Genomic DNA, 71510 nt, shown 5'->3' on the forward strand with positions numbered 1-71510 from the left:
AATTCAGAAGGCTATTTATCTTTTGTGGTGCTGGGTCCCCTGTAGAAACTGCGGTACACCTTGGCTTGGCTTGACAGAGGTAAGACATTTCAGACATGGGGCACAGACTTCGTGCATGTGGTCCACAAGATCATGGGTGCTGGACTCAGTCTTTCTGGGTCCCTGGACATTAAGAGAGGTAGACAGTCCTCTGAAGCCAGCTCAGTTTCTATCTGTAGGTGGTTGGGGGAGCTGGGCTAGGAAAAGCCTATGATTTAACACATGCCCTGTGTTCCCCAGAGCCCAGCATGGATCCCTTGCTCCTGCTGGCTTTTCCCTTGCTCCTGGCTCTGTCAGCACCTTGCAGCGCTTGTCACTGTAAACTCCAGCACCCTCAGGCATATTACTGCAATTCAGACATTGGTGAGTCTTGGGAAACACCAAGAAAGTCTTCGTGAAGGTGTCTCCATGGGGTGGAGAAATGCAGAGGTTGGGAGCTCTTTTGATCCGAATGTCTCCGTTAGACTTAGGATGGAAAAAACTTAAACCAATGAACCTATGGGCTCCTGACCCATTCCTTCCTTCTCCCAGTCTTAGTAGCTGATATACTAGGACCAGGAAACGACACTGTGCTAAAACGAAGTTTCAAAGTCAGCGTCATTAAGGTAAACCCAATGCCTCCTTCCTTCCTAAGCCCTTCCCACAAAAACCCAGACTTTCCTATCTGCTTGGGCTGAGGGAGCTGGATGGTTCCTGGAGCCCAGCAACTTCTAGGAGAACCTAAGATCTTAGCCTCTCTTTCACTCTCATCACAGATACTCAGAGCTCCCAGGAGCATCCCAGAAATCCATGCAATCTACACACCTAAGCATCGGAAAGACTGTGGTTTTGAGCTGACGACTGCTCCTCAATCACAATTACTTATTGCAGGTGAGCACCCTATCCACCTACAGCCACTCAACCTTGCCACCTTCCTCTGAAAGGACCAGTCTACTTCTGCAACTCTAGTTCCAGGGAGGACCGAGGACCGATTCTCCATAATCTGACAGACACTTCCTAGGAAAGTGCTAGACCATGATTCGTGGCTGACTGTACAAGCCTCCAGGTTTCCAGACTCTCTGGGGCCGACTACCTAGGGCTGTAGCATGTCCGTCCCAGGGGCTGCCCATGCATGCAGCGCTGACTCTCAGGCCCTGCTCTCCGATCACTGCAGGCTACCTGAGGGCGGGAAGAGTGAACTTCACAAAGTGCCATCTGGTGTACTTCTGGCAAAGGCTCACCAGAGAGCAAAAAATAGGTTTCGAGGCAGCATACAGAACAAGTTGCAAATGTCAAGTGAGTAGCTTCCTGAGTATGTTTTCTTGACAGCCTGGGTACTTGTCCTTGTCCCACTTCCTTGTTCCCGGAGCTTCCTCCTTGACATCTCCCTCTCTGGATGACCCTTGCCTCCTCCCTTTTTTCTTTCCTGTCCCCTGTCCCCTCCCACCATTCCTTTTAGCTTCTCCCTGAATCGAGACCCCCGTAGCCCTTGTCTTTTTAGAATGGGGGTGTGAACAACAGGTGGGGAGAAAATATCAACGAGTCCTGTATCTTCCTTCACCACTAGGTTCAACCCTGCCTCCTCTGCTCGCTTGGCTGCCCTAGTCCCGAGGTCACACAGTGTGTGTGGAAACAAAGGGACTGTGACTATGATTCGTGGGAAGGAAACTACTCCTTATCCCACATGTGTGTCCCCTCCGCATCTGGTCACTGTGGATGGACCAGCATCTTGAACTACCAAACCTCAGCGCCAACGACTTCTTAAATGACTACTCCTATGGTTTTGTCTTAGAGTTTGTTTCTTCGCCTGGCTAATGTTAACAGAACTGAGTTAGTTTTGTACACATTCATTGAGCTGTACACTTAGGTTTTGTGTACTTCCTGCAAGCAGTGTATGCATCTATAAAATTTACAAAAATAAACAAATCCCAAGCTGACAGTCTGTGACTGATTTCCTTTATTACCGCAGTTCTTCAATCATATTTTCTTTCTATTCATCCAGCAACAGCATGCCTGGCGCTATTCCTTCTCATTCCAAAAATCTGCATTTCCTCATCCTACCAAAAAGCAAGGGCCCTAGACCCACACAAAAGGGCAAATCCCAGAAGAGTAGGATCAGACCCACCTGACATGCCCTAGACCTTCCCTAGATGACTTGCAGAGCCAAAACCCACTGGGTGAGGGAGAAAGAATATTCCTTTTTCCCATAAAATCAAGACCCCTGTGGAAATATAAAAATCATTACTTGTCGTATTAAAGTCCTGAGAATAAATATAAAACTTTTAAACTTTAATAAGAACACAAAAGGAAATACTTTTAGGACATCAATTCACAAAAACCACAAAATATGAAGGAAAATATCGGCAAATTTGACTACTTTAAAGCATATTTCCAAAAATAAAGTGCCATAAACTATAAAAATGTAAGAGGCCGACACAGATTGGAATTGCAGAGGATTTACAACTTCATAGTTAAAGTGAGGTCTGGACAATGAATGTTTGGGGAAGTTGATTGAAGTTTTCCTTTGAACATAATCAAAAATTCTCCAGTCCTTTCAAAAACAGTCTCTTCTCTCTTTATTTTATTAAGTATGTTTTTTAATTTTGGATTTAAAACAAGAGGTGCCAAGCTGGTACAGAGAAGTTACGTATACATGGTCCCTGACTTATGATGGTCCAACTTAGTTAGGCTTTTGACATTAGGATGCCATGAAAGCAGGAGGCTTTGGGCAGAAACCGTACTTCCCACTCTGAATGTTGATCTTTTCCTGGGTAGCAATATGTGGTACGATATTCAGTCCTGATGCTGGGCAGTGGCAGCAAGCCACAGCTCTCAGTCAGCCACATGATGGCGAGGGTGAACAACCCATACGCTGGTGTGCGTTCCTTGTGTTACCTGATTTTGCCCAACTGTAGGCTAATGTGAGTGTTCTGAGCAAGTTTAAGGAAGGCTAGGAGAAGCTATGATGTTTGGTAGGTTACATGGATTCAACACATTTTCAACTTATTATATCGTAACCCCTTTGTAAGTCAAGGAGCATCTGTATTCCCTTCCCCTAATTGGCCCTAATGGTAACATCTTATGTTTCTATGGGATGTTTGTGAAAACTAAGAAATTGAGTGAGGACAATACTATTAACTAAATGACACTCTATTCAGATTTCTACAGCTTTTCCTTTTCTCTGTGCCAGTATCCAATCCAGGACACTGCAAAAAATTAGTGATCCTCACTCTTCTGTCTTCTCTGCGCTGTGACAGCTACTTCGCTTAGCTTTGTTTTTGAGAACCTGGCAATGCTCACGAATACTGCACAGGTGTTCTGTAGACGTTCCTCAGTTTGGGTTTGTCTGGTGCTTTCCATGATGAGACTGCCACTCTCAGTTTTGGGGAAGAATACCACAAAGGGCAAGTTCGTTTCTCACTGCCCCATGTCAGGACAGCGTGGCGCCGACTCCACATCACCGGGGGCATCAGCGTTCCTTGCTGGTTCACATGGTGTCTGCCAGGCTTCTCCCCTGGAAAGCCTCTATTTTTCTCTTTCTGTTCTCCATTGACTGTGCCCTCGTTTTTTTTTTTTTTGATTGGACAATGGAATGTAGAAATCCATATCTGGGCTCTGGATTATTCATTGCTGCTGGGGTGTGACTCTTCCAGGCCCTCTCAATAAACACAGCTAGGAGACATGCATGTGTTTACTAGTTCGTGTATATACCCGTAGTTGTAACTATGCCTCTATCTCTCTCAATAGATATTAAAATTAGCAGGAGCTCATGCTACCTTCAGTTACGCAGTAGTACAGGATTTATTCTAGGTTTCTTGATTATCTGTAGCTTTTTCTCTGACAATAATAAATTTGACTTCTACTTTATATAATTTATTTACCTATTTTTTCAACTCCAATATACATGCACTTTTGGCACACTTGTTTAAAACTAATTTTTAGAATGTGCAACATCGTCTATTTTCACATCACTTTTCTCCACAATTGCAAGTGTGAAAATGTTGTCAGCAGGTCACGTCTGACACACATACACGAGAGCTGTAATAGTGGAGTAAATGATCTCCTGTTGTTCCAATTGGAGGGTAAACTAATTACTCTAGGCCTTCATTTACCAATGGCTTCAACCTGTGCCCAAACACATGTGACTGCAGGCTTAATGTCATCGGAGAGAAGATTACATGTGATGCTAACCCAGGTAAAAGATAGTCTACCTCAGCTGACAAAGCTGCGGACAAGGGCTTTCCTGAATGCTCAGATGGAGTTTTCACCATTTCACAAAACTACATGCCCCCTCTTTATTCCCGCTAGTGTGGAGCCTATTTTTTCTCTTTTCTGTTTAGCGTTTTTCCTTTTCCATCTTTAGTTTGAACAAAGGTGGTTCTTAAATATGAATTCCTCCTTACCCTCTGTCCAGTCTTTCTCCTTCAGTGGATTTTCTCCCTGTTTTACCTTTGTTATGAACTACAAACTCGGGCACAGTGCAGACTTACACAATAATTTTACATGATGAGCTACTACTTCCAACCCTCTGCTAGGGGCAGTGAGGATCCTGAGATTAGGCAGAGAAGGCAATTCACCTTTTCAGAAAGATCAAATGCAGGGGAAATGAACCTGACAACAGGTGATGCTGTGGGGTTCAAGTACACAGTCTCTGTAGTGGGGACTCCTTTCTTTCTGAATTTTTGGTCCAATGTCTGGGATGAAGATTCCTAAGAATGACATTTCCTAACACTTACTACCTGAGGGTTAGTACTACACTTACTACATTTCCCACCTCTAGATACCCTGCCAATTTCAAAAGGCTTCCTCATGAATGTCCTGGTCAACACTAAAGACTATTGAGGGGTAGGGGCAAGGGGACTGACGAGGGGAGAGGTGTCCAGCCTTGCCCTCACTAACCAAACACAATGATTGCTTCCTACTGCACATAAGATAAAGATAAAAATTTGTACTATGGTCCATGACATTGTTAAACTTATCAATTAAAAACAAAAAAAGCTCCACGGAGAAGTGTATGTGTTTCTTAAGGACTCCACTCCATCAGGTTTGACAACTCACAGTACTCCTCCCACCAGAACCTAGATCCAAAAGGTGAACACAAAACATGTGTTGATAGATTTGAGGAGGTTGGCGTGGAATCTGTGAGGGCCTTATCTGAGTTATGTAAAATTGGCTGTTCACGGAGTGTGTACGGCTGCTTGGTTAAGTAAACTATCCTCCCTGCATACAGGGCAGGAGCAATCTTAGCTGTGTGATTGTATGAGGGTGAGGAAGCAGTGACCAACTCTCTCTACGGACATCTCTCTGGAGGGTGCAGAAAGCAGACAAAGATTAGCACACCTTATTACGTGCCCTGCCCCGGGGGGACAAGAGGGAAAAAGATAGCAGGAGATGAGGGGCTGGCAGAGAGTCCTGTGAGCAGAGAGACTGCAGGTGGGGCAAACACTAGAAAGTGGAAGCAGGTAGAATGGATAGAGCACAGGGAAGATCAGGCGGCTCATCGAATGGGAATAAAGGGCAAAGACAAAGAGAAAACACACTACAGGGGAGAGAGAGAAGAAGGGAAGAGGGAGGGAGTGAGCTACAGTGGCAGAGAGGAAGCAGCAGGTGCTGGGCCGAAAGGACAGCTGGTGGGTCACTCATGTTAGAATGACCTTTCATCCTGTAGGCATCAGGGCTCCTTTCCCTCCATATTTCAGGTGACTTCTCTTTGGTTTTGATTTATTGTTAGTCAGAGCTGCTCACCGTGAGGATAGAAGTCAAACTCGGAAGGTCAGCACACTGTGTGAACACTGTGGCTTCAATGAGTCCAGCCTCGGGATACCCTGGGCAGGGACCCAGATCAGCCACGCAGGGAAGTTCTGGGAGCACCGTGTCCTAAATTACTCAGGAGAGACAATTGCTGTGTTCTGGACTCTTGGCCAAACTGAGGGTTTTGTGCAGCAGGTCAGAGAACGCAAAGGGCTGGGGGCATGTGATCTCCCCCTGGGTGAGTGATGTTTTGCTGAAAATATCCACACATGAATGTTTTATTTTTCCTCATTTCTTGTGTAAGTAAATTCAGATTTCTCCCAGGAGAGTTGATCCTCTGTGGAGGAAAGAGGAAATGACTTGGCACCCAGGAATACGGCGTGGGAGGCTGGAGTGTTGGTCTTTAAACAGGGCCTGTGAGCCTCCAGGTACTCTGCGTTTCTCTCAGTCAGAGCAGGATGGAAAATCTCCTCTTCTCACGGGGAGATGGGCGCGGGGAGGAGTGGCAGGTTACCCTGGGGGTGGGACCTCTTAGAGCTTCCTTTTCCTGTAGAGACAGCCTGGCCCTAGAATAAAGCAGTAGTGACTGAGAGGAGGGGAGGGGAGTGCAGGAGACCCCTGGTGTTTAGGTGTTCAAGATACCCCTTGCATGCCTCCAGTCAAGTCTCAAAATGAAAAAATACGCAGCCCCACTGCACCCACACTCAAGATCCCCACCCTCCACTGAGCAGAGAGAATTCTTACCCCTAATAAACACATGGTGAGACACCATAGTGAAGGATTCTGCGTTCCTACCAGACTCACCAAGTTCTAAGTAAACAATGCAGTGTTTCCACAGTGCACACGAGCAGGGTTGCCCACCCACGGCGATCAGGGTCAGGAGGACGCAAAGCTACCAGGAAGGTGGCAGGTGGGTGGGAACCTGGGGGACAGGAAGTGTGTAGGAAAAGACCTTCTTACAGCTCCTCTGTCTTTAATGATAAAACCTTATAGTTGTGACAGAATGTGGATTAGTAATATTAGTGACTTTAAGTGTATTCCTTTAATCACCATGAGAAACCTAGAGGTTAAGTAAATGGAACCTGGACTCGAGGTGTTTGGGTTCAAATCCAAGTTGTGTGAATTCCTGGCTGTAGTACCTCAAGGCAACTTGTTCAACAGCTCTTTGCTTCAGATTCCTCAACTGTGACGTGTAAATAATTACAGAACTTCTCTTACAGAATTTCTGCCAAGATGAAATAATTAATACATGGAGCACACCTGTATTCCATGTATTACCTGGAGTCAAGTAAGCACGCAATAAATTTTGACTTGCATTGTATACTCTATGGTTAGTAGTTATTATTACTAATACTTTAGCAATAGTGAACACTGCCTTAATAAATAAGGATCTAGCTCTTGTAAGCATCACAATACTTACAAAATATGGATTTATGTCCTAATTTGCAAATACCCTTTCTTTCTAATTGCAGCACTAATTTCAATTATACTTTAATATGAAGGAAAAAATAACATCAACGATGCACCATAACTGTTTCATTTGGATTAAGAGGGGAAACAAGATTCACCAGGATAGTACTCATCACAGTTACAACGTTATGTTGATGCAAATGAACAATGTACTGAAATTATGTTCGAATTTCCCTGACTGCCTGATTTTTAAATAATTGAATTGAAGTATAGTGTAGACAAGACACCCCCCAATTGCATTTGGTGGTTATATCTTTTAATTCATGGGTAGCTCTCCTTTTTTGCTTCCTTGAAATTCTTTAAAATAACTTGTAAAATTTTTCAATTACACACACTTGTTGACACACACTATTATATTAGCTCCAGGTGTACAACATCATGATTAGACATTTATGTATCTTATGAAGTGATCACCCCGATAAGTCTAGTACCCATCTGACACCATGCCTACTTATTAAAATATCACTGACTGTGTTTTATGTGATGCACTTTACATCTCTTTCACTAATTTTATAACTGCCGATTTGTACCTCTTAACCCCTTCCCATTTTCACCCAGCCACACAAGTCCCTTCTTATTGGGCAACGATAAATTTGTCCTCTGCATCTATGAGTCTGTTTCTGTTTTGTTGGGTCATTTGTTTTGTTCTTTAGATTCCACATATAAGCGAAATCATAAGGTATTTGTCTTTCTCTGTCTGACTTATTTCACTAATACCCTCTAAGTCCATCTATGTTGTCACGAATGGCAAGTTTTTGTTTTATTTTATGCCCGAATAATATTCCATTGTATGTATCAGAAGTGTCAAACTCACTTTCATCAGGGGCCACATCAGCCTTGTGGTTGCCTTTAAAGGGCTGAATGTAATTTCAACTCCTTCACAGTGAAGGAGTAGTTACATTTGTACAGTCCTAAAATTATTTTGGCCCTTTAAAGGCAACTGCAAGGCTGATGTGGCCCCCAGTGAAAATGAGTTTGACACCCCTGGTATATATGTACCACTTCTATTTCATCCATTTATCTACTGATGGACACTTAATGTTGCTTCCATATCTTGGCTATTGTAAATAAGGCTGCGATGAATGTACAGGGGCATACATATTTGGGGGAGTGCACGTATCTTTTTGTATTAGCATTTTGGATTTCTTCAGATAAATACCTAGAAGTACAATTAGTGGGTAATATGGTAGTTTTATTTTTCCCTTTTGGAGGAAGCTCCACACTGTTTTTCATAATGGCTGGATCAATTTACAGTTCTGCCAACAGCGCACAAGTGTTCGCCTTTCTCCACATCCTTGACATCACTTGTTGTTTGTTGATTTATTGATGACAGCCATTCTGACAGGTGTGATAGTATCTCATTGTGGTTTTAATATGCATTTCTCTGATGATGAGTGACATTAAGCATCTTTTCATATGTCTATTGACCATCTGTGTGTCCTCTTTGGAGAACTGTCTACTCAGATCCTCTGCCCATTTTTTAATTGGATTGTTGTTGTTGAGATTTCTTTTTTTTTTTTGTATAAAGTTGTATGAATTCCTTATATGTTTTGGACATTAACCCCTTATCAGATGTTTCACTGGCAAATATATTAGCCCATTCAGCAGGTTGTCTTTTTGGTTGGCTAATTTGGTCGCTAATTTCCTTTGCTATGAAAAATTTTTTTAGTTTCATGTAATCCCATTTGTTTATTTTGTTTGTTTGTTTCTTTTGCCTGAGGAGACATATTTTTAAAATATTACTAAAAGTTATGTCAAAGTTTTGGGTCTTACACTTAAGTCTTCAATGCATTTTGAGTTTATTCTTGTGTACGCTGTAAGAGCCGTCAAGTTTCACCCTTTCGCCTGTATCTGTCCAGTCTTCCCGGCACCACTTATTGAATAGACTGCCTTTACCCCATTGCATGTTCTTGCCTCCTTTGTCATACATTAAGTGGCCATATAGGCATGTTCTGGATTCTATTCTGTTCCATTGACTCATGTTTTGTTTTTATGTCAACACCATGCTCTTCTCATTATTGTAGTCTTGTAGTATATAGTTTGGTATCAGGTAGTGTGATTCCTCTGACTTTATTCTTCTGTCTTAAGATTGCTTTGGCTATTTGGGGTCTTTTGTGGTTCCATATAAATGTTATGATTATTTGTTCTAGTTCTGTGAAAAACGCCTTTGGTGTCTTGATAGGGATTGCACTGAATCTTTCCCCTGCTTTCCCCATGGCCAGTAGTATGGCCATGTTAAGGGTGTCATTCCGCCTATTCATAAGCACAGTGTAAGCTTCCATTCATTTGTATCTTCAGTTCCTTCAGTGTCTTACAGTCTTCCAAGTAAAGGTCTTTTTCCTCTTTGGTTAAGTTTTTTCCTAAGTGTTTTATTCTTTTCGGTGCAATTGTAAATGGTTTTTTTCTTAATTTTTATTTCTGATAGTTTATTATTGATCTATAAAAATGCAGCCAGTTTCTGAATATTAATTTTGCATCCTGCTACATTACTGAATTTATTTATTGGTTCTAATAGGTTTTTGGTATATTCCTTAGCATTCTCTCTACATAGTATCATGTCATTTGCTAACCCATTATATTTAAATTAAAATTCCTTTGTCAGCTTCTGTCATAACTTCCTAAGTTCCTATGACTCTGTCTAGTCATTTACCCACCAACTGTAAAATAATGCAACACAACAAAATGCTGACCATTGCCAATTTATCCTCATTTTGTGTTGCATTTTCTCATCTAGAACGCACCGATTTGAAGCAAACCATCTCACAGCGTGGCTACAGGAGGGCAGCAGTCTCGCTGAGAACATGACTCACTAATTAGGAACGTTCCATGAGGGGACCAGCTCGCCTTGCTGACGGCAGAGGGTGGCTGTGTCTTCGCCTTCATGGTGGCTGCGTGTATACGCCGACAGATAATGTTCTTGGTAACCTCCAGATTTGCTCTGTTTAAAACACGTTTCAAACTTCTCCCTTTTGCATACTCTACTCTGAACTCAGGTTTTGGTTTTGCAGGCTGAGGGGAATTGAGGGATCTCTCACATTAATTGATACTGTCAGTGCTCATTCAGGAGGTGAGCACGGTGAGTAAATAATAGGGATCAGGCCATTCACACTCACTAAGTGAAGTGATTGAGGAGCAGGCAACTCACGCCCTTGACAGCACAGTGTTCAGTGTGTGTGTGGCTGTTACTTATTTTCACATACGGGTGTGTGTTTAGGCTTCAGGAATGCCTAACATTAAGGGTGAAAACATGTGAGTGGGTTTTCCTCTCGTTAGGCAATTAGCCTTTATAAAAATTATTTCATGATCTTGTCCCTATGTTTTTCACCTTAGAAGAAACAGATAATGCTGCTGTATCTGATAGTTCTTTCGTGATGCGACACCACCCGTAATGCCAGCACCAAACATCCAGGCTGCTTTGAAGAGTGATGAATGGTGATGTCCTGCGGCTATGTTGCTGATTAGACTCTCTTCTTTGAAGATCTTTACAAATAAGATAACCATTAAGAGAATGATTAAATAGGGCCTGTAGGGACCCTCAGAGCCTGTTGTGGGTTGAGGCATACAAGCCAGTACATTAGGTTGTGAGTGACAGAAAACTAGCTCAAAGTCACGTAAGCAGACAAGCACTTAGTCTCTCATAATTGCTTCATACAGAACTGCCCTCTGGCTTCTGGACTGGCTTGACCCCCAAACTCAGGACCTCTAGGGCTTTTGGTCTCTTTCTCCACCTCACAGCTCTGCTTAACTTTTATTATTATTGATTTGAAAGAGGGAGGAAGGGAGAGAGAGAGAAACATCTATTTGCTGTCCCACTTATTTATGCATGCATTGGTTGATTCATGTAGGTGCCCTGACTAGGGATTGAACCTACAACATTCATGTATCAATCAGTAGGATGCTGCAACCAACTGAACCACCAGCCAGGGTCTCTGCTTAACTGGCTGGCATCATTCCTCAGACAGCCTCCCACCTCCCAGCTGAGCAGCTCCACTGAGAAGAGGCAACCTTTTCTCTTCCTAAGCATAAAAATTTCCAAAAACTCTCACAGGTCACATGCCCTTCACCAACCAATCATCATGTTCAGGGCTTGCTCCTCTGTCCAGGGAAGCATAGGGCTAAGTGATTCATGGACCAAAAGGGCCAAATGGGGGAAGGAGGAGAAGTTCTCATCCAAAAGTCTTCTCTGACCAGGAAGACTGTGATGATACAGCCATCATCCTCAGGAGTCTAACATTGGCCTGGGACGGAGCCTCACCCGCCAACACTACTCCTTTCATGCTCTGAGTGAGGTCTCCACAAAGTAGAGCTGTGAAGAGAAGCTTCCCTGTCCTGGGCTTGTCAGTCTGTGTGCTCAGTGCGGTGCCCCTCTCCCACTCACAGTAGGGACAGGATGCCAGAGCCGCGTGGGCCGTGTCTGCGGGTGTCAGTGCCGAGCTGTTACACAAATCTGCTGAGCGTTAGGCTGTACCACCAGAGAAACACAGCAGGCTGGCAGATTGAGTGATGTTTTACCTGCGGGGGAGGGAGAAGATGGACGTGAGTGGGTCCCTGGTGGCAGCTGGGATGACTCAAACCCTTCACTGCACTAAAGGGGGTCACATACGGTGGAGCCCGCAGGACAGTCTCCATTTAAAGCACTCTGCTGACACCAGCCTGGGTGTTGTCAGTGTGCTCCCTTAATAATTTATGCTCATCGTTACCTGGGGCAACACAGTTGGAATGGCTTCCCAGACCTAGAAATGAGATTTTGACAGGTGCCACAGAGTCAAGAGAACAATCTGAATTCTTAATGCCCAGCAATGCTGACGTCAAGCAACAACTTATTGTTAACTGCATGTAATGTGGACACAGAAAAAGAAATAGTCCTGGTCACTTCTCTAATTGCATGCCTTGAGTAAGTTACTTGAATGCTCTGGGAATCAGGGTATTTCTCAGTGAAAAATGTTAAATACCCATCATTCCATAGGGTTATCATGGTGCATATAACATAAGGTGCATAGTAAGGTGCCTAGCACACAGTCAGTGCTGAATAAGTATCAGCTCTTACTATTATGACAAAGAGTATAGGGTTACTATAGGGTTACTATTATGACAAAGAGTATAGGGTTACTACAGGGTTACTATTATTACAAAGACTATAGGGTTGCCTCCACCAACTTAGTTTCTTAGAAGCAGATGAATTCTTTGCTTGTCCAAAATTGGTACACACACCATTCTAGCCATTACAGATTCACCAGTTTGGATTGGCAAATCTCTACGGTAATGCAGAAAACTCTAGGAAGAAACATGAAATACCACATTCAAGCCTTTTATAAAATAGTTTTCAAAGTAGATTATTTCCTTCTAGTGGGTTTTAATGAAGAGAAAGTTGAGATTAACCACAAGACTCTTCAGACAAATACAGATCTGGTCGAACACCGTGGGAGTGGGGTGGGCTGCGTTGTAACAGGTGGGCTGCGAAGAGAAGGTCACAGTGGAAAATATTCTCGCATTACAATGATCCCCAGTTCTCAGCATTGGCCCGGGGAGCTGGTCTCCTCAGTCAGACACTTCATATAGACTCTTGGAGCTTCACAATCTTTGGAGCAGGTGTGCACACACCCAAATCATGGATTTTTCTGCCATCTACTGGTCCTTCCTGAGAAGGACAGCAGTCTTGATGTGAGCAAAGGTGGTGGGTGGGGTCTGACCTCTTCTTTCTGCCCACAAACCTCACTGGAACTGAGGGGTGTGGAATCGGATTTGTGGAATAAGTGACAGGGCCTTTGGGGTTAATGCGGTGGGGTATGGAGACACTGATGAGCGGGCGTGGGGTCAGAGATGCGTGTCTACAGGTTCAATAGCCAGGGGTCTGTGAGTTGGGGGTGGGGCCGAGGGCTGAGTGAGTGAAAGGCTGTGGGATCAGAACTATTTTTCTCCAGAGTAGGTAATGGGGTCTCTAGAGGTAATTTCTAGAAATAGAGATGGAAATCCCTGAAATGTGGAATCTGTTTTATCTGGGGTGTGAGTGTCTGGAGGCTCAAGAGTGTGGGGCCTCAGGTGAGTAGGTGGGGGTGCGGGGGTAGTGGTGGGAGTCTGTGCGTTCACTGATGTATCAGCTCTGAGTACAGTGATGGCATCTCTGGGCCAGTAACGGGAGGCTGTAGGTCAGTGTGCGGGTGATGGATAGTCTCTACTGTCAGAATGGGGTCTGTGGGATCAGTGGCCCTGGGTTTGGGGTAGGAAGCAGGAGTCTGTACGCTTAAGGAATGGGGCATAAACTTTGAGTAATGGGTGTCTGTGGACTCTCATATCTCCATCTAGACCAGCCGTTGGATGCAGGCGGCTGCTGGAAGCAGGCACACACAGGACGGATGCGATTCCTGCCCAATGGGGGCAGTTCCCTGAGACGGACTCGGATCTGAGATGCCAGCACCATCACCCCCGAATGCTTCAGCCCTGCAGGAGGGGTTGGTTGTGCCCCACACCATAAACTAAAACAGATAACATGATTATAATGACAGAAAACTCAAAAGAATAATTGAAAAGTCACTACAAACAACTATAGTATTTATTAAAATAGCAAATTATAGAATCAACATACAAAAGTCAATGCTACCTACCTACATAAACCAGTAGAGGATATCACGGACGAAAACGCCCCATTCACAGTCACAGTAAGTGAGTAAGAGCATGACCCGGCATAACTGCAAACAGGGAAGGAGCCCCACACAAACGCATACCACCTAACGTTTCTGATTGTGTAAAATGTGCATAACATGAATCTAGTCATAAGGAATATCAGACACACAAAAATGCAGGAAGTTTGTACACAATAAGCTGGCTGCACTGGTAAAAAATGTGGAGGTGATGAAATTAAAAACAAAAACAAGGAGCTGTTTCATAGTAAAGAACCCTGAATACAAGGAGTGATTATTAAGTGGATCCTGGATTTTTAAAAAATCCATCTATAAAGTAATTACTGAAATGATAAAAAATTGAAAATGGATTATGTATTAGGTAAGCTTATTGAATCAATGTGCAATTTCTTGGCTGCGTATGAAAATATCCTAGTTCTTAGGAGCTGCGTGTATTCAAGGGTGAAATATCTCTACATCTGCAATTTACCTTCAAAGTGGTTTAGCAGTAAAATGTGCATGTAATTTTTCAAAAAGATTAAACACATCAACAAATAAGAAGTCCAAAACATATGAGTATAAACTATAAATATTCTCAAACGATATAGAAATAAACTTGAAGGAATGAAAAGATACTTGGGTCTGGGGTTCTCTAAAATTACATTCCACAATAAAGATTCAAATTATTACCTATGAAGGATATTCTCCTGCCATAGTTCCCATTTTGTTTGGTGATGAGAGCATCTGAAAGTTACTCTCTTTGCAACCTCTCTGTATGGATGGAGAAACAATGCCAAGAATAAATGAGGTTTCAAAATAAATGTCACTGAGGTAAGTCCAGCACCTCCTCCTTCTCCATTTCCGCCATCCTTCCTGGGGTAGTTTGATGGTCTTTGGTGTCTCACCATGTACAATGAAAACCTAAGACTATCACCCCTTTTCCACTCCATCACAGCTACTCTCAGTTCCCATGGGACCAGAGATCCAAGATGCCTACCCACCCTTCCCTTGGGAGGACTGCAGTTACTGCCTGAGAACTTCTGACCAAACACAATTACTTATCACAGGTGAGCACTAGCTCTCAACATGGTTTCACCCAGTACGTGTGGAAACAAAGAAACTGTAGTAACTATAGGGAAGGAAACCAGTCTGCATCCCCCAGATGTCCCCTGAGAATCTCATCACTGGGCAAGGGACCCAAGCTGACCGTGTAGCCCAGTGCCCCACCCCCCGAAGATGAATCCTGCCACACACCTGCCCACTTACCACCTGCATTCCAACAACCCCTGCAGCCCATGTGATACCCCTCTGGATGCACCTCCACCATCTCACCCAGTGATCCCGCAAGCCCATCCAACTCTAAATCCAATGGCCCCTTTCCTATCAAGTCCACTAGCAACAGCTCTCAGAGCAGGAACTTCCCCAGCCCGCTGAACGTTCAGTCCAGAATCTGCCAGCCCGTCCACTGGCAACTCTGAACCCAGGGCCACTGTAGCCTGTCCTCTTCCTGCAGGGATTTATGTTGAGTCCCTTGATACAAAAAATGGTAACAAGGGGGGTAATTTCGTGAAAGGTCATTGAGTTGTACACTTAAGTTGTGTTCATTTTCTGCAAGTAGTATATGCATCAGTATAACTTACAAAAAACATATCTCAGTATGACAAACTCCACCCTGTCGAAAACCCCCCTCAATCCTCTGAATTCTCCATTCACTTTTTATCGCTTATTCATCCAGCGACCTCATGACCAACCCTAATCCTTCTCATTCCCAAACTCCTGTCATCTTCTCGCTCCTCCAAAGCAAAACAAAGCCTACACTGCAAGAAAAAGATGCAAAGACACCTGGGTAAGACCCCACCTGGCATGCCCTGAGCTTTCCCTCGGTGGTTTCCTGAACCGAGGGTCACTGGGTAGGAGAAGGGAGGACAGCCTGACTGCCACAGCACAGCGCTTCCAAACTTTGGTAATAACACAACGGACAACGGGACGTGAAGGTGATTATTAACTGCCAAAAGTAAAGCACCATAAACACTCTGATACTCTAAGCCCACGTTGGAATTACAGAGGGGTTCGGCAAAAGGAGGTCAGAATAATTCATATTTGGGGGAATTGACCGAATTTCTTTTTTTTAACATAACTAATCAACTTCAAAATTTTCCAGTCTTTCAAAAACAGTATATTCTCTCTATTTTTTATTGTATTCAATTTTTCACTTTAGAATACATTGAGATTGGTAGAAAAGGTTCTAAGATGGTGTACAGAATTGTTACACCTTTTTACCTAGTTTGTCTTAGTAATAACATCTTACACAACCAGGATACATTTGTCAAAACTGAACAGTTAACACAGATACAATGCCATTAACTAAACGGCAGATTCTATTCAGATCTCACCAGTTTCTCCACTAATTTCCTTTTTCTGTGCCAGATTCTAATCCAGAACATCACAACTTTTAGTCTCCCTGTCTCCATCATCTCCTCTGATCTGTGACAGTTTCTTAGTCCTTCTTTGTTTTCCATCACTCAGAAAATTTAAAGAGCACCGATCACATATCTTGTACAATATCCCCCGATTTTCATTTGTCTCCCATATTCTTATTATTAGACTGGAGTTATGGTTTTTATAGAAAATAAAACTGCAACAAAAGAAGAAGCACCCTTCTCGTCAAATCGTATCGAGGGGACATTATGTGCACGTGATAACTCTGGTGACGTCAACCTTGATCGCTTGGTTCAGTGTTTCTACCAGGTCTCTACACTGTAAAGCCCTTTTCATTCTCCCTTTTCATACCTGATCCCTTGGAAGTGAGTCACTCATTCTAGCTCACACTGCAGGGGAAGAGAGAAAGTCATTGGAATTCATTCAAATTGTCCCATAAACAAGATCTGCTCTTTTCCCCATGTCTATTTATTTGTTCAATTATTCATCTGTGTTATTATGGACTCATAGATATTCATTTTGTTTCTTGGGTCATAATGCAGTACTAATATTCTTTATAAATTTGCCAAGTCCATTTTTTTTTTAAATCAGAGAATGGTATTTAAAAACCAATATCTGGAGGAGTAATGTTAGCAAAATGGCAGAGTACACAGCTGCTCCAGGCTCCCGTCTCCCCACAGACACATCAAAAACAGGCAGAAAATGCCAGGACTAATTCTATCAGAACTCTGCAAAAACAATCAGCAGCTTATAGCAACCAAGCAAATGCTGAATCAAGAAAAAATTGTGACTTCAAAATTGTAGAAAAGTTGTATGGTGATTTTATTTGCCTTTGTTCCACCCCCTCCCAGGCTAGGCAGTGCTTTTAAAGCAGTGGCCTCACAGACTCTGAGAGTTACCCTGGCCCCTGACAGGGAGGAAGAGAGAAGACATCATTTGGAAAGTATTGTGTGTGTCTGTTCAAACCTCTCGCGGGGGAGATGGGGCTGGTACCCGAAACACTGATGCAAGTTGTTCAACCTCTGCTTCAATTAACTGGGCAGTCAGCATAGGAGAGCAGGCCAGAAAAGTGACAAGCATAGTTCAAAAACACCGCAAGGCATACTGACAACCCTCAGACGCCCGGGGAGAAAAATCACCAGGTCTTACCTAGTTTATCCACTCTAACATGCCTACCTCAGTGGCTCTATTTTTCCTACCCCTACGGCCTGCCGTAGCAATTCTGGCACTTCTCCATCAAGTGCTTTCGTCACTCCACATCTCTAGGAGCCATCCTAGAAACATGGTCATGCTAGCTGGTGCATTTCCTGCTGTGCTGTTAAAGCCTGTATCCTTGCCCCGCCTCCCATTCAAATTTAATCTTCAACGCCACTTGGCCAGCAGCCTCCGATTCTGATCGTTAGTACGTGACATCGCACACCGCCATGATATCTAGATATTGTCCCTCTCTTACTAGCCGGCTCAACATGTCCCTGACTGGGATATATTATGACTTTTTTTCCTACTTATTGACTTGGTGGGAAGCCCTTGGAAGGCTCTGCATTCAGAAGCAATTCAGCAGGATGTGACAAAGGGCGCAGCACCTGGGAGAGTTGGCTGATTGTAGGGCTCAAGCAGGAAAAATAAAAAGTGATCCCGGGGCGTCATCTAGTGCCATAAATCAAGGGTGTGCATTTCCCCTGGCTTTATTGAGGTGTAATTGATAATAAAGTGGTACATTATTAATTTGTATGGCAGGACTGTTTGATACATGTATACATCTTGAAATAATTGCCTTGTTTCAAGCTAAATTAACACATGTATTATTTCACATAGTTACCTTTTTTTGGCATACTGAGAACACAGTATCTACTCTTAGCAAATTTCAAACACACGATACAGTATTGTTCACTATAGTCACCACTGCATTAGACCCTTGGTATTTATTGATCTTATAACCGAAAGCTTGTACCCTTTAACCAACCTCTCCCTATTTTCCTCACCCCAGGTAACCATTGTCTAGAAGAATGTACAGTACAATTTTTAAATATGTAAATATTTAAAAAATACCAAAATGGCCTAAGAGCAGATCTGAAAGAGCTTATAAAGGCTAAAGCAGAAATAATTTACATACAATATAGATACTATAGAGTTATACCCCCAAAGGATAAAATAAACATCCATAAGCATATGGGTGTAAATAGATTGAATAAAGGAACCAATGAGGAGAAGAGGCAAATCTCCCCTACAGAAGAATTCCAAATAACTTGTGTAGGTGTCCCTCCAGGATTTCTCTTCCCTCTTCTCTGAGTGCAGGCTGGACTCCGCGACTCACTTCCCAAGAATAAAGTGAGGAAAGGTTCACAGTGGCAAAGCCTGGCAGACCCCTCTTTAACTAAGTGGTCAGGGTGAATACAACAGCACCGGGGATCATTCGTAATGATAACAGGTGCCACCTGACACGATGTAGTGAGGCGTGGAACGCACCCCTGTGGTCTTCTTAAAAACCCATAATCCAAATCTCAGCATGACAGAACAGGAGACAAACCCAAAATGAGAGAAATTCTACAAAATACCTGACCGGTACTCTTCAAAACTCTCAAGTTTATTTTAAAATAAAACAACAAGCTAGGAAAGACTGAAAACCGACCTCTGTTATAGAAAACTACTGGCACGCGGAGACTCAAATGCAGCTTGTCACCAGAGTCAGATCGGGGAAGTGGAAGGGGATATGGGTGACAAGACGGATCAAACACAAATGAAGGTTGGAGTGCAGCTCACAGTGTTGTACCGATATTAATGTCACAGTTTTGCCAAACACACCGTGGTTATGTAACATGTTAACTTCGGGAAAATTGGATGAAAGGCATACGAGAGCTCTTCATACTCAATTTCCTACTTTTCTGTAAATTCAAAATTATTCCAAAATTAAGAGTTTATTTAATAAGCTGAAGTGTAAAAACCAAATTGTACAAAGGCCCTAAAAAGAATAAGCAAAATACAGCAAAGGAGTCCAAGGGCAGGGAGAGTTGTGACTCTTACAAATGAAACTAAAGAGAATGGTTCCTGTTGATTCGTGAACCCATCACCGGCCTTACGTTCCTCATAGATATGCCCAAGGGATGAAAATAAACCGCAGTGACTGTCTGTCCTCCAAGGAGCAAGAGCGCCCCACGGAGACTCTGTGGAGCGGCTCAGCCCAGACGGCCAAGGGGAGACACTTTGGAACAGTGGCGGAGATTAGCTGCATCTTGTCCTCGGGAACTAGGGGTAGATAGCTTTCTGTTTAAGCTATTTTTGAGTTTGTTGAAGTTCTTAAATGCCCATATTAAATCTTTTCTTCAAATTTGAGGAACTTTCAGCCACTAAATTTTTCTGCCTCTTTCTCTTCTCTTTCTGGACCTAATATTGCATTTTTTTTAAAAAAACTGAGGGATAATTGACATGTAATATTATATTAGTTCCAGGTGCACAACTCGATGATTCGATATCTGTATACGCTGCAAAATGATCAGCACAAAAAGTGAGTTACCATCCATCACCGTACAGAGTCACAGCATTTTTTCTTGTTTGACAACTTTGAAGATTTACTTTCTTGGCAACTTTTAAATATGCAGTAGAATACGATGTCACTGACTAGAGTCGCCATGCTGCACGTTACATCCCACGACTTATTTACTCTATGACTGGAAGTTTGGACCCTTGGTCCCTTCACCCATTTTGCCCACACCCGATCTCCTCCCGCACATGCATGTTTAATGCAATATGTTTCATGGCTTCCTAAGGAGCTCGTTTGTACACATTCATTTTTCTACCTCCCCTAAGCTTTCTGTTCACCAGCTGGACAACCTCCATTGACCTGCCTTCAGTTCTTTCCGCCTTCTGCTAGCCCAGACCTGCTGCTGAACCTCTCTAGTAAATTACCCATATCATTATCATACTTTTAAGACTCCATATAGTTCTATTTGTTCATATTTATAATATCAATCTATTTACTCACATTGTCTTTTTATGAGTATGTAATTGTATTTTTACTTCTATTTTTAAAGACTTTATTTATTTACTTTTAGAGAGAGGGGTAGGGAGGGAGAAAGACAGGGAGAGAAACATCAATATGCAAGAGATAAATCAATTGTTTTCCCCTCACGTGCCCCCAACTGGGGGCCTGGCCCGTAACCCAGGCATGTGCCCTGAGCAGGAATTGAACCAGTGACCTTTCAGTTCACAGGCCGGTGCTCAATCCCCTGAACCACGCCAGCCAGGGATGTATTTTTAATTCTTTAGATATGGTTTCTATTAGTTTTCAAAATATCTCTATAGTATCTGTTTTGAAGTCCTTTCAGATAAGTCCAAAATCTTTAGCCCCCTCAAAGAGCATGTCGACTGACAAATTTTGTTCCTGTGTATAAGGCACACTTCCCTATTTCTTTGCATGCATTAGTGGAAAATTTGGCATTGTAAGTTATAGATTATACCAACTGTGTTTGATTCTGTTCCTGCCTTGTGGATGGTTGTGGTGGCTAGATACCTGTTTGTTAGTTTGTTTAGTGAGTTACCAGGACTAATTCTTCAGAGTGTGCTTCCCCCTCAGTGTGTGTGACTGCTTCCTGGAATGTGGCATTCCATCCCTACATCCTTGTTACTTCCCTGTAATTAGAAGATGGACTTTACCTCTATTCTAACTTCAAAATATGGGGCGTTTTATGGAAATGGTGAAGCAAGAGAAAGGGATCCACTAAATTTGTATGTGATGTCCTGGCAAACCTCTAAGAGGTGCCTGTATGAAAATGGCCAAAAGCAACGCAAGCAAAAGGTTGGAGAAGTGAACGCCAATGTAGAACACCGAACAGGTTTCAGCATTGGCCTGTGGGTAGCACTCAAGAGAGGGAGACAGAGCTGCGCTGCAAAGGCTTTGAAAGCTACATTCACAGCTGAGCTACAGTCCCACAACAGCAGGCCAGGGTGTATGTTATTGCGCAAATCAACACAGGTTGATCACTAACTAAAATGGAAGGTTTAAAGAGGAAGCCTGTCATATAATACCCAAAATGTGGGAGGCACAGTATAAACCAGCATAATTGCGTTCTGTTAGGTCCATAGTTTTGCCTTGTTGCTGTTCCCAGCTAGAAATCTTCTCAGTAACTCCTGCTGCACATACTCAGTTTTAATTTCTTATGATTCAGAAAGGTTTGTGGGAATAGAAGTCATAGCCGGAGGTCACTTCAGTGTGTGCAGATACCCACAAAAAAGAACACATCGTGGTTTACAACTAGTCCACGGACTGCAGAGACGCAGGGCACCCTGAGGCAGGTGCAGAATTGCATGTGGTTGGCCAGTCCTGGGAGTGCAGTGTCCTGGGTGACTCATCAAGAATAATGTGCACAGAGGGGGGCCCTTTGTCCTGGAAAAATGGGTCGGGTCCACTTTTTAGCAACACGTGCCAAAGGTCTGGGGTAGAAATCTGGACAGCGATCAGTCTACTTCAGGTGAGGAATTTCTTCCGAGATGTCCACTTTGGGATGTAAACACAATTATCCTCCTTAGAAGTCGTATAAACGAACTCAGCCCTTCAGTTGCCTCCATCCTCTGTGATGAAAGGTAGGCATGTGACATGGGATTAAGGAGTACAGTGGTGTTTTCATCAGCTCCAGCTACTACAATAAAGTAGCATAAAATGGGTGGCTTAAACAATGGGCATTTATTTCTCACAGCTCTGCAAGCTGGAGAGTCCGAAGTCAAAGTGGCAGCAGATTTGTCTGGTGAGGACCCACTTCCTGGTGTCAAGACCACCACCTCCTTGCTGTACCCTCACATGGAGGAGAGAGAAAGAGAAGGCAAGCTCTCTGGTCTCTTTTTATAAGTCCAATAACCTGTCATGTGCACTCACCCTTATGACCCTCTAAACTCCCAAAGTCACCATCAAGAAATACCATCACATGGGGGTTAGGGTTTCAACATGTGAATTTTGGGGAGACATTTCAATCTATACCAGGTAGATAGAACAATGTCCTCTCCACCCCTCCGAAATACCCATGTCCCAGTCCCAGGAACCTGTGAATGTTACCTTACCTAGAAAAAGGAACTTTGCCAGTGCGATTACATTTAAGGACACCGAACTGAGGAAATTATTCTGGATTATCTGGGTGGGCTGAATTTAATCATGTGAGTCTTGAAAAGTAGAGAAGCTTTCTTGGTTCTCAGAAAAGTGGATGAGACTACGGAGAATGGTCCAAGAGGTGCAACATTGCCAGCTTTGGAGTTGGATGAAGGAGACCATGACCCAAGGAATGCAGGAAGATGAGAGAAGCTAGAAAAGGCAAAGAAACAGATTCTTCCAGAAAAGAACATATCAACAACTTTATTTTAGCCCGATGAGACCCATCTTGGACTTCTAACCTACAGACCGGTTAAGAAAGTAAGTTTGTATTGTTCTAAACCACTAAATTTGTGATAAATTATTACAGTAGCATAGCAGTTAATAGAAGGGCATTGGTGGATGTCCAGAGTCTTAATATCTCATGAGAATTTGTTGGGCTTCAGAAATTCACCATGCCCCTTCAGCCAGAGCTGGTATTGTATTACAGGTATTGTATTGTGGTGGAGATATGGAGGTGGGAAAACTTACTTAGTGACATTGATTTCATGAAAAAGCATATTCCTGCTGACATAGCCAAGATCCAGAAATTTAGTACAAGTGGTGGGGAGTGAGGGGGAAAGAGTTACAATTTTGGAACTCCTTGCTGTGAAGGAATTAAAGAGTTTATCCTTACACATATATCCAAGTCTTCAGAGAAGAAACTTTCTGAGAACAAAGTGAGCAGCATTCCCTTCTCCCAGATTCTCCAAACATGAATGGCTGGACCGTTGCCCTCTGGGGGATTTCATGGAGGTTGAAACTGAAAGGCAATGTATTTGTGGAGGCTATGGTGACACTGGGGGTGGGGGGACTCGTCACACCCACCAGATGAATTCTGGATTAAATTTGAGTTTCCAGTGTGGCTTATGATATTCAGCATTTTCATGTGCTTATTAGTCATGCATATACTTTAAGAAGTATCTTTATTGCCTTGACTGGTGTGGCTCAGTGGAATGGGTATTGTACTGCAAACCCAAAGGTCTCTGGTTCGATTCCCAGCCAGGGCACATGCCTGGGTTACAGGCCAGGTCCCTGGTTGGCGGGGGTCCGTGCAAGAGGCAACCAAAAGATGTTTCTCTCGCACATCGATGTTTCTCTCCCTCTCTCTGTCTCCCTCCCACTCTCTCTAAAAATAAAATCTTTTTTTAAAAGTATCTTTATTAAAATCTTATGCCCATTTTTATTGGCTTGTCATAATGAGTTTAAGAGTTCTTTTACTATATTCTCTGTGAATTTTAGACAGTTTAATAGACAATTTGAACTGCATTTCCCCATCGATTCATGATGGCAATCATCTCGAATGCTCTTACTTCCCACGTGTATACTTCCTTTGTAAGATTTCTTTGTCCAATTGTCTGTTTATTTACCTCTCTCTACCAGTCTGTTATTTTCATTCTCTTGATATCATTTATATATTTTTAAATCATCCTCTTTTTTATGATTGATGTTTTTAGGTAACCTAAGTAAAAAATCTTTTCTAACCCCAAATCGTGAAAATTTTCCTCTTATGTCTTCTTCCAGAAATGTTATAATTTTGGTTTGCATGTTTAGTGATTGATACATTTTGAATTAATTTATTTACAATGTTAATTTAGGGTTGAAAAAGTTTTCTGTATAAATATTCACTATTCCAGCTCCATATGTGGGCAAGACTGTTATTCTCTGCTTTGAGTTATCTTTTCATATTGTTGTACCATAGAGGTAGGTGTGGGGAGAATGAGCTCTCTAGTCCGTCCCATTGATATACAAGTGTAAACTTTCTCAATACCATATGCTCTTTTTACTATAACCTAATTATGTGATTCAAACTGCTACTGTAGGTCTTCTATTATTTTTTAAATGATTTTACCTAAAATATTTGCATTTTCACGTAAATATTAAGAAAATATCATGTTTCCTCAAAAATTCATGGTAGGGTTTTCATTACAATTAAATTAAAACATAGACTTTTTTTAGTTTTCCAATCAATGATCATAGTACAATCCTGATTTATTTAGATCTTCTTGGTTTCTTTCAGCAAACTGTTATAGTAATCTGGATATAGGTTTCACACATATATTGTTAACACTGTTTTTGATGCTGTTGTATACATTATTGAAATTTTTTACATTTCATTACTATTTAGTTGTAGACATCCTGATATGTATGCGGAGGTATCTCTTATGGTTTTAATTTGCATTTCTCCAATGCCCCCGCCCAGCCAGTAGTGTTGCGCAGCAGCCGATGGACATTTTCCTGAACCAACAGGACTCAGAAGGCTGGCAAGGCCACGCCCACCTACAACCCTGTTAAACTTGAACTTCTAGTCTCTGTAGCTTGCACCACAAAGTCGTGTATCCGCAAGTGAGGTCCTCCGGGCAAACCCTGATCAGCCTGCACAGTACCTTCTCAAACTCACTACCCCGCGCCGTGAGGCCGTTCACTTGCTCCGGCTTTCTTTTGCCTGGCTGAATACAGAGAGACACCTGAATACAGACACCCTACTTCTGATGTCCGCCTCCCACTTTAGCAGCCGAGTTCTATAGGCTACCAGGTTGCGCATGGCATTCCAATTGGAAGCGATGACTGTCTGTCAAACATTCTATTCCTGCCTGATTCCCCCCACCCCTTCTCCCCTGTCTTTCCTGGTGAATTAGGGAGGGTGACGTTGCCTCACTTCTGGGGAAGCACGTCTATTGGTGGGGCACCGGTATCAATTACCACTTAGGCTGTGAACACCCTCGAGTGTAGGGTGGAATAGGCTCGAGCCTTCAATTGGACCAGGAAAAGTGTCAGTCAAGGACTGGGCGGGTGTAAGCACAATTCAACGCACAGTATTGGTAGATATAAGACGAGAGCCGGCTTCTCCTGATTGGGCCTTACGGGAGGCAGTGCCCTACGCATACTCCGGGTTGGCTGAACGTGAGCCGCGCCCCCTCACGCCGAAGGCCTTCTGTATCAGAAGTGGGCCCGGCTCGTCTAAGAGCCGGGCGAGACGCTGGGGTGGAAAGGCGTGCCAACCAAGTCCGACGTAGATCCAGGAGTGGTGCTCTCCAACTCAACGGTGAGCGAAGGCCAGTGGGCGGCGGGAGAGAGGGGTCGGGTCTCACAGGGAGCGAATGAAACCCCGCACCGGGAAGTTCCTTCAGAGAGTCGTCGCATCCGGAAGTGTGAGGATACCGCGGCCACGGGAAGTGATGGTACCCGGCCAATTGAAATACCGGGTTAAAACAGGTGTTTATGTGTCTTTATTTCCTGGGGCTCGGCAGAGCCTTCCTTTTCAGCAAGTGTTGGAGGATGCAAGTATTTGGTCGTATTTTTAAATGTCTCATCCTGTTGAAAACCGAGGGGAAACCAGCACTAGAAGTGTGTGCCAGAAGGCTAAGCTCAGTGAAGGCTTTTAAGAAGTTTCTTTTGCTGTCCGTCACCCTCAATTCCCCTCCCGCACAGGGATGTGCAGATGGAGGCCGGAGAAGACACTGCTGCCCCAGCCCCCGGGGACGCAGAGGACTTGGAGCACACGCAGTTTCCCAGTGAGGAGGCTGGAGACGGTGGAGGGGTTCACCAGGACCCAACAGATCTCGGAGATGGGAGCCTGGAGGAAACAGGTATGACTTTTCCTCACTAGGGTGTTGGAAAGAATTTATAGGGGGTGTCATTGTCGGAGGTGGTCAATGAGGGACCATTGAAGAGTCTTTTGGGCCTAACAGGGTTGCATGTGGTCTGTAGGAGGTCATTGTTGGCTCGCATTATAGTTTAAATCATCAAGGAATGAAAAGGAAATGAGTGGGCATCGGTGAATGTTCACTGGGGACGTGGAGTGAGTTTAGGTGTTTGGGATCAAAGAGGAGCATTGGGGATTTAGGTTGTATAGACCAATGACCAAAAGAAAGTTAATAGGGTCAAACGTGGACTATTCAGAAGTCAGTTTCTTGGGGGCTAGGGTGTTATTTAAGTCACTGAGATGGGGAAGAGGATCAGTGGGAGGCATGGGTACTCGGAGTGTTTATATCATTGAGGAGACAACGGGGAGTTGTTGGTGGGAGTGTTCTAAGGAATCAGATGTTAATGGTGATCATTGGTAGGGAGGTAGAGGACGTCAGTGAGATTATTTGGAGCCTTAGAGGACCAGTAGGAAGGTCTCTAAAGACCCAAGTGGATGTGTAAAGGTGTTCTGTGGAAATTAATGGGAATCACTGGGGGCATTGCGCATTGGCCACTTTGGAATTAGTGTATGTTAACGGGGTCACTGAGAAGGATCAGTGGACATCTCTGAGACTAAGTGGTAGTAGTTCGAGGGGGTCTCTGAGAGCTTGGGAATTATTGGCAAGTAGTGGCAGATATTGGGAGGAGGTAATTGGTAACTGGGGCATGTGGGATAAGAGAGTGAGGGAATGTGAGGTCATTGGAATTTTATGGGAAAATGGTTGAGACTAGTTGCCAGTGGATAATAATGGTTGTCTGTGGGAGATCAATGGACATCGACTGGAGCAGGTGGAAGGGGTGTCAGGGGAGTCAGTAGGGGGCATTGAAGTTATGGGTTTCATTGGTGATTGTTAGTGATAGTCATGGGAAGGGCAGTGAAGGTCATTATTAAAGGTCTGTGTGTAGTGTATGGTGGTTATTGTAGGGAGGGGAGTATTGTATTGTTTACAGGGGGGTCAGGAGAGTCGGTGGAGGCACTGAAGTCCTGGGTGTCAGTGGAGATTAATAGTGATCTTTGGGGAGAAGGGAGAATGGAGTAAAGGAGGGTCAGGGGAATCTGCAGAGGTCGCTGGAAGTCTTGAGTGTTAGTGGAGGTTGATAGTGTTCATGGTGGGGATGGAATGGACTTGAAGTGAAATAGATTGTGGGTCAAGGCAGTCATTTCATTGAAGACCCAGGTATTAATGATGTTAATGTGGGGTCATTAGAATGTTGGTGAAGAGCAGTGGGAGTAAAAGCAGGGGAGGGTCAAGGGAGTCAAAGGTCTGGGTGTTCACGGATACTCATGGCAATCATTGGGAGAATTGGTGGTCACTCTCGGTAATAGAAATGGTGCTCAGGAGAGTCAACAGGGTTATTATGGATCAGTGGACATCAGTGAGAATAACTAAGGGGTTCGGTAGTGGGGACAGGGAGCAGTCAAAGATCCAAATATTAATAGATATAATCGTGGCCATTCCGTCTTTTGAGGGGTGAGTAAATATCAGGAGAATAATGAGGGGTCAGAGGTTATTAGTGGGGAACCACTGAAGATGAAGGTTATTCAGAGACGATGGGTGCTTTGAAGACTTGAGAATGGCAGTTATTGAAAGAATAATTGGTCTCTAGGGACATAGAGGGTTCGATTTTGACAGTGAGAGATTAGATTATCAGGGCTTTATGGGGATCAGACGGATGTAATATTAGGGACCAAGGAGACACCTGGAGGTCTGTGTCAGCATCAGGGGTCATTGGAGGACTGGCAGGGATTTGATTTGGTGGGTCCTTGGGCACGCGGGGTTAGTGGGAGTCCACAGGCAGATGACCCACCAAGGGCTGTCTTTCAGGATCCGGAACCAAGGACAAGCCACCCAGCCTGCTGTCACCACTGCCCCAGTCAGAGTCCCCTTCATGTAATTGTGGGCTCTGGGATCCTTCAGCCTCTGAGAATAGTCCCACAGGTGACCCTGAGAGCGGCTCTGGGGGCCAGGGCGGAGACCCCAGTGATGAGGACTGGCGCAGCAAGCGGAAGCACGTGTTTGTGCTGAGCGAGGCAGGCAAGCCCATCTACTCGAGGTATGGTAGTGTGGAGGCACTGTCCACCACCATGGGTGTGATGACAGCCCTCGTGTCCTTCGTGCAGAGTGCAGGAGACGCCATCCGCGCCATCTATGCTGGTGAGCAAAGGGGCAGGAGGCAGAACGGGACAGTGATGGGAATATGGACATGGCTAGCTGGCTAGCTATAGGTCTGTCTGACTTCTGGGAGCACACTCCAGCCAGCCAGCGGTGGGTCAGTGTATGTGGATGGCTGTCCAGGGTGGTGGGCGTTGTGTCCGTCAGTTTGGCCTGCTGGGCTGGGTTCTGAGTGATTAACTGACTGGGATGTAAGTGACTGGCTGGATGCTTCCTTGTTTATCTGACAGCGTGATTTTGTGGGCTGTGTGGATGAGTTGGGTGTGTTTCTGGCCTTGCCAGTCCTTGCGTCATCTTCCCCCACTTCATGCTGTATGTCTGGCCTGAGTCTTTGACCATCCTATCATGTCTCTAAAATGTTCATACTCTCCCAGCTTGTCCTTACCCTAGTCCGAGCATCCACAGTGGCTGCACAAGCTCTGGCCAGAGGTGTGTGTGCTCAGGGAAAGGGTGGAAGAACCTCACCTGACCCACCTCCAGTCACCACTGACTCATCTCTACCCCCGCCCATGCGTTCCCTCCCCTAGAGGACCACAAGCTGGTGTTCCTACAGCAGGGACCACTACTACTGGTGGCTGTGTCGAGGACTCCTCAGTCAGCAGCCCAGCTTCGGAGGGAGCTGCTCGCTGTGCACGCACAGATCGTGAGCACACTGACCCGTGCAAGCGTGGCCCGCATCTTCGCCCGTAAGCAGAACTATGACCTCCGCCGCCTGCTGGCTGGTTCAGAGAGCACACTAGACCGGCTTCTGGACAGTGTGGAGCGAGACCCAGGTGCCCTCCTCCTGGGCGCCGTGCGCTGTGTGCCCCTTGCTCGCCCGCTGCGGGAAGCACTGGGTGCACTGCTCCGACGTTGCACAGCACCTGGCCTGGCACTGTCTGTGCTGGCGGTGGGTGGTCAACTGGTGACAGCGGCCCAGGAGCGGAGTGTGCTGGCTGAGTGCCGGCTGGACCCTGCCGACCTGCAGTTGCTGCTCAACTGGCTCAGTGCCCCGGCCTTTGCAGCAGGGGAGGCATGGGCACCTGTGTGCCTGCCCCGCTTCAACCCTGATGGTTTCTTCTACGCCTATGTGGCCCGCCTGGACGCCATGCCTGTCTGCCTGCTGCTGCTTGGCACCGACCCTGAGGCCTTCCATGACATGGCCACCTGCCGGCGCTTGGTGGAAGACGGGATGCACAACCTTGGTGCCATGCGCACGCTGGGGGAGGCTGCCAGCTTCTCTAATGCCCCATCAGCCAATGCCCCTTCCTACAGTGTGCAGGCTGTGGGGGCACCTGGCCTCTGGCACTTCCTCTATAAGCCATTGGACATCCCTGACCATCACCGCCAGCTGCCCCAGTTTACCAGGTGGGTCCTGAGCCTGTGGACAGTTGGTAGGGCAGGGAGGCTTATCTAACTGGAAGGTTCAGCATCTCATAGACATGACTCCATAAGAGAGCCAGCCATGTGCTAGAAAGAAGGAATAGAATGGGTCTCTGAATGATGGGGAACACTCGACCACCCTCAAGGAATCAATCCCTTATTCTAATGGAGAACAGGGCCCTAGTACTCAAGGAATCCCATAGTTTGAGGGGGAAGCTGGGCCTCCGGCCATGGAGTTCCTCAAGTCTGATGGGGGAGGCTTAGCTCCCTAACTTAATAAACCCCCTTTACTGAAGGGAGATGGGCCAGCCAAGAAAGCCCTAGACTGACCTTGTCCCCTGCTTCCATCCATCGCTGCAGCCCCGAGCTGGAGGCCCCATACAGCAGAGAGGAGGAACGGCAGCGCCTGTCGGACCTGTACCACCGCCTGCATGCACGCCTCCATAGCGCCTCCCGGCCCCTGCGCCTCATTTACCACGTCGCTGAGAAGGAGACGCTGCTGGCCTGGGTGAGTTGGGTAGGGCCCTGAAGAGGTTAATTCTCTGCTTCAATACTCCCCCCTTCGCCCCACCATTGTATTCCTCCAGGCATAACACAGTCCATCAAGCACACTAAGCCTTTGCCTGGGCTGTGTTTACTTTTGCCTTTAACACTGTCCCTGCCTTTACACACCTGTCTTTGAAAACCTATTAGGGTTAGTCACAGCGTCTACAAAGCTTATTAGCTCCATCATTCTGTTTGCTGTTCCCCCATTTGTAATCAGTACAGTGTGTTGAGAGGCCCCATTAACAACCATCCCTGTGCCTCCTGATTTCCCATTTTCCCGAGAGGCCCGCCCTTGTGTCTGCAGGCAGCAGTTCAGTTTTGACTCCATGAGTCCCTCCCCATCACTCCTTGACCACTGCACTCCCATGCTCTGCCTTCTGCTTGGGATATCGTTCCTGGGGTCTTTTCAGGGTTCCTGCCCTCACTTCCTATGGGTCTATTAAAAGTCAGATATTCTGGGAATTAGGTCAAGGTGACCCCATTGGGAATGGCACCTTCCCCCAGGCTCTGCCATTTAGTGCACATTTATTAAATAATTTATCTGGTGCCTATTGTGTATCAGGCATTGTTCTAGGCCAAGGACTTTATTTTATTTTTAATTTTTTAAACTTTAATTTTCAAGCAATTTAGACTTACAAAGAAGTCACAAAATAATACAAAGAATTACTATAAATAATCCCATCACCTAGTTTCTCCAGATATTAACATAACTATAGTAACTTATCAAAATCAGGGAATTAACATCAGTATAATAACATCTAATCCACAGACTTCATGCAGATTTCACCAGTTGTCCCACTAATAATGTTTTTTTACTGGCCCAGAATCCAGTCCAGATTCGCTTGTTGGTTTCTTTATTGTGTCTTCCTAGTCTCATTCATTCTGGAACAGTTAGTTTCTCAGTCCTTTTTGTCTTTCATGACCTGACCAGCCAGTTTTTAGAATGTCCCTCGACTTGTGTTTTTCTGGTATTTTATTGTGACTAAATTGAGGTCATGCGTGTTTGGAAAGAACATCACAGAAGTGGTGCTTTGCCCTTCTCTGCATCTCCTCGGGAGGCCCACAGTGTCATCTTGTCCCATTGTTAACGAGGTTAACTTTGATCACTTAGTTAAGGTGATGTCTGCTAGATTTATCCACTTACAAATTCAGTATTTTCCCCTTTGTACAATAATTACTACATAGCATGAGGTGATTATGTCAGTATTCTGTTTTTCATTATACTTTCATCCACTAATTTTAATATCCATTAATGATTCTTGCCTGCAACAGTTAATAAATACTCTGTTTGCTAGATGGTGAATTTTCTAACCCTATCATTTTTTCTACAGTTACTGTTTGAGATTCTATTGTCTCGGAGAATGTTTCCCCTTCCTGTGTGTGTTTGTTGAATTTTTAATTTTACACATATATCAGTATGGTCTCATGGATTTTTCTTTAATTCAGTGGACTAAAAGCCTCTTCTATCATTTATGTATTTTTTTGCTCAGATTGTCTCTGATTTAACCAGTGGGAGCTTTGATTTGGACAGGCTGGCCCCTATGTCATTTTGATATGTCCCTGTCACTGCTGAAGCACTTGTTACTGTGTGGCACAAGATGTTCCAAGCTCATCTTGTACTTTCTCTGTGTCAGTCCATTCGTCCAAGCAGCCTTTTTACCCTTTAGCGAAGAATGGTGTTTCAACACCCAGCTGTGGTAGGCTGAAAATTGTAAATCAGGTGGTCAGGGGATACCTCACCAAGGAGATGGCATCTAAGTGGGGTGGGGAGGTAGCGGGCTATGCAGGTTTCTGAAGGAAGAGTACAGCTGGCAGAGGGAAGGACCGTGCAGATGCTGTGAGGTGAGACTGAGCCTGGTTTATGTTTGAGGAATAGCAAGCAGAGGCTAGAGTGGCTGGAACAGAGGGAGTGAGGGGGGGAGTAGTGAGAGGTGATGTGGAAAAGTAATGGTGGTCTGGTCGGTCACATTAAGTCTCTTAGGTTGGTGGGAGGATAAATTGAATTAATCCTCTTGTAACGCTCAGGGTATAGATGATGAAAACATGGGTGTGTGGAGTTTATAATAGGACCTTGTAGACAACAATAGCTGTTATACGCATTCTACAGATGACTGAACTGAGGTTCACACATACAGCCAGAATCACCCAATTGAATCCACTAGATCTAAATGGAGAACCCCTGGCCCACCCATGACTTAATAATACCAACTTATCTGCATTAGCCCAGTGACCAGGCAGCACCAGGTGGGAGCTGCTGCTAGGTGTGTCTTCCAAACAGGAGAGAGGCATGGGTCTAGGGTTGGATGGACAGGATGAGGCATAGCCAGCTCAAGCCCCACTGACTGTCTCCTCTCAAATCCACAGGTGACCTCCAAATTTGAGCTCTATACCTGCCTCAGCCCCCTGGTGACCAAGGCAGGTGCCATCTTGGTAGTGACCAAACTCCTGCGCTGGGTGAAAAAGGAGGAGGATCGGCTCTTCATTCGCTACCCACCCAAGTACTCCACACCCCCCGCAGCCTCATCTGCCTCCGCAGACCAAGCTTCCCATAATGGCGTGTTTAGTGGACCTTGAGAGGCAGAATTCCCAGACTGGGCAGTGCTGGGAATGGCCACCTTTGGCTTTCACCTTCTATCTCTACCCTGGAATTGGGCCAGGTGGGAGGGATGAAGCGGTTCATGGTGGTGTCTGTGGCTGCTCTCTCCCTGGGCAGTGGGGCAGGAGCTGAGGGCCTGCACACAAATGAGAGGTGGTGGGCAGCACGGCTGCACACAGGTGAGCAGGCCGCTTCCCCAGCCCCCTCATGTACCTCCACCCATGGACAAATCCTTCGGCCTCTTCCCTTCCCTCTGCCTCGCTTCCTCCACTTGGATGATATCCCGGCCTCTGCCAGGGGCTTTCTCCTTCAGTCCTGGGCACCACACCCTCTGTCCTGCTTCTGGAATTAACTTTGTCAATGGGCTCTTAGCCCTGAGGGTCCTGGGCTGGCCAGCATCTTTCGGAGTGGCCCACGGGGGATTCTGAGATTGCGAACGCAGGGCCAGCCTGTGCCTGGGACTGGCTTAAGGATACTTGAAAGAAAAAAACTAAAGAAAAGGCCTAAACCACTCCCCGCAAGGACATTCCTTTGCCCTGCATAAACTGCATCTTTACCCTGTCAAAAATGACCCCCGTCAATGTTGGCTGCTGCTAATGTCAATGAGAAAGGTGGCCTCCACAGGCTACCTGTCTGGTAACCCAGGACAAAGCCACTGACCTCACAGGGTAGATGAGATGCAGTTTTTACACAGGGGATGCACTTAGCTACTGAGGCTTGTTCTGCGCCTTCGTGAAATGGAGAAAACTAACCTCTCACAGGCTGATAAGTGAGGATTTGTGTTCAACGAAAAGGGACTCAAACTCTTGTACCACCGCGTGACATGTGCACATTTCTCCCGGACTTTCTCACAACCTGCACTACAGGAGCAACCTGGAAAGGGAGAGACCTCCCCCGAGTTTGTGTGTGTGCCTCACAACACTCACTCCCCAGCCCGTTAGGACCCTAGTGCTGCCCTTGTTTCCTCTAAACTGAGGTTAAAGGCGCATGCTGCTCACTGGATCAGAAGCTCGCTGAAACCCCATTGCTCACACCCTGGTCAACTAAGCCTATGCGCACTGCACGCATGCGCCCTGCAGAGCCTTCGTCGCCTTTTTTTTTTTTTTTTTTTTAACCAATTGTCCAAGGCGCATGTGCCAGATTCCTGCGTTGGAAAATGGCAGGGAAGTTGGAGCCTTTGGAGGCGGAGCCCCTGGAGGCTTTGGAGGAGACTGAGGAGGGTGAAGACAATGAGGGTAAGCTGGCCCTTCCTGCCCAGGGCAGAAGGGAGAAGTGGCTGTCCCGTTCCAAAAATGAAATACTGATAGCAGTACTAAAAAAAAGGGTATAATTTTAAGCCTTTTATAAAATAGGGTTCTATAATATGGAGATAACATGCATAATTTCATCTGAATTAACTCTTGTCAGCTTCATTGGACATATTACTTAGTATTTTAAAGTAAACTACTCAAGTGTGCATCTCCACGCAACGAATGGAGGTGGACATTCTCACAAAAACCACTGGGCTGCTGCCACACCTAAGGAAATGAACGGCAATTCCCCGATACCCCTTGACCCCCAGCACGTACCACGCTGTGTGGACTCCTACGTCTTAACTGAGAACGGCCACTCCCACCGACAGCTTCTCTCCGGGGCGTTTCCTGCAGATACCTGCTTCCTAGTGAGGGGGGGAAATTGCCTGCAGACAAGTGGGAGTTGCAGTTTAGACAAAAGAAGAAACCCTCCCAAGACCCACTGCTATGCCACTAGCATTATTTTAATTGTAGAATTTTTTTATTGTACGACATAGAAAGAATAGCAGGTTAAATGCCGTGCACCCATCACTGTTCCAGCAGCTGTCAACTTTTTGCCCTCCTTTCGTCGATAACACCCTTACCTGCACAGTCTTCAAACCACTATATTAGTAAACACTGGATCGCCTTTTCCCAGGCCTGTCTGTGCAGGCTTCAACAATAATGGTGATATTGTTTATTGTCCTAGGGTGTGAGCTCCTTGGAAACCATTTATTGCTCTTTCCCCAACACCCAAACAATGGCTGCTTAGCATATAATAAGTGCTCAGTAATTTTCTTTGTTTATTGTATGAATAATAACACCACGAGATCTCTTAGGTTAGGGCCACACGTTGAACGCCAGCTTTCAACAAAGGACAGCCAGAAATGAGAGATGCAAATAGATCTCATTTATTAAGCACTTACTATAGCTGCCACTGTACTAAAAAACTTTTAGTATCAAGTTTTCAAATTTGTCACAATTGAAGTTACTAATTTTACCAGCAGTGCAGAAACTTTTAAAGCATATCAAGGTACCATTTCTAGCCATTAAAACTGGCTTTATAGAGGGAACGATAATATCTAGTATTGATTACTCTGGGGGAAAGGCCATCTCGTCTCGCTGGGAGAGCTGAGCAGTATAGGCTTTGCTAGCGGCAGCTGGGCAGAACAGTTTCAGCATCTAAAATGCTACTCCATATCTTCAGTCACCATTCTCAGTAATGAGGAGGATGCGTGGGAGTGCGGACCAGGAAGAGCCATTTGAGTGTTATTGGTGGGGGCAAAAAAAAAAAAAAAGAGCAATCATGGAAATGGCTAAATTTAGGTATTTTCATGCATATTGTGAAATACCTGTGTGGTGGAGTTTTTACTTTTTTAAGCAGCAGGAAAAAATAATTAAATTCCAATTTAACTTAAAATAATTAATTTAAAAAGGACAAGGTTAGTATGTATTGACACAATGAACTCCAAGAAGAGATATTTTTCTGAGGAACAAAAAAGCAAGTTTGGATTCTAAAAAATAAAGTATGGGCAGTGTCCACCATAGCCCTGTGAGGGTTGCGCAGAAAACTGGAGGTGGAAGGCCCAACTAATGACTCTTAACATGGGACTTGGGTCTTGGGGGCTGTGGAAAAGTAGAGGCATTTTTGTGATTTTTTTTAAATTTTTCTTTTAGGAAAATGTAATACTGTATCATTTTAAAATATGAGAAGGGGGAAATTTGGTATCTGAGGATCCTATATTAATGTTGATTGATAGTAATACTAATAACTCAGTTTTGACGGTTATACTGTGGTTACGTGGTAGGTTCCCCTTGTATACAGGAAACACACAGTGGAACATTAAGGAATAAAGGGCCAAGCGCCCTGCAATCTGTGGTACAGAAACACAAACGGGAAACCTGATACAAGGGCAAATAGGAGGACTGTGGTCTATTTCTACAACTTTCATGTACATCTGAAATTATTTCAAAATAAAATGTTTAAAAGGGGCTCATGTGCTCTAGGTTGTTTTTTAACATGGATTTAAAAATATATATATATCAAGATGTCAGTTGGATTATTTAAAAGATTTACTGATCAGCCATGGTCTTACCCCATGACCGGGGCTCCAAATGCAGGGAGAGGAAGAACAGAGATGGAGCCTTCACAGAAATGGCTGTACAATCCAGCCATAAAAGACACAGGACAGTCACGGAAATCCCATGAGTACTGGGTGCTGGATGATGCTAATAATCCATTGATTAGTGATGATTGTTAATATTGGTGTGATTTTAGGATTGGAGTCGTCTAAGAAAATGTCTCCAAGTAGTGAGCCTTAAGTATCTGGGGAAGCTCGGGGCTTGCTTGAAAATCCTTGTTTCTCTCTTTCTGTCTGTCTCGGTTTCTGTCTCTCTAAGAGCAATAAATTAAAAAAAAAATACTTCACAGGAAAAAATAGAGCTGGAGCAAATATTTATGAATATTAATGAGTGTCAGATCTTGGTGATGAGTAAATCAGAGTTCATCATGATATTCCCACTTTTGTGTGCAATTGGAGATTTTCATAATGAAGTATTTTTTAAAAAATGACAAATACCTAATTATTATTAAAGTAGCTTTAATTTTTTGCTTAATTTCCAAATAGAGTATTTAAAAATGTTGAAAGTCTCAAGAGGACACATACCAGTCTTAATGTCAGAGAAAGGCACTGAGATTTGGGGCCAAGGAGAGAGAGGGAGGTTTCATTTTTAACTTCACGTGTTTGTGTAGTGTTTGAATGTTTTTAGAATGTTACCTGAATAAAAACATAAAAATTAAATACATGGAATACATCTTACTAAGATGTGAGTGTCTTCACAAAACTGTTGGCATGGTTACTTCTGGAAAGGGGAGTCACTTGGGGAAGGGGCTTTTGGTGAGGAGAGACTTTTTATTCTAAGTTCTACATTTGTTTAACAAGTAATTAAAAAATTTAAATGCAAAGTTAGATTAATGCATACTTATTTGTAAAAGATTTCAAGTAAGACAAAACATGTAAAGAAAATGAACATACCACCAAATACTTCAAAAAAATTTAACAAACTCAGGTTAAAAACCCCTGGTTTACAACATGATTTTTAATGGCTGCAGGGAATTTCACCCTACAATGTGCTATAATCAACTGAGGCATCTTTAAATTGCTTCTACCTTGTAAGATCACAAACAATGAAATTCTTGCCTATCACCCTTAATTATTTCCTTAAGAGAGATTCTTAGAAGTAGAATTTCTGATCCACAGGAGTTGAGTAAGTTGAGATATTTAATACCAGAAAGTCTGAAGTGAACTACTGGTTTTGTCTATGAGATTGGCAAAAATGGAGTAGGTTGAAAGCACACTTGGCTGGTAAGAGTATGGGGAAGGAGGTTTTTGGGGCCTGCCCAAAACAGATGGAGGGAAGTTCCATGACACCAGTCTAATTTAAAAACATACATGCATTTGGATACAGCTGGTAGCCGTCTAGGAATTTCTCCCATAATACCCTCCCATGTGGCACGAAGAAGAATGTACCGAGGTAAATGTACCGAGTTGAATTGTGTCCCCTCCAAAATTTCATGAACATTATTTCATGTGACATTATTTGGAAATAGGGTCTTCGCAGCTGCCACTAGTTAAGGCGAGGTTACTCTGGATGGGGGTGGGCCCTGGTCCAATGACTGGGCTCCTTACAAGAAGAGGGAAATCTGGACACAGGCAGAGAAAATGAAAGGTGAGAGAAAACACAGACACAAAAGAAAGCCTCAGTTTGTGGCACTTTGTTTTGGCAGCCCAAGAAAACGAATAAAGGTGGTCACCGTAGCATTGTTTGTAACAGCGAAAGAAGTGAAACAACCTAAATGCCCACTGGTAGGGACTGCACTTAAATTACGGCACACTCATTCGGTGGGTCAGTGTGCAGCCCCTAAAAAGACTAGAAAGGTCACCAGTATACACTATCAGGAGAAAAATGCAAGCCGTGGAACACCATCTGTGATAGGATAAGCCATTTATGTAGAAAGAGTGGAGATAGGCTTGTAGATGAATTATCTCTAAGTATGCACAAATAGCTTGTAACTCTAGTGACTTCTGAGGAGGGGAATTGAGGAACTTGGGGTGTGAGGGGAAGGGGCTTTTCACAGTACAGTACTTTTTGGCTATCGTGTGATTTTGAACTGCCTTTCATGTTCTCTTCCCAGTTTTCTTGGAGTGGGTAGATCACTGGGATTTGACCTTTTATCATTGATTTCAAGACTTTAAGATGTCAATCTTTTTTTCTGACTTTTTGGTTATTACACTAAAAGTAACAGGTACGTGTTACGAATATATAGACATGTTTATGGTGAAAAGTGTGTCTGTATCAAGATGCAGATTAGGTCTGTTCATTACAACTGACTGATACATGTCCCAAGTCTCTTTTAATCATAGTTTTCCCTCTCCCTTTTTCTTCTTTGCAATTTAGTTGTTGAAGAAACAAGACTGTCTTGTGGAGTTTACCAGAGTCTTATAATCCCCACGATCATATCCCCATGATACACTGTAGCATGTTTCTCTGCTCCATGTGTTTTCTTTGAATTGGTATTTAAATACGGAAACCTTGATTTCTTTTTTTGACTTTTTTATGGGGGGGTTGGTTGGCAAGAATCCTTCATAGATGGTGTTATGTTCTTCCATCAAGAAGCTCATACTACCTGGTTAACTTTTTTTATTGTTAGAGTTCATTATTATTTTCTAGACTCATAAATTCTTTAAGAATCTGAATATTGTGGCCTATAATGATTTTTAAGAAATTCACATGAAGTCTTTCTGCTCTATCACACTGGTGAGAACTTCATACTGATTTTGAATAGTAGTAGCAAAAGTGCTTCCCCGTCCCTCATTCTTGACCTTCATTAAGGGATCTGACCTCTCAGGGAGAAGCCAACCAGAGGGGCCCTGATTCATCCAGCAACACTATAAACCTCAGGGTCAAGGGACAGGGTCCCGAAGGGCCCTGCTCTCACCGGAAGCCTAGCCCTCAGCCCATCTTTGGTTCCAGCCCAGGGGTGTCTGCAGAACCCATGAGACTTCCCTCCTCCCTTCCCATATAGGCCTCAGTCCCTCTGTCTGGGCCCTGCAATTCTGATTCTCATCTCCACAGGGCAGACGGAGTCTTCGAAGACTGAAGACTTGTTGGCAATGGTGAAGAAGCTGCAGAAAGGTCATGTGTCTCCTTGTATCTGAGGCTCCCCCGGGGTTTTGAGTCAGGCAGAACCTTCAACTCACAACCTCGGGAAATTATCCCATGGCACTTTCTCCCTCAGATACAATTTATTCTTTGAACCAAACACACAGCTTCAAAATTCAAGAAGTGTAAGAGGATGGAAAACCCTAGGATCTTACACACACATGCGTGCACACACACACACCCATCCATTTCCCTGACCCACAGAGCAGCAACAATTATTTTTGAATTCTTGGGTATTTTTCCAGAGATTTAAAAAAATGCATTCATGGGTTTGTATTCTTTGTCTGCCCTCTTAGTATACAAATGGCAATACAAATATGTTGGCTTCATGCCTTGCTTTGCTTGTTGAGGGGCGGCTGGTAGCCAGCCTACCTCAGGGCTGGGCAGAGTGCTGGCTGGGTTTGAGGTTGGACACACCGCTCCCCAGCCCATTCTCAGGTGAAATTCTACAGTCCATTGGTCTATGAAACGGAACCTCCCCCCTCACTTCCATGGTTGCCTGCAGAAGTGCACCGGGGATCCTGCCTAGGCTAAAATTAGAGAAATTGCAGACCCACCACCAGTAAAATAATCTCCCCTGAAGATTTGTCCATCATAATTAGCAACTTAGAAGCACCCACTGCCCTAGAAGTCACAGGAGCTGGAGTTGATGGCCTTGGAAAATCCAGGGCTTGAACCTATTAAATCCAGAGTGTTTGGGGCTGGTAGTGAGACCCAGCAAGGGTTGGGAAGCTTTTTGCCCCAACTCTGTGCTGTCGATCTTGAAGCCAAGAGGGAAGAGGAAGAAGGCTTCTCTATACAAAGTGCTGTTATTGGGGCTGTTAGAAGGTAGAGATGAGTCCACTAGAGAGACAGTGACCTTCCTGCCACTGGAGAACTTGAAAGCTGCCACTCACAAAATTAAAGCCTCATTTTCTCCGTATCTCAAATGAGACAATACCAGAGTCCAGATGGACAGGAGTGACAACTGCCCCGCCATGCTTTTAACAGGGTGGGGCAGGCAGGTGGTCTGTGTTGGCTCCTAACACACTCAGAATTACATCTGGAAGGCTCCACCACGTCCCAGGAGGTCCTGAGTGATCTGCACCCTCACTCTTGCTACTCTCCACTTGCTTACTAGACTCACACCTGCCACACCAGCCCCTTAGCCATTACTTTGGGCATTTGCCTCACTCACTCTCGCTGCAGGGACTATGCACTCGTCCCTCTGCCTGGCATGGCTCCTCCCTCTACACTCGCCACCCCCACAAAACTGCAGGGCTCCCTTCCCTCTCTTCATTTGGGGCCTGTGCATATTTCAAGAGGCACCTTCTACCCTTTCACTCTCCAGTCCCTTCACAGCAGTTACTGCCCACCTGCGTCGTTATCATACATCTTTGTGCAATGTCCATCTCTCCCACCCAGAATGCCAGCCCTGCAAGGGCCTCTCCCAGAGCCCAGCAGACAGCAGACATTCAGTGAATGTGTTGATGGATAGCAACAGAGACACAGTGCCAACACCCACCCCCTCCATCTGAACTGGGCAGTCAGGCATCTGTCCGCTCTGGTTCAATCTTTCCTTCTGCAGAGGGAAGCCTGGAGCCACAGATAGAAGACCTGATTAGACGAATTAATGAGTTTCAGCAAGGTAAACTGGGACCACACTGGGACCTAGGCTGGCCAGCTGGCCATGAAGGCCCTGCACTTTGAATGCCTCCACTTCCTCGCCTATAAAATCCAGGCCCCTCCAGGCTGTTTGAAGATGAGTGTGCAGAGTCAGTCAGAGAGAACAGCATGGCTAGAGGCTGCATTCACGTAGTGTCTTCTTTTGCTTTTTGGCCCAGCAAAGAAGAAATCCAGTGAGGAACTGGGAGAAGCCCATGCTCTCTGGGAGACCTTGAACAGGGAATTGGACTCTTGTAAGTGAGACCAAAAGAGGGTCCCAGAGATCTCGTGGCCACTGCTGGAGTCCTGTGTACAGCTCAGAGTCTTTGCATGGGCTGTTCCCTCCACCTGCAATGCTCTTATTCTCTGCAGTCCAGATTGCCTCTTGCTATCTTTCAGCTCTTAGCTCAAACTTCATCCAAGTCTATCTTGATGGTCCCATGTGAAAATAGAATATCACCTCTCTGTCACTCTCCTGCTCCACTTGTTTCTTCATAGCTTTATTGTCATCTCTTTCCTTGTTATAAACCTTGTGCATTCTGCAGTCTTTACTCCTTCGGCAATTATGGGGAATGTGGGCACCGAGTGGGAGGAGCTGGATCAGGTTGGTTCCCAGTGGGAGATGGGTGCAGGGTGGCAAGAATATACCACCCCTCTCCTGGGGCTGTTCCAGACCTGCATGACCATGGGCACGCCCTTTGCATGAAGTTGCAGTGGGGGCAGACGACATAGCTCCCTTCTTGGAGGCTCAAAGTGTCACTGTGTTTCCAGTGAATGGAGAGAAAGTGCACCTAGAGGAGGTCTTGAGAAAAAAGCAAGGTATTTTTTCTTTGCTGTCTTCATTATACCCATTACCCCACAAAAGCCCACAATCCGCAGAACAGCCAGAAGAATCCCACTGAAACCTGAGCCAGAGTGCTTCCCTCTCTGCTCAGATTTCTTCCTTGGCTGCCACCTGACTTGAAGTAAAACCTAAGTCCCCTTAGTGCCCTTCAGTGCCCATCACCTCAACCCAAGCCTGACTCCCCAAGAGCTCTCATGTGGCCTTGGTTCCTCTCTACAGAAGCACTGAGGACCCTCCAGCTACACAGCCAGATGAAGTCAAGTGAGGATCAGAGGTAAGAGGTCCTGCCCAGCTCTTCCCAGCCTTAGTCCCCAGCCTGAAGGAGGGCAACCAAGAGCTAGGGAAATAAATCTTGGACACACTCTCCTCATTTCCCCTTTTAATAATACAGATTAGCTAGACAAAAGACTTCTATACCCATCTCTGATATTAGATAGTGGTATTACCATGACCTCACTCATTTACCCATTCCTTCCTAGTTTCTTTATAAATTTCATCCACTGGTGTTATTCTAAGTCTTCCCCTATTGGTTATTCAGCTCTTAAGCCATTGATTCATTTGTTTATCTGTCTGCTCATTCAGGCTTCCCAGTCACTCATTTAGTGACCCATCCATCTACCCACTCATCCACCAACCCTTCCATTTATCCATTAACGCATCAATACATCTGTCCTACTCTCCAACCCTTCATCTAGTCAGCCTGCCAGACATCTCTCCAGCCCTCCACATACTCATCTACCAGTTTAATCATTCATTTATCTTTTCTCCATCTTTCCAATCATTGTTCATCTAGTAGTCCATTTCTTCACCTAACCATCCACCCAAACACCTGTCCATCCTTCCATTGGTCCTTTTATTTCTCCACCCAGCCATATCCCACCACTCATCATTTCTCTAACCAGTCATTATCTCTTTAGCCAGCCATTCATCCATCCAATTACCTGTCCATTCAACCACCCACCTGTCCACCTCTCCATCATTTGAACCTTTACTTAACCTTATGTGTTTGTGACCAGAGGTGTCACATCTTGGTTCACCGTGATTTTAATTGTGCAGGAAAACCTGATGATAGACAGTTAAAGTATGTGTATGCTTAAGTACACCACACACACAGTCTGATGAACGGTTTATGTTTATTTACCAACATAACCCGCTCAATGACAATTAAATGCATTAAGGGGTGATGCCATCCTCCCATCATTATCACTGTTTTACATATGAGTGAACTGAGACCCAGAGAGGTTAAGTAACTTGTCCAGAATCACAGGAGAGCAGCAGATCCAGGCTTTAGAATCTATGAAACTAAACTGCTCCCCTTATAAAGTTTTGTTCCAACCAAACTGCTCCTCTATGGCTTCAATGTCTGCTCACTGCCCATAAAGTTTCACATTCAATCAATAGAAGAAAAGCGAATGATGAAGGTTATGAACAGACCCCCAACCCTGCATGGCCTCTACTGCCGGAGGGAGTGGGGCGGTCATTCAGAGAATGTGATCAAGGTTGTCTTTCTCTTCCCTGAAAGCACATGTTGTAGGAGTTTATGGACCAAACTTCCATCTGTAGCTCTCAGATTGAAGAGTGTTGTAAACGGAGGAAGCTGGGGTAGCCACTGGGGTCACTCCAGGTCTAGGCCCTGGTGTGGCGCTGGGTGGGGAGTGGGAGTGGGGCTTACAACGGGGAGAGTTTGTTGGAAGAGGTGCTGCTGGAACCAATGCTTGGAGGATAATGCCCAGAAAGGGGCTCCAGCAGAGGGAGCAGTAGGCAGGAACCCAAATATCAGTGCATGAGGAACCCCCGACTGGACTGGGCTATGTGTTGGTCCTAGCAGGTGTTCTGTCATTCCTGGGTGTTGACTCCTAGGTTGCACGTGGAAGAACAGCTGGGAGATTTGATGGGCCAGCACAAGGACCTCTGGGAATTCCAGGTGAGCCATCGTCATTGCCTCCAAACAATGGCCCTCCTCACCTGGTTCCAATGTCTCTGCTGGCTGCTTAGGTCCACCTCCTGCTCAGGCCCAACTTCCTGAAATAGTCCTTGATTCCATCATTCTTTTTGCCCATCCACCCAGTCCTTCAGCTTTTACCTTAAATCGGCCACCTCTCACCATCCATCCACCACTGCTGATCCTGCTTTCCTCCTGCTTACCTAGAGCATGCTTACCTTGCAGTGGCAAGTGGGACCCCTGAAAAAGCTGTGGTCAGTTTAATCCTTCATTCAACTAATGTCCCTGGAAGCATTTTGCAGCATTTCAGGCAGGAAGAGACAGTAGGGAACCCCAGGGGCCAAGTGTTTGCCTGTCCCAGGATGGTTGGGAGCTGGGGGAGGCATACCCAGACTGTACATAAGAAAATAAGTAAGATCATGCAATGGCATTTGGGGAAGGTCTCAGCAAATGACATCTGAATGCAGACAGGAAGGGAGGAAGCCATGCAGGTGCCTGGGTGCAAAGGTTCGTGGCAGAAGGAAAGGCTAATGCAAAGGCCCTGAGGCTGAACCCTGCCTGGAGTTTTTGAGGAAGAGCAAACTAGAGGGTGGGCAGGGAGGATGAGGAGAGAGGCAAGATATGAGATTTGAGAGGTAAAGGAGGAAGGACATGGGGAGTGATTGCGAAGAAATGTGTCCCCACCAGCAATTAGTCGCAGCAGAAACTGTACATGGAGTTAATAAATGTAGTGGAATGAATGAAGAATGACTTAATTCAAGTAAGGACTTTCTGAGAGGCGTGAAGGAGGAGGGGCCAGAACTACAGAACAGAGGTTCAGGCCTCCTCTCTCCTCACAGAAACTGGAGCAGCGACTGGCCTGGGAGATCTGTGCCCTGCAGAGCAGCACGGAGCAGCTGCTCATTGAAGGTGGGACCCCAGCTTGGGGTGGGGGGCAAGGGAGCAGGGTCTGCCCTCGGGAGCTCCAGGTCCCGCCTGTGACTGCCCCCCAACCCCAACGACCCCCTCAGAGAACTCCCTGCGAGCCAAGCTGGAGCTGGTGGAACAGAGGCTGCGCTCGCTGCCAGTGGTCGAGGGCGCCCTGGCAGTGAAGGAAGGGTGAGAGGGGAACGGAGGCTGTGGAGAGGGGGAAGGGGCACGGAGGAAGGGAATGGGCCCTTGTTCCCCCGCCCAGCACCACCGCTCCCAGAAGGGCAGGCTCTGGGGCTGGTCGGCGGGGCCACAGTGTGTGGGGTCACTGTGTCTCAGCGGCTTCCTCCTGGACTCCCTCGACTCGTGGTCTCTTCCTCCTCCTCTCTCCTCTGCCCCTTCTCCGCAGGCTGAAGGCGGAGCTGGAGAAATTCGGGGGTCAAGTTCCCACACATATCCAGAGCAGCTCAGAGGAAGGGGCCGACAAAGGAGAGGTCGGGAGCCAGGGATGGAGGCGAGGAGGGCAGAGAGGGAGACAGAGGGGACGAAGGTGTCCACAGAACCCCTCAGAGAGAGGATCTGTGGGGAGCAGGCCCCCGCTCTCCTGCCGGGTGGTGACGGTGACAGGGCAAAGGTAGCTGAGGGCCAGCAGCTTGACTCTGCGCCTGCCCACCAGGAGGAGGAAGGACCTGGAGCCGCCGGTGGAGCTGGCCCTGACACCCCGCTAGGCCAGTAGGACCCACCTGGTCCCCAGCTAACTTCAGGACTTCAAGGCCCGCCAAGAAATAAAGGCAGTGATTTCAGACGGTCCTCAACCTGCTCGGCTGAGTCTGTGCTGCAGGAGAGTCCCGGGAGCTGGTGGAGAGGGGTGGGGCCGATGCAGGGGGCGGGGCTCCAGGCACTCTGGGTGGGGCCTCTGCCGGACCCCGCCCCCCAGGCCCTGGCTGGGTCTCACACAGGCTCCATACTGTAGATGTTCCTGAGCAGCTCCATGAATAAGTGAGTGTCGATAAGTGGGGTGAGCGGCATCTCGGATTCCTGAACCGTCTATTTTGCCAACAAGAGCAAGAGGGAACCCAGTTCAGAAATGGGCAAAGAACCCAAATAGACATTTCTGATAAAAAGATATACCAAAGGCTAAAAAGTGCATGAAAAGATGCTCCATGTCACTGGTCATTAGGTAAATGCAAATTAGAAACAATGACACCGCACCTCATGCTTGTTAGAATGGCCACTGTCAAAATACAAGAGATGACACTTGCTGGCGTGGATGTGGAGAAAAGGGAACCCTTGTGCGGTGTTGGTGGGGTGTTAATTGGTACAGGCCTATGGAAAACAGTGTGGAGGCTCCTCAAAAAATTAAACATAGAGCTACCATATGGCCCCACTTCTGGGAACACATCCAAAGGAAACAAAAACATTAACTCGAAAGATATCTTCACCCCCGTGTTCATAGTAGCATTATTTACAATAGCCAGGACAGGGGAGCAACCTTTCAGTTTACCAGTGGGTGGATGGATGAAGAAGTTGTGGTTTATGTACATAAACATATATGGTATATATGCTTGTGATGTGTGTGTGTGTGCAATGGACAACTGCAATGAAGTTTAATTCACCCACAAAAAGAAAAGAAGAATCCTACCACTTTGGGGACAATGTAAATGAACCTTGAAGGCATTATACTAACTAAGATAGGTTCATCAAATATTGTATGGTTTCACTTATATGTGGACTCTAAAAAACAAAACCACCAAAACACCCCCAAAAAACCTCATGGAAAAGAGGTCAGACTTCTGGTTACCAGAGTCAGGGGGTGGGGACAGTCAAAAGATGCAAGCGTCCAGTTGTGAGATAAGTACTGGGGATGTCGTGTGCGACGTGACAACTCTAACTCACACTGCTACATGATGTAGAGGAAAGTTATGAGTAAATATTTAGAATTCGTATCACAGAAAAATTCCCTTTTTTCTTTCTATTGTATCTATATGAAAAGATGTTAGCTGAGCCTACTGTGGTAATCATTTCAGAATATATGTAAATAAAACCATAAAAAGAAAATTAATTGACAGTTAGGCCAAAGTTAACCTATTTGGTAAGCCTCTGGGAACCGTTTAACAGAAATGGCATAATCTTACATCAGAGCAGGTTGACTGAATACTGTAGAAGTTTGCTGATTTAGCATTTATGTCTTGCAGAGCAATTATGGGGAAAACAGATTCCATCAAGATAATAAAATTAACATTGGTACAGTATTTAGATTTTAAAAAGTCTCTGGTGAGAAGATAGACTTGGTGGAGATGGCAGAGGAAACATGTACTGTGCGTGCACACCCTGTATACACGCCAGTGTGCAGACACGGACACGGGAAGACACGTCCTCCCGGGGTAGACGGGGCCTTATTCTTTAAATATGAGTAGATATAAAAGAAGGCAAGAGCTGTCCTGGGAGACAAAGATTCCACCACAAATGGTACCCCAAATCAAATTCACAAGAGCCTGAATTTACAAAGAACAACGTGAAATTTTACTTCTCTCTCTTGGCCAAGCACCACGGACAGGGGTATGGGAGAGCTGCTGTGAGCGGGAATGCTCACCCCGGGCTGGGTCCTGCCAGTCTCCCCAAGGTCCCTTCTGCAGGGTCTGCAGGGAGGGAGGGTCCCAGCGGGTCTCATCCCAGTCGCCCGAAGCTGTAGAGGAGGAAAATAATTTTCCCTTCACCCTTTATGGTGAGTGCCTGTCTGAGACCCATCTCTCCATGGCGACTTCGTAGATGGATATGCTCCTCTAGGTTAAAAGTTGTCCACTGTGGCCACTCTTAATTTGATTAACTTTGATGAGTTAAACCTGCTTGTTCAGCCCGAAGACACAATTTTACGCACCCGAGGCCTCACACACTGCCCTCCAGCCTTTGTCACTCCCAGCTTGACCCTGACCGCCCTTGGATTCTAGGTCAGACCCAGTTCGACTCCTGCAGGTTTCCAGACGCAGTCCAGGAAAAGAAGTGTTCAAACAGGCTGGAAGCTCCTGATGCAAAGCTGCAGAGCCAGGATCCAGGATCCAGGGGCCAAGAGGGCCTCACCCAGCACCTCCCGAGGCAGCAAGAAACCAGCTTGCTCAAGGGCCCAGCAGGTACCTGCTGGCAGCTTGCTGCTCCTGGGGGGCCCTGGGGGATCTCCCTTGGTTCCCTCTTCTGAGGCCAGAACTGTTCAAAGTTAAACTGGGGCATTTTAAAAATGTTGAGTTTATCTGAGCAAAAATCGACTATGATGGGGCAGCATTCTGTCTTGCAGATAGAAAGTCACTCCGAGGAGCTGAGTGGCAGATGAGAGACCCTCATGGGCAAAAGGACCCGGGAACGGGGAAGTTTTCCTGGGTGGAAAAGCAAGCTGGTTATGGCCAAGTTCCTTTCCAAGGGCATGGCGGTGGCCTGTCAGGCAGACGGCCTAACTAGTGCTGCTCGGGGGAGTCCTGGCTGACTGGCTCAAGGTCTCATTTCTGGGAGAGCTGGAAGTGGGATTCGGTTGGGTCTCGGTTTGGTGACGGGGGCCAAGTATAAGCCCCGTTTGAGGTCTGTGGTCTGGTTCGTAACAAAGGCTGGGGCACTGTCCTTGCAGAGAAGTTAGGCTGGAGGTGGCATCCGGGGCTTTTGAAGTGGCAGATGCACAGTCCTCTTCATATATCATCTACATGTGTGTGGGTTCCAAGTGTTTCTGCAGACGCTGTGGAAAACACAGCTTTTTGGTTATTGTTTTATTTCTGCACCTGAAGCAAGTTCTTGTAAACTATCAATCTTAAAATACTGCTTTCACTTATAAAGAAGCTCAAGTCAGATGCCATAATTCTTTCTGTTGAAAGAAGCATCCGTGATTCTGAGATATATATCCATGAGCTCATTAAATTCTTATAATAATGAATGAAAGGGGTAGATGAGACAGAAACCATGAAGTTCCCCGTGCAGCAGGAAGGCTAGAATGACCCCAGGATCCAAAGCCGTGTGCAGGTAATCCACCCTCTTGACTGCGGGCAGGACCTTCCATTGTGACGTGATTAGACCACGCTGTAGGGCACACCTGACTTCAACAAGGGTGGTTACCTCAGGGGGCCTGACCTCAGGTGAGCCTGAGACAGGGACTGGGGGCTTCTCGGCGGCCAAAGAGAGAGAGTGGAGGTCTGAGAAGGATTCAGCACAAGCCGTGTTCTCCCTTCCTGGCTTTGAGGCTGGAGGGGCCTCATGCCCAGGAGTGGGCTGCTTCTCTAAGCTGAGGCCGCATCCAGCTGACAGCCAGCAAGGAAACTTTTCAGTTTCATGGAATTATTAAAAGTTCCTCCATCAGGGTTGTGAAACGTTTATTGTAAAGGCCTGCTAGTAAATATTTTCAGGCTTTGCAGCCACCTACAGCCTCTCTCTGTCACGTATTTTCTCCCTCCCTCCCACTCCATTCCTTACTTCTATATATAAAATGTTTAAAAAAAAATCTTAGTTTAAGGACTGAACCAAAGCAGGTGGTGAGCTGGTTGGCCAGGTCCTGGGGTAAACCATCCATCAAACAAAATAAAGTCAGGCCTGGATCCCGGTGTCTGTCACTCCCTGCAGTGCAACGAGGTCAGGACTGAGTTCAGGCTACCACGTGAAGGGTCCTCGCCGCCAGGAAAAGACGGCAGCAGCGCCGTGATCCCGGGTTTCCGTGCACAGCGGCGGGAGCAAACAGCAGGGCAGCACAGGGCACAGCACACCCGAATGGTGTGATCAAGGAGGGCTGAGCTTTGAGTGTCTGCTGCCCTTGTGTTTAATTTAATTTGTTTAATTGGAGTTTCTGTAGTTCAGTTTCTTACTGAAGGTGTGTTTAATGACCAACTCACGCAATGCCCTAGAAGTTAACACCTGGCTCTCAGGAGCAGCCCTAGCCACCTCCAGTGCAACAGTGCTCTTGTGTCCTTGAAAGAGAGCGAGGTGTGAGCCCTCGCCCCAGGTTTTCCTCCGTCAGGTCAGCAGGCGTGATTATGGGCCACCTGTCTCTGCAGAGGGATGGGACTGCATCACCGGGGACCAGAGAATGACCAGAAAGGAGGAGCTTGAGTTCCTAGTGCCCTGGAGCAACCATTTGGGCTCCCACTTCTTGTGCTCCTCTCATTAGGCTGAGGGGAAACCAACGTCTACCTCATTTAAGCTACTCCTATTCTCAGTGTTTGTTCCAATGTCTCTGTATTCTCATTAGATAACAGGAAACCAATGCTTAGAGGGTAAAATACTTTCCCAACACCACAGGGCCGGAAGTCTCATACTTGGCATTAGAAGCCAAGATATAAGTTATGTCTTTTAACTCCGAGTCCACTGAGATTTCAGTTACATCCTATTGCTAATCATACCAGTCTGTCGGTCACTAATCAGTACAGGTCTCCAGCTTGGGGATTCCACAGAGGCACCGTGGTGCCCTCTCTGGAAATGGTTTTCTATTAAAGAAGTGCCACAGTTTGGAGAAGGGGAAGCAAAGGGCCCAGCTGGGCGGTTGTGGGGAGGGCAGAGGTTTGGGTGGGGCCCTCTCTGGCCCACACTGTTGAACACAATGGGAACTTGCCTCGGGCTGTAGTGTTGTGGAATTAGAGGGAAAGGTCGTCCAATACCCAAACATCTGCGTGTCCCACGTGTGTCTGTATGTCCCACGTGTGTTCGCTTCCACGTCATCAGATCAACGCACTTCAGGGACGCTTGACGAGGGCCGCCTTACAAGGGCAACGAGCCCCAGGGCCTGAGTCACTCACAACCCAGAGACAAGCGCACCGATGTTTTGTAATCCTGTCTGAATTGATACTTTAACCCATGCTGATTAAATAGGGAAGTATCTTCTGCAATTAAACAGTGGAAGCATCCTGGCTTCCCGTGTAGCAGGGCGTTCACGTCCGTGAGCGCCCTTTCCCTGCTGTGTAGGAGCAGGTTTCTGCCTCACGGGCAGAATCGATATCCTCCCTCAAAATAACCGCTTCTGGGCATAAAATGTCTGTGTCCTCCGAACATGGTGTCTTAGTCCTGGTCAGCCGGACTGAAATCCTTAATCGCTGCAGGGGGCAGATTGGTTTGATTTCACTGTTGCGTCTGCTCACAACAGCAGAAGACAGATGGTTTGGGGGTGACCACCATCACGTGTTATCATTTTATTCTGCTCCTCGGGTGGGAGGACAGGGGGGTCTATATCCCAGTAACCTACTACAGCTTTCTATTTCCAGTTTTGGCAGAATTTATTTACTTTTCTCAGGAAGGTTTATTGTGTCGACACCTCATTGGTCAGATCTTCCCATGTGACACTTGTCTGGGTCACGTCTCTCTTGGCCTTGGAGTGTGTTAGGCTTTTGGCTGCTTGTTTGTGGAAAGGGTCCCAGCTTTTGGCGCCACCTGCACCTGCACACTGTGGCCATGGCCACCTGATGTAAGAGCAGCATGGGCTCTCCTGTCTGTCCTCCCCCAGGGTGGGTGCTGGACCTGGAGGGACTGCTGTGTCACCACTGGGTGGGAGACCAGGAGACCCCGAAGCTCTGCCTCCTCCCAGCACTCCCGGGCAGGGGTGACGTGCCTGGCTCAGCGTGTGCCCTATGGCCTCACCAGAGGATGTCTGACAAGCCCAGGAGACCCAGCGGGAAGTGAGGACGGCATGGCAGTGGGGGAATTCGGGCCCAGGGGAGGGAGCTGGAGGCACATTGCTCCCTCTCTGTCCTCAGATGCTCTGGTCCGAGGGAGGCAGCCGCTGTGCTGATGGTCAGAGAGGTCATGTGTGGCGGGGAGCAGCTCGTCCCCTTTGGGAAGCAGCTGCCACGTGGGTGATGCAGGACGAAGTCTTCGCTTCCCAACGTTTCCTGCCCTCTCTTCCCTCTCTCCCCTCAGTGGCTTTTCCTTGGGATGGCACCTCCCCTCAAACAGTTGCACTTAATATGTGTCGGGGAGCTTTAACGCAGCCCCCCAGGTTCCGCCACGGTGGAAGGAAAAGACTACCAAGACATGATCTGCTTGGGGAGGAAAGGTGGCCGTTTCTCTCAGGGGGAGAAGGGCCCCGAGCCTCTCTCTCCAGGGGCTTTTATTAGGTTCATTCGCATAGGAATACAGATAAAGCTCATCGATCATTGTCAGTCAGTAAGGGTTAAACAATACAAGATTTACAGAGAACTCTGAGGGGTTATTCTGAGTTACAGCCAATTAGTTAAAAGGCTATAAAACTTTAGGCGCCAGACTCATCTCAGGTCTGGACCCTTATCTCTTAAACTGAGGGTACAAATTAAGTAGGTTTCACAGGAATGTATGTATTTTTGTTAGGCCTGATTCCCCAGGGAACCCGCCCCTCCCAGCACAGGACTGCACTGCCCTCTGTTATTGCTTCAGGCTTAAGTCAGGCAAGGGAAGTAAGGCAGCCAAGAGATTAGGAGACTTCTTGCAGACAGAATGAGGACTCAGGCTATTTCAAAGCCGAGGGGCGAGGGTCCATCACCCCCTTTTTCCACAGCCCCTGAGTCCTTCCCTGCGGGCCTCTTTCGTGACCAGAGCCTGTCTTAGGTTGATCCTCCCTTGAGGATTCTTACCCGTCATTGGCTAACTGGCCAAGCTCAGGGCCAAGCAGGGTGAAGTGGGCAGAAGTGGTACTTCTGCCAGGGAAACAAGCTTTGTCTCCTTAGTGGCTTATGGTCCCAACTCTGACTCAGCCTTAACCATGAGGGGTTACAGCCTCTGAAACCAGGCAGGGCGGTTCCCAACAAATATGTTTTTTTAATTTTTAAGAGTCAATTTGAGTATTATAGGACATCTGGGCAAAGAGAACAGAAGTCAGTCCTTACGTGATTACATTTCACACATAGCCTGTTGGCCTCAATAGTAGGTGAGAATCCCCATGGAAGAGTAGAAGTAAAAATACAAGCAGGTGTGGAAAGCGAGAACCTAACAAAGTGAAACCCATGAATTAAGTTGTCCATCAGAGGAATCAAGTATTGATAAAGGTACAGGTATTGATAAAGTTGGACTGTGAGTACAGAGCACATGACACCAGGACAAATTATCATAAAGGCCCAGGTTACTGAGAAGGATCAGCCACTGAAAACGGCAATAGCAGAGCCTATGTTTCCACTACAGTAAGAGTGACACCTGCTTCCCAGTGCCAATCAGGCAGAAAACATCATTTCTCAGCCTGTGGCTATCAGTGAACAGCACCCAGATGGGAGCAAGCAAAGGCTATTGATGCAGAGCTCCCTGCGCAGGGGAGTAGCCGCCATCCTTTGCCTTTGGCAGGGACTCCGAGGCTGGAGGGGCAAGGAGAGCTTTGGAGTGGGAAAGAGAGAGAAGGCTGCCAGGCCCTGACTCAGGGCTGTTGTCACAGGAAGCTGTGACTGGGCGAAATGCTGGTGGGCCTCCTAGTCATTGGCGAGGGTGTGTTCTCCCGTTGCGTCGAGTGAGGCTTTCTTCTGCGGGTTCTGATTCGGAAATGATGACAGAAATTAGGGCAACGGTCACTTGTTAATCAAGTCCTGGCCATCCTGGGACAGTTGCTGAAGGGGGTGAGGCCTGCTTCCAGGAGTGGCTGCCGCGTGTGGGAGGTTTTGCAGGTTGGCTTCCCGCAGGCTGTGGTTGCTGCAGATGGTGGGTCAGGGCTGTCTCATCTGTGTTCTGGCTGTTTGTGTGTTCGGTCTCTCAGCCCCAATGAAGTGGTCAAGAAAGAAACAGTACAGCATTTAAACGCTTCACAAATGAGCTGATTCTAAACATTAAAGCTGGGGTTGTAATCCAGTCCTATTATTTCTCTGGAGAAAGAAGTCTTAGATTTTAGCTAAAAATGAGTTTCAGGAAAAAGTACTCTTGATATGATTTTACATAGAAAGGATGAGGGAGTTTGGGAGGCGAGGTAAAGAGATGAGAAGATCCCTCGGAATACAGTCCGTCCTGTGCAGTGTAACAACTGTGACTGGCATGTGAAGGATGAGCTCGTTCTGCTACAGAAACATTTCAGACGTGGGTTCTGTGGTCTGGCAGCAAGTTGTGCTGCATTCACGGTATTTAAAAACCTCAAAGAAGGTATTGTTGTTTTTTTCTTTCTTAGCCCTAGAAACGTTTCTGCTCCTGATTGTGTTATATTGAAGATTCAGAAAGTTAGATAAGTGGAATAATATAAATCACTTCTGAGTTTGGTTTGGTAGAAAGGCAGTGAATGGTATTTCTGTTGTTCCGTCTGACAGGTAATCAACCAAATGCACACAAACGTGATTTTTACCCTCAGTGAGTTTGTAATTCAATTCTTTTGAAAAAGGAAGAACATTTGAATAAAATATAGGAAGATAAATTGATGTCTGGAGGAAATTGAGAAGGAGCCTCTCTGTTCCTCAAATAAAAGCAACTATAACGTTAGCTAGTTCATTTGTAACTGCAAGTGGAAGGAGTGATGATTTAATCTAAACACTGTGAAAGATTCTCATTACTCACAACTTCCAGATTCTCTATAGGAAAAATCTACATTTCCTATTTCATGAGGCACTGGCGTCAAGGGGCACTTGGCTTCATGAAGAAAATGGGTTTTATTAGCAAATAAAAATGCTTTTCTCTAAGTGATGGTGTACGAGCTTCCTAGGGCTGCTGAGAGAAGATACCGCAGACTGGCTGGCTGAAAGCGATAGTTCTGGAGGCTGGCGGTGGGACACCCAGGGGTTGACAAGGGTTAGTGTCTTCCGGGCGCTGTGAGCGAGAAACTGTCCCATGCTTCTGTCCTTGCTTCTGGTGGTTGCAGCGAAGCCCTGGTGTTTCTTGGACACATCACTCCAGCCTCTGCCTCCATCTTCCCATGGCCTTGTCCTGTGCGTCTGGGCTTCCTTTCCTCCTCTTCCAAGGGCACCTATTGGATTTAGAGCCCACGCTCATCCCCTGCGATCCTATTTCAGTCCTTACCTAATTAAACCTCCAATTTTCCCATCAGTTCACATTCTGATGTTCTGAGTAGACATGAACTTGCGGGAAGCACTGTAGAACCTACTACAGATGGATTCCCTAAATTAATTAGAAAAAGAATCAAACAAGGCATAGCAAGACTTTTAGTTCAAATTCTGGCTCATTGCCTAAATGGAAATTTAACCTTAATATACCAATCTTGCAAAATTCTATGTCTAGATTTTCTCATCTGTAAAATTTAAATAATATTGGTTTATATATCAAAAACTGCGGTTATGAGCTTTGAATGAAATATTAACACTAATTCTAAAAGTTAATTGTTTATTTGCTTTTATGTTTCCTCTCACTGGCTCATTGCCCTCACTTTCAAATTGGTTTACCATTTTCGAACTCTAGACTTTTGAAAATTTAAGCATGTCTTCAGATCTGTAGGGCTGACTTAGACATTGTTGGGGACCCCTGATGTGGACGATAACTGATTCTTATCAGGATCCTGATTCTTACCAGGATTCATGCAGGGTGAGGCGAACATAGGTTTACAGTCGTTCCTGTGGAAAATACAACGGTAATAAATAATACAAGGATAAAGTCTATGCTTTGTGTACTCACCACTATAAGCTTAATTTTGCTTCAACCTGTGTTCTAAAGAAATAAATATCAGCAAGTTTCTCCACTCTTCCAGACCCTCATTGATTTGAAGTAAATATTCAAAAGGTTATTTAGGGACAGTAAAGTATCATTGCCCATCTTTTTCAGACCCTAAAACACAGGTATATTCTGCGTTTCCAAGGTTAACCATACTAATCCAAGTCATAATAATATGCTACTTTAAGGTAATTCAGCCTATGATATCTCAAATCTCAGAAATAAAGAATTAAGTCCAATTATGTATTTTTTTTAATGTTAGAGTCAACAGAGAATTTTAGTATGCAGTAAAAATATTGGGTTGGCCAAAAAGTTCGTTTAGTTTTTTCCAAACGATGGCTCTAGTAGTGCTTAGTTGTCTTTAACTTCATCAAAATTTTGTTAGAGTGCATTGTGACAGCTGTCATATCAGCATTCATTAAAAAAAATCAAAACTACTGAATTTTTTTGCATCTATTTTAATATGGAGGATGGAAGAAGATTGCAACATTTCTGGTGTATTACGCTTTACTATTTCAAGAAAGGTAAAGGCAACCGAAATGCAAAACATTTGTGCAGTGTACGGAGAAGGTGCTGTGACTGATGGAACGTGTTAAACGTGGTTTGCGAAGTTTCTTGGTACCATTGACATTTTGGCCAAATAGTTATTTGCCCTGGGTCTGTCTTATGCATTGGAAGATGTTTAGCAGCACCCCTGGCCTCTCCCCACTAGAAGCCAATAGCGGGAGATAGCTGACATAGTGAAAATATCCAAATCAGTAAAGTTATTGGTAAAAATGAAAACGTGTCTTTTATTTTACAGAAAAACCAAATGAGCTTTTTGACCGACCCAATAGTAAAGAACAGCAAAAACATGAACAGATTTTTGAAAAAGAAAAGAACCTCACTAGTGATAGCAATTCTAGAAAACGCCATCAATGCCCTGATAGAAGCAACCATGACTGAAGACGAATTTTATCTTAAGTAAGGAAAACAGAAGAAATATGATTTCCTTTCTGTTCTCTTAGTTTGTAAAGCTTATGTATAGATATGAAAAGAAAACTTAAGGGAAGCTGACCTATATCTAGAACAGTGTCAGTCCCCATCTTCTGAATGGTGCTACAAACTCCTCAAAAATAAGTTATTGTTTAATACCGTAACCTGAAACTCAGTGTTTACTAGAACTCTGTTTCACTGCTTTACAGGGCTCTCAAATTCATATTTTAAAATCTGCAGGTTTGATGGAATTACTTTGTGATAATCAGTAATGTTCAGTATTAGAAAATCGCTTCTCGAAAACTTCTGTATCTGAGGTTAACTGAGCTACAGTGACAGGTCGTAATTACTTCACGACACATGTGTTTAGCAGCCGCATAACCTATTGAAATGAAATACTTGCTTCATCATACATTTAATTTTTTAGAATAAGTTTCTTCATATCTTTGGTAATCACTTTTGATGGTTAGTGGAAACTAAATTTGAATACTTTTCTTAATTTGGAAGAAAAACATGGAAAGTCAGGAGGGACGTCCGTGGCTGGTCAACACTGCCGCATGAGAGCAGAGCCCTTTATGGAAATTGAAATAGTATGTGAGAGAGCAAAAGAGTAAGTGGAAAGGAAGAGGCAGAGAGGAGGGGTTTTAGGGAAGACCAAACTCATATTCTAGCTTTGATTCCTAACACAGGGCCTGTCACAGATAAGCACACACAATGTGTGTTGAATAAATGACTGATTAAAAATGACTCAAGTTCAAGGGCACATCACTGATCAAGGGTGACTGTGAATGATGCCCGGATATCCCCAATCAGCCAGAGGGCTCCCATCCCTTCAGGTGCTACAATGATAGCCTCAAACACAAACCTTTTTGTAATTCTTAAATTTATTTTAGAATCTGAGATCCATTGTTTTGAATAGTTCCAATGTGGCCTTACCTTGTTTTCCTCCCTTAAGTGGGAAATTTAGAGGTTTGTAAGAAGCTGAAAGTTATTTGCTGACTAAACAGAAAAAGTAACCTATAATTTATTCATAGTAAAATGAAAGTCTATGGCAATAAATCATTCTTAAATGAAACTAGAAAAAAGTCCAAAAATGCATTGATCAACGCTATTAAAATAAGGATCTTGCATCTGAAGTTTACTACTTGGGATGTGGTTTAGTAGAATGTTTCTTACACATTTTCTCACTTCCTAAAACAGCGGTTTGAAACGCTGTTCTGTGCGGGGGTTTTGAGTTGCCTTGTAATGGACCAATGCCTAAGTCTGGATGTAGTTTGAGTCTATGTATTTCTGCATGTTTCTATTTTTTTGTGTTTTCTAGAAATAAAATGGATTTTGCTATTCTTTCCTTTTATCCAGTGACCTTGCTGAGCCCACGTGTTAAGTGTAACAGCTTGTCTCTGTACTCGCCTGGACGCTCTCTGTGCGTCAGGTCACCTGTGAAGCCTGGCGGTCTTGTTTATTGCTAAGCCCGCCTCATTGCGTCATAGCGGACTTGCAGTGAAATGTCAGACAGAACTGGTGAAAGCAGTGTGCTTAGTTGTTTCTGATCTCCAGGGAGAGCTTTCGCTATTTCACAATGAAATGTGAGGTTGGCTGGAAAATTAGATATTCCCTATCAGGTAAATGAATTTCTCTTTTATTCCAAGTTTGCTAAGAAAGTTCTCATTAATGAAAGCTGACTTTCATAGATTTTTTTTTCTGCATCAGTGGGGATATTTTATTTTCTTTATTATTTTGTCAATGTGGTGAGTTTTTAAATTGATTATTTCCTTTGTTTGGGGTGAATTGTGCAGAGATCAATGAACGTATAGCGCGGTGAATTTTGACACGTGAGACTGAGGGCGCTCAGCTCTCACTCGAAGAAGCAAGCATTGCTCGGGCGTCTGCAAACCTCCGTGACTCCTGCCAGCACAGAGGTCAGGTGACCGGCATCTTGACTTTTAACACCGTAGATCGAGTTTGCTTTATTTTGGGGGGGTTGGGGGATAGGGTAGAGGTCATATGGCTTCCTTCATTCAAAATTATGTTTGCATAATTGATCTTTTTTATAAGTAGTTGTAGTTTTCTATTCTCATTGCTGGACAGTGTTCCATTGAGTATGCGACAGTCTATTTGCCCATTCTACTGTTTATGGACATTTAGTTGGCATCTTATTTATTTGTTTATTTTTGCTTATGATCAGTGCATATGCCACCAATCTTGGACAGGTCCCTTTGACTGTATCCATGTGTTTATTCTGAAGATACACCCACTCAATCACACACCTGCCCACCTAACGAAGTAGTGGAGTTTCTGGATCAGAGGGTCTACATACATGCGGCTTTAGTATATACTGCCTAGCAGTTTCTCAACGTGATTGGACCATTTGCACTTGGACTAAGTATATGAGAGCTCACAGTAGAGTCTCATTAATAATAGTGTTTTCATTAGAGAACATCCTTCTCTTGCGGGGCTGACAGAGGGCAGCAGAACGCAGTGGTGCTGGCCTCAGGCCACACGGAGTGAGTTACGTGATGTCTGGTTCTTCATGCTCTTCCATGGTCTTGAACACGCTGCCCTGCAGCAAGTAGCCATCCAGTAACCTCTCACTGAAGTGGAAGGTGTGAGTAGAGGTGTCCATAGCATCTGCCCTGTGGGGAGGGCCGGCACATGGGTGGTAAGTTGGGTGGGCTTGGGCGGCACCATTGTAGACGAGAGTGGTGGGAGAAGAAGAGAGGAGAACATGTAAACAGATGTAATAGGATCTTAGAGTCATGATTTTCACCTTGATTTTTTTTCCCTCACGGTTGTTTGTGGTGAATAGTCACTGTTAGTTATTCCATTTATTATTCTTATCACAGAACACTGTTAAAAACTGGGATTGTTTTGGGAGCAACTGAGAAAGATACAGAGGAGGTTCTGTGTCCAGAAATCCGGCTCCTCCACCACCACTACCCCTCCCCACAATCAGTCAGGGCTTTTCTACCCACCTCCGCTGACCGACATAGAAGATTGTATTTGAAGATATTATTTTGCTAAAAAGAAAAAGAAATCATTGATACAGTAATGTTGTTCTTGATAAAGACTAAGTCCTTTATTTGCTATCTCCACTACCTGTTAACCATTTTTATGTTGCTTCTCAACTGTCACGTGATGATAATGTACGTGTATGTTTCCCTCTGTGCGGGGGTCATTCTGACATATTGTTGGGGTTTTAATCACAGTACCCCTTTGCTTCTATTTTTTGTCAACGAGTGTCTATTCTTCCAGTCTTCTGGTGACACCTGTGTGATATTTTTGTCATTCCTAATATCGGCCATTTTTTGCAATGAAAAGAAGAACTGAAAACCGATTTTTATGTCTGTGGGATTTTAGCAAATCAATTACATCTTGATATATATGACCTGACATGAATGAGCCAGTTTTTAAAATTTCCCATCATCTGGAAAGGAAGTGAGCTCTGCCAAATATCTCCTGATGATGCTGTAAACTGTTCACTCAGGAAAGCATGCTTCACTTAATCGTTTAATTAGTAGAAAGGGCAGATTTCTTAGGGAGGTGTCAATGTTAGATAATAACAAACATGTATTAAAAATATTATTTTATCTTTTAGAAATGTTAGAGAGATTTTCTTTTGTTGATTATGTTCCAGTTAAAGGTGAGATCATATGGTATTTGTCCCTCACCGCCTGGCTTATTTCACTTAGCATAATGCTCTCCAGTTCCATCCATGCTGTTGCAAGGGGTATAAGCTCCTTCTTTCTCTCTGCTGTGTAGAATTCCATTGCGTAAATATACCATAGTTTTTTGATCCACTCATTTGCTGATGGGCACTTAGGTTGCTTCCAGTACTTGGCTATTGTAAATTGTGCTGCTATGAACATTGGGGTGCATAGGTTCTTTTGGATTGGTGTTTCAGGGTTCTTAGGGTATAATCCCAGCAGCAGAATTACTGGGTCAAAGGGCAGTTCCATTTTTAGTTTTCTGAGGAAATTCCATACTGTTTTCCACAGTGGCCACACCAGTCTGCATTCCCACCAACAATGTACTAGGGTTCCCTTTTCTCCACATCCTCTCCAGCATTTGTTTGTTGATTTGTTTATGTTGGCCACTCTGACTGGTGTGAGATGGTACCTCATTGTGGCTTTAATTTGCATCTGTCTGATGACTAGTGAACAAACAAAATATAACCAGAGCCATTGAAATTAAGAACATTGTAACAATAGCCAGAGGGGAGAGGGGAGGGGATGGGGGGAGAGGTGTCTATAGGAGCTACTATAAAGGACACAAGAACAAAATCAAGGGGGAGGGTAGAGGTGGGGGAGGGAGGTGGGACTGGCTGGGGTGGGGTGGAGGGATGGGGAAAAAATGCAGACAATTGTAACTGAATAAAAATAAATTAATTAATTAAAAAAAAGAAAAGAAACAGGTTCTGTGACAACACTGTCCAATAAAAATGCACTGTGAACCATAAAAAAATAAAAAAAAAATAAAGCTGAGTGTTGCTTTTTCTCCGATCTGACAGTCTCTATCTTCAGTACAATGTTTCAGACTACTTACATTTCATGTGATTATTTTTTGTTGGGTTTAAATTCACCATCTTACACTTCTTTTTTTTAAAAAAATTATTGTCATCTGGGATTTGCTTATTTTTTCTGTTTCGGTAAGTTCTTTGTATTGTGTTTCTCTTTATTCCATCTTATCTCCATTGCTGGTTTATTCATTACAATAATTTGTAACTTTAGGGCTTGCTTAGGACAATAAAAATCCTTAAGTTGTTTCAGCCTATTGAAGTGGCATTATACTTTTCTGCATGTAGCACAGACATGTTTCGGCTATGCCATTTTAGAGCTACAGAAAGCTGAAACTCAGAAGCGATGTGACCTGCCTCTGACCAGGAACCTTGGTTAGGGGCTAAAATTGGAGTTCCAGTCCATGGACCTCAGACTTGGTGCTTTTCCCACAGTGCAGCGCTTAGGAAGGGTGTGAATGTACTTTTTTGGAGGATACCAAGTCACCGCCATTAGAAGTTATAAGTACTGATGGGGAAAATGTTGGGATTGATTTTTCTAGTTTGGGAACATGTAAGTTTTAAACATCCAATAGAAAAGCCCTAAGATTTCCCTGCAGACCACAGGGTAGGCCTCGCACAGGGGTGTCAGGTGAACAATCAGAGAGAAAGCTGTGAGCCCGCATTTCAGCTGAGACCCGGGAGCGGAATTAGGGTTCCCTAGGCTTTTCCCTTAGTCACTCCAGGAGAGCCGTCAGCACCCCATGGAGCACGCTCAGGCTGGGACTTGGAGGGTGGTCTGAGGTCGTATTTACTCGTCCTGTTCTATGGGCTCAAAGGAAAGAGTCCCTGAGACTGCCAGCACGATAGGCACCTCCACCAGGCTCGGTTCTGTAGAAATGGAGCGCAAGATGCACCTTTACTTCTTGCATTTGTAACATCAGGAGTGCAGATTGGTCTCTTAATACATCCATTTGGACAGATTGCATTTTGTGATCTCTGGGTCATCATAGGAACAAAGAGAAGAGTCTATTAATAATATAAATAAATATGTATTACTTTTAAACACAAGTGTAACTTAAATAGGAACCCATGTGTATTAAATTTAAAAATTTTTGAATTCCCACCATTCTCTTAAATATATTTTCCTTAAGATGATTGCATTTATGTCCAGGCTGCTCCAAGTATTATATATTTATACGAGATTAAAATGAAATGCCCTCTGGGTATTTACACACCATCATTTCTGTCATTTTTATTCATGAGTTTTAAACAGCTGATACTTAATCTCTGAACCTAGGAGACAGGTCATAAATGTAGTCAATTAAACTAGTCTGATTTCTGCTTTTCTCTGGTTGAAGAAAATAAAGAGTAGAATTCTTAGGCTGAAACAAAATTTGTCAGGCCAGGAATAAATGTATGTATGTACGCATGTATTTTTCCAGAACTTGTTTTTAAAGAATATCAATGATGCCAGAATGCCTGGATTTCTCTCTTATGCTTATAAGAACATAATATAGAAAAAGCCTCAAAATACAACTTTTTGACTACCATTCATATAACCAGAAGAACTTTCAGACTCAGTTGTTAAAGCATCTAATTTCCAAATGGCTCCCCCTAGAGTTTACGAAAGGAGTAACCATTGCTTGGTGGTTTCCCTGTAAGCGCACAGTGGCGGCTGTGTGTGCGTGCAGGGAGGGGTCATCACAAACTCGGTGGGCTACAGGGAGGCAAGGAGAATTTCTGGGCTGGGTGCGTAAGGAAGGAGAATGGAGAGACGGTGAAAATGAGGCCGCATAGCCCAGTCCAATCACTCTTGTTGTGCAGCTCTGCCACCCTTAGACCACTTACAGTTTTTATAGCCTTTTCCATGTGGTTTAATAAAAACAGGAGCCTCTCCAGCACCCCGAAATGAAATTGTGTATGGAAATAGATGTTCAGCTGGCAGTTTCACTCATTTCTTTAAAAGAGATATATTGTTAGTGCTGTTTGCATTTCCGTTCCAGGAAATCGCTGTATTTCAGGGTGGCGGCTATCGACCCCTCTAGGCCAGGTGCTGGCATGTGGTCCATGAAGGGACCTGTGATGAGTCCCACCTGGGATGGCTTTGCCTTCCTTTCCTAAAATGTGCCTTAGACAGGCTGATCGTTCGGGTGAATGGTAACACAAAACCCTGTAAAACTAAATTCAAGTGTTTGCTCAGGAAAAACAAGAGTGCAGGGTGAAACTTTATAAAGGATTAGCGGTAAAAGAGTAGGTTTGATTAATGAGATATTTGTTCATTCATTTTTTTCAAGAATGTTGCTAGGTGCACTCCAGGCATGGTAATTTTGAGGCGTTGTATCATGCTTAGTAACAGGTTGGTTAAAAAACAAAAACAAAACCAAAAACCATGACCACTGCCCTAGGACCTCAGTCTGGGATTCAGTCAACAAAGAAGTGTGCAAATAAAAATATTAATTTTACATTAAAATACACATATTTGATGAATGCTGTGATAGAGAATAATTTGGGTGGGCTCTTTTTTCAGAAAATGTTATGGCAAGTTCCTCAAGGAATGACTATTTAGACCACACTCGGCGAAATAACTGGTCCGTCGTGTAAAAAATTGGCAGCATCATCCTCGGGAAAAGGAGTAACAAAAGCGGAAGTCCGTAGCTGGCCAGAAAGCTTCAGCATGGTTGGGAGCTGGGAGCGCACCAGTGCGCTGAGGCAGAATTGAAGCCAGGGAATATGTAGTTTGATTAGATAGTGTTTAGTAAATCACAGTAAGATGTTTCAAATATATACAAAAAATGGGTCAATATGGTAACTTCATTTCTTTTTTACTAATTGGTATGACTTCTGCTATTCAATACAAATTATTCAGTAAATACAAATTATTGAATAAAGTATTAATTTCTGTTGTTCTATATACACAATAACATGTGTCTACGTCACTCATTTAAACGATCTCAGACCATCCGATGGAAAAGACCCGGCATTGTGATAGGGCTGACACGCTGAAGGAAATGACAGTGACTTTGAAACGACTTGGACTAAGGTTAAGTGGTGGAAACAGATTTGAACTCATTTTATGTTTAATCTTTAACATGATTCTTTTGAACTTCAATGAGTGGAAAAATCCTGCATTTATTGATGTATTATGATATCATGTGACATAATATACAATAGTTCGACAAGCAGGGTTCAGGAATTGATAATGTAATGGAGATGGAACCATTTTCTAGTTTGGACCTAAACACCTTCAAAAACATGGAATTGAGTAGACACTTAAAATAATATGAGCCTGCATAAGCTACAATTCATATCTATCCAACCATCCATCTAAAGAATGTTAAAATTAAGAACTGTACCAAAAAAATTCACAATTCTGTGAAGCATTTACTTTACTGGAGTAGCAGGGGGGTGAGGTATGTGGGGTAGATCCAAATTGTGGGTGCAGTTACCATCAAGAGCATATTTCTATAATTATTTGCCTTAGTTTCAATCCCCAAATGTATTTTTCTCTTTACCAGTTAGCCCTTCACGTCTTCCAATCTTTTAATTAGGCTCTTCCTTTGTTTTTTTAGTACTTTTGACAGTGTGCTGTCTATAAATCCTTCTTTATACAGTAACTCACTATTTTCATACAATTGCTAGAACCTGTGATGCAAGACAGTAGTAACGATGACACTGCCCTTCCTCTCAGAATATTGAAATGGGGTCAGTAGGGATAACTGCTTAGATGAACAATTGCAGTGTGGGGAAAACGCTGGTGCGGGAGAAATGGAAAACATCTGGGAAGGGGGAGTTCAGGAGAGAGCGGTAACGTTTGGTTGGAGGACGGACAGGTTGATGGCGGGGTAGAATTTGAACTGATGCTCGAAGGATGGGCATTACCTTGCGGGTCGGGAGAGGAGGGTATATGGTGAGCAAGGCAGAGGCGCGCAAGCCTCATCTGGAGGAGAACGGAACGATCGCTGCAAGCAGATGGTCTGTTTCGGCCCCAACCTGTATTCCCCAGCTTGTCTACCCCCTTCATTCATCCCAGTGGGCCCCACAAAGACTACTGGTTCTTATGAGAAGTAAAGCTCACCTGGTGAGATGAAAATGCTCATCCCGATATGGTTCGTTTGTGTGTATTTTCCTACGGGGTCCAGGCTCCCGTGACTCCTGCCCGTGGGTGCCGCACTTCCTGATTGCCTTATATTCTAGGGGATATTCGCTCTGTAGACGAGGGAACGGGGGCTGAGCAGATTGACTGTTTGAGGCACTGGCATTGGAAAGTCATTTGGAAATGTTTTTGAAGGGTAAAAAGAGAAAGTAGATGAAAGATGTTATTTTTTTCAAAGAAAATATAGAGAGAAAATAATATGACAGGAGAATTTTGAGGGGAAGGTGTTTATGGGACAACACAATTTTAGGGATTTCAGGGACCTGGTCCAGGCTCTGACAAGACCGCAGAGATGTTAGATGTGATCTGATTGTGAGGGGAACACTTCGCTTCCCCAACCCCGTGACAGACGTGTGGACTGAGGGGGCGGTGAGAGCTAGGGGACCCCACAGCAGGGCGTGGTCATTTTGCAGTGAGTTGGGCTACATGCTCCACTTGGATAGATCAGTACAGTGTATTACGACATGTTTTGCATAGGCAGAAAGTGAGAAAATACTTTTTTTAGACTGGAAAAATTGAGTGACCCATAGTAGGAAAGTGACAAAATATATTGGGGGCAAATTTGAAAAATAAAATAAATGCAAAACTGAAGGTAGAACAGAGGGAAAAGTCGTGGTGTTTTTCCCCTTGTAAAGGTCAACATGACCCTAAGGCCCCCCCACCCCCCCAGTCTGAAAGCTGCACCGTTTTCACCCTGGGTGTGTCAGTTTGCTTTCATTATTAACACGACTAAGAGAGCGGAGCTCCATACGCACTTTCCAACTGAATTCAGTAAAACCCCCAAAGTTCCAGGCATTCTTCCGGGTTAGTTTATTTCAGCTGGTTCATCCAGTTGCTAAATATCTGTGACTCAAGGGCAGGGTCCACGTCCAGTGCAGTTATCCAAGGGCTGGGCCAGACCACTGACACAGCAAGATCTCCACGAGCATTTGCAGAGGAGTCCTGGGCTGAGGCGGGGCAGGGAATCACACAGAAGCGGTTGAACTGGTGGCACAAGTCTTCCCAATGTCCCGAACCCCACACTCAGTGAGCAGACCAAGGAGCATGTCGTCCCACGTGATGTGGTCGGCCCGTGTGGATCGTGTCCTTAAACGCCGGCCTTGCTATTGTTTTTACGGTGGGGCCTATTAAGCTTATTTTCTTAAGAACAAAATTGCTACGCAGTGCCCATTTTCAGTGAACAAAACAAAAGACACACTTTCAAACTTTCTTTTGCATAAAAAGAAAATTTCCCACAATGGAGCTATAAATTTCAGGGAAAGAACACACTTGGAATTGACAATAGACGGCAGGCTGTGTTCTTAGTCTTCCTGAAGGTGTGAAATTGTAGTTAATTGCTCTGTTCTCAATTTTAAAGAGCAAAGAGTCCATAAATAATCTCGAGTAGCAGTTTGCAAAGGCTTTAAAACATTGCAATGTATTTTTCTTTGCCAGAGATGAAATTCTCCTGAGTGTGGATGATTCCCATGAATGTCAGAACACCCTGCAGACTAAATGGGTGAAAGTCGTGTCTCGGGTCCCTTGGAACCGCAGAGCTGCGTGCCAGTGAGCAGCTTCCTGCCCTGGGTTTCCTATGCCATGCGCTTCCTTAATGGAGACGTGTTTCCTAGAAACACAGTGGAGGGGTCTGCAGTGAAATGGAAATGATGGAATTACTACTTCCTAACTGAGCAACGATAGTAAATTCTCTAGAATTGAGGTGTGTGTGGAGAGAGAGAAAGAGAGTTGGTTTCCTCATATCTGGCAGCTCTTTGTTCATTGAAGAGATCGATCATTAAGTGACAGTGTGATCTATAAATATCCTAAGTTCTTCTGGAATATAAATTTTACGAAACCTTTTTTAAAAACTTACATATATGTTTAGTATTATACTCACCTTAAAGATATAATAAATATGCATCATATTTGGCCCATTCCCACCCAAGACCAACACTGAACAAAAACCTCATGAAACCCACCGCCCTGGCAGGTGAATACAATTCCTTGGAACACCCCAGAACTATTAGTTTAATTGACCATGGTGAAGGCACTAACTCTACCTGGCCATATTGTTTCATCATTTTTTTTCCAGGCAGATTGTTGTATATGAAGAACTTCCACGTGTAACAATGTGATCAGAATCTTCTTTTACTGGCTGCATGAGCAGCAGATAACAGTAACAGCAATTTAAATACATAAGCAAACCAAGGCATGAATAGAACAGCTCTTTCACTAACTTAACCCCCTGCCCTGGGAGTCCACAGGGAATGTTAGGTTTGTTACACTTATGTTAGTAAGAATTTCGTTTTCCTCTGGGGTCCTCAAGCCCCGCAGTGTCCCGCACACACCACCGGAAATCAGCCTGGCAGCACGATGTAGAGAGAACGAGTGACAAATCACTTCACCTGCGTGTCTCCTGAAGTTTAGGACAATTTAATCTCACGCTCTGTGTTTGGGCATGTACATGAGGGGAAATCTATTTTAGGTGATGCTAACCTTAGCAATGCTCGTGACTTAAACCAGAATTTTGCCCTGAGAAGTGGCCGGTATTGGGTTCTTAGCATGGCACTTGGGTTCCAGCTTGACCACTAAGAAATCTACCTTGTTAGGCTGAACGGTCATCTTTGAATTAGGCTCAAGTGAAATGCTCAAGAAAATGATTTATAAATGTAAAAGGTTATGCAAAGTTTGATCATTATTCTTTTTTTCCTAATTTCAAACTCTTTGAGGAGCTACTTTGTAAGCTCAACCTCAGTGGGACCCAACTGATCAAAATGTCATTGTCAATACTAAGATTATTAATAATTTGGCGTCGGTATAAAAAAGGAACACTGTCATCGAAGAGCAGGGGTGTCTGGAAGCACAAGGGTGAGTCTCCGCTGTCTGAAGAGATTCTTTTAGAAGCCAGGCTTAGAGCCTGATGGCTTCCTGCTTCCTCCAGGCACGGTGAAGGGCTCTCACGGGCAGAGGCAGTGGGAACCAGGGAGCCGCACCGGACAGGCAGAAACGCCGGCTGGCTGCTGCAGGGCCGGTCAGGCAGATTACGGAACCAGTGATGAGTAGGCATTTCCCGCTGGACTGATTTAAGCTTCCACTTCTGGGAAAGCTGGAACTGTTAGTAAGAGTCTGGTGACCTGGGGCTTAGCAGCATTGACCTCCATTTCGGGCCTGTTGTCTCGTTTTTAACAATTTTGTAGGGAGTGAAGATCACAATCCATTTGACTTCATTCTTCTAAGTTCAGTGATTCAGCTTGGATGTAGTAAGTACTTGCCGTGTCCCTGGCATCCCGTTAGTCATTGAGAGAACCACAGGAAATGCAGAGTCACGGGTTCTACCCTCGAGGAGCTTGTAGACACTCAGCGCAGGAAGGAAAGGCCTACACAGGTGGGAGGGAAACACTTCCCTCTACCCGTTAGGGTTATTTTGGTGGTCTGATAACCAAGTCTACAGGAGACAGGTTAACAAGAGAAAGTGACCAAATTTAATTACACATGTACAAATTTAACTACACATGTACACAGTCCTGTTACAGAGCAGGCGGGGGGTGGTTCACGATAAACTATTACAGAAAGGATCCCCCCTTTCTGTCTCTAGAGGTTCCTTCCCCCACGCCCACCTGCTAGGTTCGAAATGCCCGCCGCCAGAGGAAAGACGTCTCTCAATGCCAGAGACTGGTGAAAAGGAAAGGAATTGTTTATTTAAAAGTTACACAGACTTAGAGTAATGACTTAATGTCTTCAGTAAGATACTAAAGTCCTTTAGAATACCCACAGATGCATAGTCCTTCCCTCTCCCTGTGCCCAGTCCGGGGGACCGTGTCTCAGGAAAAGAAGTAGAAGTCCGTGATTCAGGCTCCTGGCACCATCAGCTGTGTGGCTGCTGCAATCTCCAGTTGATCCAAAGCCGTGTGGCACCTTATGGCCCACCAGCAAGAGTTCTTTCTCCCCTTTTCTTCCCGGCAAAGTCTCTCCTGCTGCCTAAGCCACGTGGCAAAAAGAAGCACTCCAAAACCATATGGTCCTCTCCTTTCCTCCAGAACCGCGTGGTCCTCTTCCTTTCCTTCAGAACTGCATGGTCCTCTCTTTCCTATGGCTGCCGTGCCTGGGTTTAAATCCCAGGGCCCATCTTCCTTTGCAGCCCCATTTTCAACTCCTCCTAAAATCAGTTACACCTGCCAGCATCCCCATGTTCTTCCAGCTTTACTGGGCTGCCAAAGTAAGTCGGGGCAGGTGTGGCCCCATGGCATGGAGCCAATCTTCTCCAAGCTCTCATGCAGGCCCTGTAACCAGGGCGAATTGCTTCCCAGTCCCATCTTGGGTGGAAGTCACTCCCATCTCCCTGGCTCAAAGCATGGCCACAGCTATTTAACATATCTATGAAACCAGTTAAAGGTTATAGGTATGTTAAATGACCATGCCAGGGGTTAGCTGAAAAGCTGTTGCTACCCAAAACAGCTCTGAATGGCCCTGTTCCATGTGTCCCATCCCCCCTGGCTCAGGCTTGTGGGGGTGAGGACATCCTATACATATTTTTCTACTATTTCCTGGCCACCTTGAGTTCTGGACCCCGTTACAAATCTCTTTGTGGGGCCCTCCTCTTGGCTGCACCCTGCTTCAGTCCCACATATGTGAGGGAGTCAGAGGCAGAAAGGGAAAATGAGGGTATAGATGATATTCTGAGCTAAGGCACCTTGGGTTATTTGTAGGTTATTTGTAGGATGACAAAAATGGATGTTTAGTAATTAGAAATTCACCCTGAACCACAAATAGGCCATAAAATGTTATTTCTGGTGATAACTCTTACTACGGGCCAGGACCCAAATTTCGATTCTTTAAAGTAGAAGTGAAAGTCCCCCTGAGCCTGCAGGGGCTCCGTTCCCTTTGACTCAAAATAGTTCAGATGCCAAAGTGGCGCATCTTGGGGAGGCCTGTTCTGAACCCCTTCAACAGTGAAAAAAATAGCAAGCACAAAACTGTATGCTCTTGTAGGGAAGGAAGAAGAATTTTCTTTCTCTCCTCCTAGGTTCTTGGCTAAGACCCTCTCCCCGACCTCCCTCATAAAAGACAGATTAACAGGCAAAAAACAAAGAGAAGTTTATTAACATGTGTTCCTCCTGGATATGTGGGACATACCCAGGAAAACTGAGTAACTCCTGCAAATGGTTCCTCCCACCACTTTAAATAACATCTCTGGCTAAAGAGGAAAGAGGATGTTGACTTGTGGGAGGTCAGCTGCAGGCAGTTACTAAGAAAAGCACAGCAAACAAGGGTAAGGTTGTTAGGCAGATTTAAGTCCTTCTCCATTGATAAAAGATTCAGTCACCTTCCTTTTGCTGGTACAGAGAGGCAGACACCCTTACAAAGGGGAGATTCTCATTATAAATGTAAATCTCTCTCACAAAAGGGTAACTTCTACATAGTTTTCAGAGCTTCTCCTGTGTCCGCTGTTTCTTAAAATAACCATCTCAAAATAATCCATAGGCCAAGGAGGCATATTTTGGGGTGGCATATTCTGCTCCCCTCTACTCGTAAGAGGAAGTGGAGCCAATGGGAAGAGTACCAGGACAGGCATCAGGTGGTTCCCGTTGTGACTCAGCCCTGGTTCACTGTGTGACTTTGTCAGGGAAACATAAAAATGAAATAGCCCTGGCTGGTGTGACTCAGTGGACTGACTGCCGGCCTGCGAACCAAAGGGTCGCTGGTTTGATTCCCAGTCAGGATACACGCCTGGGTTGCGGGCCAGGGACCCAGTAGAGGGTGTGTGAGAGGCAACCACACATTGATGTTTCTCTCCTTCTTTTTCTTCCCCCTTCCCCTCTCTCTAAAAATAAATAAATAAAATCTTAAAAACTATAAAATAAAATAAAATCTCCTCCCAACAGAAAACCTCACCCCGAAAAGTAGAATTTGAGAAAGAAGACAGTTCTTTTACTGAATAAACGTCACACTAGAATGTGAGGCACGGGCCAGGCAACCCACTGAAGAAGAGACAAAGAAAGTGCGCCCTTTCCCATAGCCAGCGAGCGGAGACAGCCCACTGGTGGACAGTGGCTGGTCCTCCAACAGCAGGCTTGACAGCTCCACCTGTCACACAGGAGTCCTCCTAGATTCACTCGGTAATCGGGGCGACCTGTGTGAGCTAATCTGTTTCATCCAAAGGAAAATTAAATGGCAGGAGGCAGCTTTGGAGCAAGACACCCGCCGAATCAGGTTGCTGCCCTCCCACGGGATCTGGGTGATGGGCACTCTCTTCCTCAAATGCCACATGTGTAACACACATATGGGCTTTATGCCATGTGTGTAATATGTACATATGGTGTAAAATGCACAATGATTACATTTCAAAGCCATGGGTCCCAGGTCCTTGAGGCAGAAATTCCTGGGTCGTAAATGTGGTGAGAGGTTTACTCAGCTTTGTCAAGGTGAGAAGGTCCAAATCTGTGCATAACTTTGGTGAGTTTGAGCCAAAACCGATAACATTCACCAGGAAGCAAGATCTCAAATGCTCCGGAGAGTGACGGTTTTGCCGTTTTTGTGTGCATTTGGAACGAAGGAGGGGTCCCAGGAAGGTCATATGAAGTGGGAGAAAGCCAGGCAGGGATTGGATTACAGGGTAGTTAGTAAGACTGTGCTCTCCTGAGGGTGGCTGCGCTTTCAAGGGAATTACTTCTGGCATTTCAAAGGTGTGTTCACCTAGATGCACAGGAACGTGGTTAGAACCCTGCATTAAAGAAGTCGTGGGCCTGGGGCTT

The 71510-nt window shown here is 45.0% G+C and overlaps 2 protein-coding genes across 2 annotated transcripts; both read left to right on the forward strand.

The window, feature by feature from the left end:
* The first annotated feature begins 25320 nt into the window (after nt 1–25320).
* MON1B (MON1 homolog B, secretory trafficking associated) lies at nt 25321–37009 on the forward strand. The gene is made up of 6 exons (XM_024556052.4): nt 25321–25453; nt 25840–25997; nt 27921–28250; nt 28796–29615; nt 29991–30138; nt 32541–37009. Exons 2-6 carry the CDS (start codon nt 25850–25852, stop codon nt 32748–32750), a joined length of 1656 nt encoding a protein of 551 aa, XP_024411820.2. The 5' UTR covers nt 25321–25453; nt 25840–25849; the 3' UTR covers nt 32751–37009.
* SYCE1L (synaptonemal complex central element protein 1 like) lies at nt 33929–45369 on the forward strand. The gene is made up of 11 exons (XM_045191840.2): nt 33929–33992; nt 39180–39239; nt 40834–40893; nt 41090–41164; nt 41682–41729; nt 41974–42028; nt 43615–43678; nt 44536–44605; nt 44707–44794; nt 45015–45099; nt 45282–45369. Exons 1-11 carry the CDS (start codon nt 33929–33931, stop codon nt 45339–45341), a joined length of 729 nt encoding a protein of 242 aa, XP_045047775.2. The 3' UTR covers nt 45342–45369.
* The last annotated feature ends 26141 nt before the right edge of the window (nt 45370–71510 follow it).

The sequence above is a fragment of the Desmodus rotundus genome, chromosome 12 (assembly GCF_022682495.2).
Source record: "Desmodus rotundus isolate HL8 chromosome 12, HLdesRot8A.1, whole genome shotgun sequence".
NCBI lineage: Eukaryota > Metazoa > Chordata > Mammalia > Chiroptera > Phyllostomidae > Desmodus > Desmodus rotundus.

Coding starts and splice junctions, on each gene's coding strand:
- MON1B (XM_024556052.4), top strand. CDS start 25,850: ATGGAGGCCGGAGAAGACACTGCTGCCCCAGCCCCCGGGGACGCAGAG. Junction 25,998..27,920: donor TGGGAGCCTGGAGGAAACAG/GTATGACTTTTC, acceptor GCTGTCTTTCAG/GATCCGGAACCAAGGACAAG. Junction 28,251..28,795: donor CATCCGCGCCATCTATGCTG/GTGAGCAAAGGG, acceptor TCCCTCCCCTAG/AGGACCACAAGCTGGTGTTC.
- SYCE1L (XM_045191840.2), top strand. CDS start 33,929: ATGGCAGGGAAGTTGGAGCCTTTGGAGGCGGAGCCCCTGGAGGCTTTG. Junction 41,165..41,681: donor GAACAGGGAATTGGACTCTT/GTAAGTGAGACC, acceptor CTGTGTTTCCAG/TGAATGGAGAGAAAGTGCAC. Junction 43,679..44,535: donor AGGACCTCTGGGAATTCCAG/GTGAGCCATCGT, acceptor CTCTCCTCACAG/AAACTGGAGCAGCGACTGGC.